Below are 71,859 nucleotides of genomic sequence, written 5' to 3'. Positions count from 1 at the left end.
TGTTGTCATATTAATTGGTCTCGAACGTGGAAGTTACTAATTTACCCTTGGACGTTAAAGTGTGTTGTGTGTATTATGTACTTAAGTTGGACAATTCTATATTTCCTAAGTTTTTGGAAAAAGACTTAGGCTTGTTACTTTGTTTTGTGGGTTAGTAACCAACTAGGACCACACACACACACCTATCCCTTTCCCTGTGTACTCTCTTTCTCCTCCCTATCTCGATTTTCTGCAACGTCCGTACAAGCGAACGGACAATTCTCGAACCATTCCATTTAGGCACGGATCGACGAGGAGAATATGACCTTTGAGTTCATTGTAGGCTCCTGAGACCATTCGTACCATTTATAGGAAGGGAAAGCTTAGAAAACCCGAGAACCCAAGATCCCAGTTTTGGGGTACTGTTCATGCAGTCGTAAATGCATGATTTTTAGAGGATTTCAAGCTTATAGGAAGCTTAGGGACCTCTCCAAGAAGCTCGGAGAAGAAAAATGACATAATTTGGACGTCGGGAAGTCGAGATCGGTGCATTTAAAGTTTGACCGAATTATCGAAGGTCCTTTGGCAAATTTCCGTAGATTTTAGGTCCCAAAACAGGTATGGTTGTGTTCTATTCGTCCTAAGCTTCAAATTGGTTCAAGTTTCATGAAATTTGGTGGAAAATTAAGTGAGAAATGAAGGTTTTATTATTTTCCAAAAACCGACAACGCAGAGGTCATCGACGCCAGACTCCGGCGAGTTGAGGAAGATGAAGGAGCATATTCTGTCAAATCTGACGGAATATTCTAACAGCAAAAGGTAACGCCGTTAACGTCTGTTAAGGTTTTAACGGAATATTCCTAACGGCAATTAGGTTTCCGTCAAGGTTACCCGCGCGTGGGTGGTCGGAAATTTTTTCTAAAAATATGGGGATGTTCGTGAGGTTTTGTAGATCATGTTGGTATATTCAAACATCCTATTTGAGCAATGTATGAGAAGTTATTAATTAGTGTTGTCTATATGCTTTAAATAACGTTTATTCAGTTATTTCGCATATAGGTGAGACCTATCCCGAAGACGAGCGCAATCAAGGGAGGGTCGGGGGCTACGACCCTTTGACATATCAGTGAGTGGGCTTTTGGTTTTCAGTATATATTTATATACTTGATATTTTCCCAAAAAATGCGTTTAAATGAAAGTATGCTTTGAAATGCCATGCATATAAATTTATATTCAGTATATGAATTAGTATATGATACATAATATGAATTGGTGCTGTGGACGCTCAGATAAGTACCAGGTGAGTAGTGTTTTGTTATATGAGATATTGATAATGTGACACGTGGTTGAGAGCTTATAAACCTGCACCCTGGGTGATTGTGATTTAGCTAGAGATATAGTACATGCCTATTTATAATGTCACCTCCCACACCATATGCTCACATTGGATCCAATTTAGGTGCATAGTCTTGTCATACAGACCATCATAGGTGGTTCCGATTCGTAGGCGACTAGCGATTTATCGCACAGCTATCATGAGAGCATAGCATTGAGCATAACTATATTACACCCAGTCTTGTCGTACAAACCTTTGCAGTTGTTCCAACTCATGTGCAATGTAGTGTCGTATAGGTCACTTGCAATGACTCCAGCTAGATTGACTAATGAGCTATGAATTCAGCAGTACAGACCTTTGCAAGGGTTCCAGCTAATATGTTATTTATGCATGAATTTATTTTCACCGAAGTTACTTATTCCGTTTTATATTTTGGCATGGCACACTTATGAATATGGATATGTGAAGCATGATTTGAAAAAAAAAAATATACATATATATATATATATATATATATATTTATATTCCATTTCTGGGAAAGTTATACATATTTTACAACAAGGGGTTAGAGCATTTGATAAATGAAATGGTTTTGTAAAGCTTTATTTTTGTCCACTCACACTTTCTGTTTTGCGCCCCTCCAGGTTTTAGATAAGCTTGTTCATTGGTGGCTCACGAGGATTGATTGGAGGTTCTGACAAACTATAACAAATGTAGGGCATCTTTGGGTGTCTTTTAATTAGTATTTATTTTCTGGATTGAACTTAGGCTACTCACGCTCTGATTGTGTATTCACAAATATTCTAGCACTTGTCTTAACTAGTACTCATATGAGTTGGTTTTCATTTATTTGTATTCTCTATTATCTTTATTATTTCTGCATTATGCACATAGCTACGTCACCCTCACGTGACGGCCAGCATGCCCTGATTCGGGTCGGGGTGTCAGTTTGGTATTAGAGCCTAGGTTTAGCAGTCTTGTATAGTTCGTGAATATTCTAATCATTGTGATGTCTTCTGTCAAAACTATGTCACCTCGTAGAGAGCTACGTTACTCAGCTGAGCCTAGTTTACATGATATTGCTCAATTAGGGAAAGCTATAGCTAATGCCATTTAGTCTTCGCTCCATCATCCTCAAAGGACACCTCTTGAAACTGTGTATAATCTGAAGCTGAATCATTTTATGGGGAATGAAGGCCATGAAGGAGCGGAGAAATGGATCAATCATATTGAGAAGACTTTTCGTGTAATGCAGAGTCAGGGGAATCTTCCTCCTGATAGGTGGGTTGAGATGATTACCTGGTTTTTAGGTCCGGAACCTGCATCTTGGTAGAGATAGGAATCTTATCAGTTGACCCCAGAGGAAATTGCGGATTGGGAAGTGTTTAAACAATTGTTTCAGAAAAGGTTTATTCCCCCTGAGTATATTGATCGCAAAAAGCAAGAATTTACTCAATTTAAGAAGGGGAAGATGACGGTGAATGAGTATTATAGGAGATTCACTGACTTGTCTCACTATCATCCGGAGGTTGCTGCTAATCCAGTTGAGATGCTCTGTCGTTTCAGGTTGGGTACTAAAAAGAAATGGCGTTTTATAGCGACATCGACTTCCTGTGCCACTTACCAGGAGTTTTATGAGGTTTTACTATGGATTGAGGGCTTAGAGAACATGCCCAGTGAAAGTGACGATAAAGAAGAAAAGAACGGGAACCAGAGGTGAGATGATAAAGGTAAAGGTTAATCATCTCAGAGACCTCGTAAGACCCAGAGTTTTAAAAGAAGTGGTGTCAGTTCCAGCTCTTCTAGTGGTGGCTTAAGCTTTAATGTGCAGATGAGAGGTGGTAGATTTTCTGAAGGCCCTAGATTTCAGAGGCAAAGGGATTTTGGTGGTTAGGGTGGTTTAGGTGCGGCATTTTGGGGAGTGTAGAAGAGGCAGCGGTAGATGCTATACTTGTGGACAGATGGGGAATAGGGCTACACATTGCCCTCAGAATTAGTAGAGGCCCCAACAGCCTTCCTTACCACTGCCTGAGTCGATCCAGCAAGCTTTAGGACCTAGTGGTTATGCCCAAACTGGTCGTGGAGGTGCTTATCACTATTAGGGCGACGCTGCTTCTTATACTTTAAGGCAATATCAGTACTCGCAAGACCCTCATTATCAGAGTGGTTACCCACAGTATCCGAGAGGTTCTATGCCATATCAACCACATTCAGCATGTGGATCCTAGTGGTACCAGAGGGGGACAACCCCAGCAGGTAGAGATTGCTGCTAGCAATGTAAGATCTTCGAGACAATCGGGTTAGCCAAGACAAGGACGAGGTATTCATGCTAACAAAGGTCGTGGTGGACGACAGCAAAATCAGGGACGTATCCACAATATGACAATGCATGATGCTCAAAACAATCCTGATTTAATCATGGATACGTTAAATATTCTTGGTCATTTTGCTAAAGTATTAATTGATTGTGGTGTTACGCATTCTGTTGTTTTTCATACATTTGCTCAAGTGACGCATCCTCACCCTACACCTCTAGGATCTGATTTAGAGTTTTCTATTCCTAGAGGGGAGAGATGTTATGTTGATTAGGTATATCCAGGATGTCCAGTGATGATGGAGGATGTTGTTATGCCAACTAACCTTATTTCGTTAGACGTTGTTGATTTTGATGTGATTTTGGGCACTGATTGATTACACTACAATCGTGACAAGATAGATTGCTACGGGAAAACGGTTACTTTCCATCGTCCTGGATTATTTGAAGTTACATTTGTAGGAGAGCTTAGCGGGGTGAGGCATGGTGTTATTTCTGCCATGAAAGCCAAAAGATTGTTGTCGAAGGGTTGTCAGGGATATTTGGCTCATGTGGTGTTGAATGATAATGCTTCTAGTAGTGTGGAGGATGTACGTGTAGTCAGACATTTTCCGGATATGTTCCCTGATGATTTGCCTGAATTGCTGCCAGATAGAGACGTAGAGTTCACTATTGATTTGCTTCCAGGTACGGATCATATATCTTTGACTCCATATAGAATGGCTCCTGCTGAATTAAGGGAATTGAAAGTTCAGTTGCAGGAATTAGTGGATAAAGGTTTTATTCAGCCTAGTACTTCCCCATGAGGAGCTCCAGTTCTATTTATGAGGAAGAAAGACGGAACTTTGAGGCTATGTATTGATTACAGGCAATTGAATCGGGTAACAATTAAGAATCGTTATCCATTGCCACGTATAGATGATTTGTTTGATCAACTCCAAGGTGCTTGTGTGTTCTCTAAGATTGACTTGAGGTCTGGTTACTACCAATTGAAGATTAAAAGTGAAGATGTCCCTAAAACAGCTTTCAGGACTCGATATAGTCATTATGAGTTTCTTGTGATGCCATTTGGGTTAACTAATGCACCAGCAGCTTTCATGGATCTAATGAATCGAGTATTCCAGCCATATTTGGACAGGTTTTTCATTGTCTTCATTGATGATATTCTGGTATACTCTAAGTCTATAGCAAAGCATGCTAGACATCTTAAATTGGTGTAGAAAAGTTTGAGGGAACACCAGTTATATGCTAAATTTAGCAAATGCCAATTCTGGTTAGATCAAGTGGCATTTTTAGGACATGTTATATCAGCTCAAGGTATTCGAGTGGATTCTCAAAAAGTGGCAGCTGTGGAGAATTGGGAGCAACCTCGAACCGTTACTAAGGTACGGAGTTTTCTTGGCCCAGCAGGCTATTATAGACAGTTTGTTAAGGATTTTTCAGTTATTGTTTACCATTGACGAGATTGACCAGGAAGGATGTTAAGTTTGAGTGGGATGATAATTGTGAGCAAAGTTTTCAGCAGTTGAAGTATTATCTCACTTATGCACCTGTTTTGGCACTCCCAGATGATAATGGTAATTTTGAGGTCTACAGTGATGCTTCTTTGAATGGTCTGGGTTGTGTATTGATGCAACATGGTAGGGTGATTGCTTATGCTTCAAGACAGTTGAAACCTCATGAGAAGAATTACCCTACTCATGATTTGGAGTTAGCGGCTATCATCTTTGCTTTCAAGATTTGGAGACATTATCTTTATGGCGAGAAATGTAAAATCTTCACGGATCATAAGAGTCTTCAGTCTCTTTTTACTCAGAGAGATCTTAATCTTTGGCAGCGAAGGTGGATTAAGTTGCTTAGCGATTATGATTGCACGATTGAATATCACTCTGGTCGTGCAAATGCAGTGGTAGATGCACTTAGTAGGAAGACTCCAACTAGACTTAATGCCATCTATGATTGTCATGTTCCTTTTCTTGCAGATTTGAGGTCCACTGGAGTGGAGTTAGGAGTGGAAGATTGAAAGGAAGCCTTACTTGCAAATTTTCAAGTTAAGACAATTTTGATTTATAGTGTGCTCGAAGCCCAGATGAATGATGAAGAGACCCAGGAAATAATTCAAGAAAGAAATCGAGGCAAGAAGAAATATTTCAGAATTCGAGAAACTAATTGCATGTTTATGCAAGAGAACAGAATGTATGTGCCGAATAATGCAGAGTTAAATAAGGCAATTCTTAATGAAACACATATTTTAGCTTATGCAATGCATCCAGGAGGTACAAAAATGTATCATACCATTTGACCATTTTATTATTAGCCGGGTATGAAAAGAGAAATTACTGAATATATGAGTAGGTGTGTCATTTGCCAGCAGGTTAAAGCTGAAAGGAAGAAGTCATTTGGGTTAATGCAGCCACTTCCCGTTCTACAGTGGAAATGGAAAAATATTACTATAGATTTTGTGTACAAGCTTCCTCGTACAAAGAATGGTTATGATGGCATTTGGGTGATAGTTCATCGACTTACTAAGTCAGCGCATTTTATTCCTGTGAAGGAGAAGTATTCTTTAAGCCGATTAGCTGCATTATTCGTATCGAAGATCGTGAAGTACAATGGAGTTCCAATTAGTATTATCTCAGATCGTGATCCTAGATTCACTTCTAAGTTCTGGGTAGCGTTCCAGGAAGCTCTTGGTACGAGATTACTTTATAGTACAACATATCATCCTCAAACAGATGGGCGGTTTAAGAGTATTATTCAGACGTTAAAAGATATGTTGAGATCATCGGTGTTGTAGTTTGGTGACGCTTGGCATAAGCGGTTGGATTTGATGGAATTTGCCTACAACAACAACTTTCATTCCAGTTTTGGTATGTCACCTTTCGAGGCTCTTTATGGTAAATCTTGTCGCACACCCTTATATTGGTCAGATGTTCGGGAAAGAGTTTTAGTGGGTCCTGAGATAGTGGAGGAGACTACTCAGAATATTCAGGTGATTAAGTCTAACCTGAAAGCGGCCCAGGATTGACAAAAGAGTCTAGCAGACAGACATGCCATTGACCAGATGTATAATGTATGTGATTGGGTATTTCTGAAGCTATCACCATGGAAAAGTGTTGTGCGGTTTGGAAAGAAAGGAAAGCTGAGTCTTAGGTACGTTGGACCATATATGATCACCGAGAGAGTCGGTGAAGTTGCTTATAGACTTGAGTTGCTTCCAGAGTTATCCAAAGTGCACGATGTTTTTCATGTCTTTATGCTTCGTCATTATGTTGCAGATCCTTCACATGTGTTTCCTTCTCAATCTTTGGAAATTAATCCAGATTTGACTTATGACGAGGAGCTTGTGACGATTTTGGATTGGAAAGATAAGGTTCTAAGAAATAAGACAGTGCGTTTGGTGAAAGTATTATAGAGAAATCACTATGTGGAGGAGGCTACCTGGGAGACAGAAGATCGAATAAGAGAGATGTATCCACGATTGTTTTATGGTTATTAGTGGATGTATTGTTGTGCATGAATTTCGAGGATGAAATTTTTAAGGTGGGTAGATTGTCACAACCCGTTCTGAAATGTTGTAATATTAATTGGTCTCAAACGTGGAAGTTACTTATTTACCCTTGGACGTTAAAGTGTGTTGTGTGTATTATGTACTTAAGTTGGACAATTCTATATTTCCTAAGTTCTTGGAAAAAGACTTAGGCTTGTTACTTTGTTTTGTGGGTTAGTAACCCACTAGGACCACACACACACTTATCCTTTTCCCTGTGTACTCTATCTCCTCCCTCTCTCGATTTTCTGCAACGTCCGTACAAGCGTACGGACAATGCTCGAACCATTCCATTTAGGCACGGATCAACGAGGAGAATATGACCTTTGAGTTCATTGTAGGCTCCTGAGTCCATTCGTACCATTTATATGAAGGGAAAGCTTAGAAAACTCGAGAACACAAGATCCCAGTTTTGGGGTACTGTTCATGCAGTTGTAAATGCATGATTTTTAGAGGATTTCAAGTTTATACGAAGCTTAAGGACCTCTCCAAGAAGCTCGGAGAAGAAAAATGACATAATTTGGACGTCAGAAAGTCGAGATCGATGCATTTGAAGTTTGACCGGATTATCGAAGGTCCTCCGACAAATTTTCGTGGATTTTAGGTCCCAAAACAAGTATGGTTGTGTTCTATTCGTCCTAAGCTTCAAATTGGTTCAAGTTTCATGAAATTTGGTGGAAAATTAAGTGAGAAATGAAGGTTTTATTATTTTTCAAAAATCGGCAACGCATAAGTCACTGGTGCCGGACTCCGGCAAGCTAAGAAAGACGAATGAGCATATTCCGTCAAATCTAACGGAATACTCTAACGGCAAAAGTTACGCCGTTAACGTCTGTTAAGGTTTTAACGGAATATTCCTAATGGCAGTTAGGTTTCCGTCAAGGTTACCCGCACGTGGGTGGTTGGAAAAGTTTTCTAAAAATATGGGGATGTTCGTGAGGTTCTGTAGATCACATTGGTATATTCAAACATCCTATTTGAGCAATTGTTTAGGCCCAAAATAAAGTTTGGGCCGAGTAGAGAATCATTCTTGGCCCGGAAGGCCTTGCGGCATGGATCGTTCAGTACGTGGGCCTCCAAACCTAGGTCGGCTAGGTCAGGACGTAAGATAAGTCAAGTCCTGGTGCAATAAGGAGCTTCGGCAGGATTAATAACCCGAGAGCGAATCCGACTCAATAAAGGACTAGGTTCACAGTCATAATGAAAGTAGGATTGGTCGAGTCAGTGTTTGATTGGGAGAAGAAGTCCTAGTCCGAATGGGGTTTTAACTCGACCTTGGGGGGAGCCGTTGCTATAAATAGAAGAGGCCGTGCATCATTCGAGCCCCTTACAATTCAACACAAAACTGCCCTGCGCAAGCTTTCTCAACAACTTTGAGATCTTTTCTTTTCTTTTCTCGCTGACACATCTTCCGTTGGCATCAACAGCACTGTGGAAGCAACCGGTGATATCTTAAGTCGGCATAGATAGCTTTGTCATCGTAGAATCAGTCGGTCTCGCAGTATCTTCCGTTGGCATCAACAGCATTGCGGCGAGGACGGTTGGTTACCTATCCAAGTCTCAGGCGAGAAGGATTTATGGATCCTTATTGATTGAGGTCATCTCATTAGCCTCCTCCGCGAAGTGAGGTGTTACAGTATATCGAGCTTGGTGCATTGCACGCCGAGTTATTTTATGATTGGGTATTCCCAAGTGGGATTTAGATTTCGGCATTCGGACGGCCTAACCACGTTCACCATTAAAACTTATATTTGCTTTGAGTATTTGTGCCCTTACACTTTGGTGTCGATTCGGCGTGAGTTTACTCTGACGAATAACATCACTGTGACTGAATCCGACGCCGACGACTCGTGAACTTTGTAAGAATAGTAACCTTGTCTTTAGGTTCGAGAACCCAAGAAGCCGAGACGCGTTCCTTCCTCGGTCGCAATCGCAAGACGCAGGAGTCAGCCGCGCACCTAACGCAACATTAACTAATTTACTCCTCGGTCGAGCTCGATCGATGAGTTGGCACGCCCGCATTCACCGAAGGACGTAGTTAGCTTATAGATTACTCGGCCTGCGCACCACGTAGGCTTGGTAGTTTCTAGGGTCAACATTTTGGCACGCCCGGTGGGACCTAGGGCTAAACTACGAAGTTCATGCCAATTGAAACGCGATCGGTAAAAAAGAAAACAGCTATGGGAAAATCAACAGCCGATTTGCCGATTCAGAACGTAGAACACAGTGTGCCACAGGCGCAGAATCCCGTCAGCGCCGTGACACCTGAGTCCACAAGCGCAACCCACCGAGAAAGGGAAGTTAATCTCGGCGGTCAGGTTCGCAGTCTTGAAATTCCTGACAGGAACACTTGCGTTCTCAATGAAGGAGTAATGGAAGATTGTGATGAAGATGGTAGCGAAGGATCCGATCCACCCACAAGGTCGTTTCTTTGAAAACGGCTTGACGAGCAATCTCGGACGGTTGAACAGACATTGAGTCGAGGAATCGATAAACTTCATGATGTGATATGCAATTCTAGTGAAGCACAAACCAGATTACTCGAAATACTGGTTAGCAAGGTCAGCGATGGTAGAACTTTTGATCTTGCCCATCATTTGCCGCCAAGGAATAATCTATTATCAAGTGCACCGGCCGAGCCAATTCCTGCTCGACTCAGGCCAATCAACTTGGAAAGAGGAAGAGGGTCGAATAGTAGGTCAGACGGATCCGACCAGAGAGTGGAAGTAACACCCGTCGATATGACCGAGGTCCAACGGATGATCGATTCGGCCATGAAGAAAAGGCCGAAGTTCCCTAAGTTTATACACCCATATCCAGCTTATGTGGAACAGTTCGAATACCCTAGAGGTTTTAAAATCCTGGATTTTAGCCTTTTTGCCGGAGAATCATCCTTATCATCGTTAGAACATGTAGCTCGTTTCACCGTGCAATGCGGGGACGTCAATAGTGACTTTCACAAGCTGCGACTTTTCAATTTTTCGCTGACTGGTTTAGCGTTCGCTTGGTATATTAACCTCCCACCGAACTCCGTCCAGAGTTGGGAGGAGTTGGTCGAGAAATTTCATGAGCAGTTTTATCGGTCGGGAATGGAAATGTCAGTATCCTCACTAGCAAGGATGGCTCAGGCGTCCGACGAGTCACCAATGGATTATCTAACCAGATTCAAATCAGCCAGGAATTGGTGACTAGTACCTCTCCCCAAAGTCGAATTCGTCAGGCTTGCTCTGAACGTTCTTGACGTCGAATACAAAAAGAAATTCTTGGGGGCAAACTTTCAGGATATGTACGAATTAGCCCAACATGTCGAGCAATATGATTATTTGCTCCGCGAGGAAAAGATTTCGAAAGCTCCATCTCGGGGGACGATTTACAAAAATCCTACTGTCAATTATGCATCAACCGAGGATGAATGCGTTAGTGTGGATGCAGCTGAGATAGTGATAGAAAAGCCATACGTTTGCAAGGCACTGACTCAAGTTGACTCTAAGGAAGTCAAAATCCGCTCGGCTACTGAGGGAACGCTGAAACCGTCAAAAGTTTATACTTTTGATATTACAAAGGCCGATGCAATTTTTGATCAACTGTTATTAGCGAGGATCATCAAACTTCGGCCTGGGCACAACATTCCCAAGGCCGAAGAGCTTAAAGGAAAGATATATTGCAAATACCACAATTCAAGCAAACATACGACAAACAATTGCATCGTGTTTCGAGACAACGTCCAAAGCTGGATTGATAATGGTAAACTGAAATTTCCAGAGAAGAAGATGAGTGTTGATACTGACCCGTTCCCCACGGCAACAGTAAATATGGTCGATGCGTGCCTACCTAAGGACAAAGGGAAAGGGAAGGCCGAAGTTGTTGCGACGCAACGCTTTCGGAATCAGAATTCTCAACCACGTTTCATGGCCGATTTTCGTTCAAACGAACCACCTACAGCTTTAACGGGACCCGCTATTGTCAAACCTATGATGGATTACAGCACCGATGAAGATAGTGGGACGGCGGTTTTATGCAGTAAATGTAGAGCAAAGGTCAACAGTGAGCCAGAGGAGAAGCCCTCTTCGCTTATAACGGAACGACCTATGGCCGCAACCCAGCAAAAGGTAGCCAACGTAGGCCATCATCAAGGGGTTTTTGATAGGCTCGGTACTAAAGTGAAGATGGAAGAAACACCCTCGGTCAGGCGGCGCCTTGATTTTGATGCTCCATTTTATGACGAGGACTACTATATACGTAACTCTAGCAGCTCGGAATCATCTCGGAGCCAAAAAACTTTCAAACCTTCTGAACCTATAGATCAACGTTGGTATACATATCACTCTTCGAAAGGTGTCTATACCGCACTGTCCAAATCTCAAAAATGCCGGCACCAAAGGATAGATTGCATGGCCCGCCGACGGGCAGCCCAAGAAACTTCGGTCCCTAAATGGCGGCCGAATGACACAATTGTCACTGACGATGAACGACCACCTCCAGCTATTATAACAGAGTTGGTTCAAGGGAAACGGTTGGTTAATCGAGATATCGAAACCACGTTCGAAGAGGCTGATAAACGGATCAAACTGCTTCTTCGGCCTGGGGAGATGAAGGCACGCCTCGAGCATTTCAGGCAAGAAGCGGAAAGCAAATTAGCCTCGCTGGCCATTCAAAAGCCTTTGATCAAAATTCGACGGAATTTGCATCCACCATTCCTCGGGGAGGCCTTGGAATATATGCGAAAATTTCATAAGAAACATTCGGCCAACGATCTGTATGGTTTGCCGAAAGCATGTCAAGACACAATTGATCTAATCCAAACTTGCCCTGATGCCGATCATTCAGAAGACCTCAGACCCAGGATTGAAAGCAAGGTTCCAGCACATACGAGAAGCTCGTGTTCTTGGATTTGAAGTCGACCCATGTACTGATATCAATGCCGCTGACCTTCCTTTCTCAATAGAGGACCTTCAGTATTTACGATATCACTTTGAAGTATTTTCGGCTGTGTCTCTTTTCGGCCTTACGACCGATGAAATAGCACGTGTTGCACGATTGGATGCCTATCTCGACACCAAAGACGCCCAAATGCATTACCAGGAGCAAGTTCGGGTCTTGGCCCGAAGCACACTTTCAATCTTAACCTCACCTAAGGTAATTACGTAGAACCAACAGGCTGCCAAAGAGACGCCGCAGGATCAAACCATTGAAGAATGAACAAAAGAGTCTCTTTGTCCAACTCTGACGGCAGTGGAGGCCGCAGTCGCCGACCAGACAAGAGACGCAGCGAGCGAAGAGGATCCTAACCTGATGGGCCCGTCAGTTCTGGATAACATGGAAATCAGTATGGTCCATGTGTTGCCCGCCGATTTTCAGTCAAGCACAGCTCAACCGAGTTTCCTTGATGGTGACGTAATTGCCGAGGAAGCCAGTCACATTGACTTTGTAACTATTACCGATGACGACTCTGCAACAAAAGATGACAATATCAAAGCAGCTTTGGCCGAATTGTTTCCTCGCTCATCATCGGCCAACCTCCATCATTTAAAGCCATTGTATGTCACGGCCTATATCGAAGGGTATCCAGTCTCCAAAGTTTTTGTCGACTGTGGAGCGACGGTCAATATCATGCCTGTAAACATCATGAAGGCGTTGCATCGCTCCAATGACGAACTCATTCCTTCCGGGATCACAATGAGCAGTTTCGTCGGAGACAAATCACAAACCAAAGGGGTGCTTCGTTTAGCGGTAAATATTACCGGCCGAAATCACATGACCGCCTTTTTTATCGTCGACTCCAAGACCAAGTATAATGCTCTGCTCAGTCGAGACTGGATTCATCAACCCAGCTGTATTCCTTCATCCTTATATCAAGTACTAGTTTTCTGGGACGGTAAATCGGTCATCGTTCACCCGGCTGATAGTCAGCCCTTTGAAACTAACACGATCCAAGCACGGTATTATGATGACCACGTCGGCTATATCACCCTACAGGGTTTCAATGACGAGGGACGGCCGACTCGGATTTCTGTTCAAAAAGCTATCGAGGTTGGCGTCGAAACTGTCCATCAGGATTCGACGAGACTCGGTTTAGCTAATTTCATCCCCGAAGCCGATGTTTGACACCGATCGGGAAAAATGTAGGGTCGTGGTTTCATCTACTATGGAACGACTGCTGGCTCATTGGTATACTATATCGAAACAACCAAATTCGGGCGTTAACCTCGTCGAGTTCCTTGCCGAATGAGATAATGGTCCTGTCTTATCTCTTGACAAAATTCAAGCCGCCCCGGCCGAGCTCGAAGATAATCGGCCCCAAGTCAAAGATCCCTTAGAAGAAGTTAATGTTGGGACGGCCGATGACCAACGGCCTTTATTTATTAGTGCTCTACTTCCCCAACCTCTGAAGAATGAACTTCGTGCCCTGCTGGATGAGTTTAAAGATTGTTTTGCTTGGAGCTATCATGAAATGCCTGGTTTGGATCGTACTCTCGTCGAGCATGAGTTACGTATTAAACCTGGATGTAAACCTTTCCGTCAACCACCTCGACGCTTCTCGACCGAAGTTCAACTCGGTATCAAGGACGAACTAGTTCGGCTTTTGAAAGCCAGGTTCATTCGGACAGCTCGATATGTGGAATGGTTGGCCAATATCGTTCCTGTTTTAAAGAAAAATGGTGCATTGCGCATTTGCATCGATTTCAGAAATCTGAATCTGGCAACTCCTAAAGATGAGTATACAATGCCAATTTCGGATCTGTTAATCGATGCCGTGGCGAATCATGCAATCTTATCCTTTATGGATAGACACGCCGGGTACAACCAAATTTTCATTGCCGAGGCTGATGTGCACAAAACTGCTTTTCGCTGCCCGGGGGCACTCGGCACTTACGAATGGGTTGTCATGCCATTCGGCCTCAAAAACGCCGGCGCCACATACCAACGGGCAATGAACACTATATTTCATGATTTAATTGGAACCATCGTCGAAGTCTATATTGACGATGTTGTAATTAAGTCCAAACAACAGCGGACTCATTTGGATGATCTCCGATAGGCTTTCCTTCGTATGCGTCAACACAATCTCAAGATGAACCCTGCCAAATGTGCATTTAGTGTGTCGGCCGGTAATTTTCTCGGTTTCCTCGTGCATCACCGTGGAATTGAAGTGGACGAGAATAAAGCACGTGCAATCATCAATGCTCCACCCCCAACGACGAAGAAACAACTGCAGTCCTTACTCGGCAAGATAAATTTTCTCCGCCAATTTATAGCTAACTCGGCAGGAAAAATGAAAGCGTTCTCAACGCTTTTGAAACTTAAGGACTCAGATACATTTGCGTGGACGGACGAGCATCAGGCAGCATTTACACAAATCAAAGTCTCCCTCACGACACCACCTGTCCTTGTTCCACCACGACACGGTAAACCTCTCAAACTATATATCTCGGCAGCTGAATAGTCCATCGGCTGCCTCCTTGCCCAAGATAACGATGCCGGGCGAGAGCAGGCTATTTTTTACCTCATTCGAAATCTTAATCAACCGGAAACCAATTATTCCACCGTTGAGAAGCTCTGTCTTGCCGTGTTCTTCGCTGCCTCCAAGCTCCGGCATTACATGCTTCCGTCGGTCACACAAGTCATTGCCTAGACCGACGTTATCCAGTACATGCTTACTCGGCCAATCGTAAAAAGGAGAATTGGGAAGTGGACGATGGCGTTGTCCGAGTTTAGCTTGCAATACGTGCCCCAGAAAGCTGTCAAAGGCCAAGCATTGGCCGACTTCCTTGCTCAACACCCCTCCCCCTACGGTTTTGGGGACACCGATGTCGAAATCGGCGTGGTTGAAACACGCGACAACTATTGGACGATGTATTTTGACGGTTCCAGTACTTCATCCTCGGCCGGCATTGGGGTTGTCATTCAATCTCCTAATCACGATCGTTGGTATTTTTCGCTTAAGTTGGATTTTGACTGCACCAATAATCAGGTCGAATATGAAGCCCTTATCATCGGCCTTGGCCTCCTTCATGACTTGCGAGCCACCCGTGCCCTCGTCCTCGGCGACTCTGAGCTTGTGATTAACCAACTTAATGGGTTTTTCCGCTGCATGAGTTGTACCCTGGCACCCTACCACATGGTTGCCAGTTATTTGGCCGAGTCATTCGACGGTATTACTTTCGAGCATATTTCCCGGATCCATAATACCGACGCGGACGAGTTGGCTCAAATCACCTCCGGTGCACAACTCCTGGGGGGGCAAGCTAGGCCGAGAAATACCGGTGTTACGACAGCTATACCCGGCCTTAGTTAACCAGCAAATCCTCCGACGCGACGACGTGATACTTACCAGATTCATGTCCTTACCCTCGTTGCTAGATCGACAAGACTCTATAGAGGTTTGTGCTGTCGAGGCAATACCAGATGATTGGAGAAAGCCCATTATGCAGTACCTTGACAATCCCAATGGCAAACATAGTCGCAAGACACGAGTTCACGCCACGAACTATGTCATGTATCAAAATGAGTTATACCGGAAATGCGAGGATGGACTGCTACTACTATGCCTCGGCCCCCAAGAGGGTGCTCAGGCGATCACAGAAATACATGAAGGGATTTGCGAAGCTCATCAATCCGGACGGAAAATGCGATGGCTACTTCGACGACACGGTTATTTTTGGCCAAGAATACTAAAGGATTGTATCGAGTTTGCACGAGGATGCGTACAGTGCCAAATCCACGGGCCTATACAAAGGGTCCCGGCCGAATCGTTGAATTCGGTCATTAAACCATGGCCGTTTAGAGGATGGGCCATGGACGTGATCAGTAAAATTACGCCATCTTCTGGGGCTGCCAAGCAGGCATGGATAATAGTGGCGACTGATTACTTTACTAAATGGGTCGAAGCGAAATCATATGTCGAGCTAACATCTAAAGAAGTTTGTGACTTTGTGGAAGAACACATTGTGACCAGATTCGGCGTACCGGAAATAATTATAACCGACAATGGCACGATCTTTACAGTCGAAAGGTTTAGAGAGTATACAGCAGGTTTGAAAATTCAGCTTGAACAGTCTACACCGTATTACCCATAAGCAAATGGGCAGGCCGAGGCAAGTTATAAAGTGTTGATCGGCATTCTCGAGAAGGTAATAAAGGAAAGGCCCGGTATGTGGCATTTGAAGTTGAATGAGGCATTATGGGCATATCAAACGTCACCTCGATCGGCGACTGGGACAACCCCGTATGCACTAACTTACGGACACGACGCAATGTTACCAGTCGAGTTAAGCATAAATTCATTACGGTTGATTGAGCAAAGTAGTTTGGTTAGCGCCGAATATAATCAGTCCATGAGACAGGAGTTGGAAGATTTGGAAGAAGCGCAACTTGACGCTTACAACCTGTTGGTGGCACAAAAACGGATTGCCGAACGAGCCTATAATCAAAAAGTACGGCAGAAAACATTTGGCGAGGGTGAATTAGTTTGGAAAACGGTGTTGCCCGTAGGACTAAAGGATCCTAGGTTCGGCAAATGGTCGCCAAATTGGGAAGGGCCGTTTGTTGTGCATAAAGTATACGGCAAGGGGGCATATCATCTTAGAGACCGGACAGGTTTAGTTTACAAATTACCAATTAACGGGAAGTTTTTTAAGAAATTCTATCCGGTCACTTGGGAAATGCGGGAGTAAAACGTTCATTTCATTAAAATTGATAAAATACAAAGTGAGCTGTTCGAACGGTTTACATAAAAGACAAAATCACGTCAAGGCAAAGAAGGTAGAAGAGTGCCGAGCAGGGCTTTCAGCTCTAACTACCTCACCTCGCCCATGATGACCTCGGCCTGCTGGTTCTTCTTCTCCAGCTTCAACTGCTCGACCCGTTTTGTGTTCGTTGCATACTCGGTTAAGCAGTCTTTGCCGCCCGACTCGAAGTCCTTAGCAAGCTCGGAGGCCATGGTCGACCTGTGTCTCGCCAATTCAGCCATTTGACGGTCGAGCTCGGCCAAGGCCTCTCCTTTTGCCTTTAAAGCCTCGATCTTTGGACGGAGAGTATCTTGGACGGCTCTCGCAACTTGCAGGTCTTGTTCTGCCTTCAGAGCGTTCTGGAAGATACTAAAGGCCTCCCGAACCCACTCCAAGGTAGACGACGCCTGAACGATAGCCTCGCCGCTCAGGTGACCATCAGCTCCGAGGTCGTTTAGACATGCACCGAGTAAATCAAGACCGTTGCACTCGAGTACTTGCGACGCCGAAAGCGACAAGACTTCTTGCAACCGAGTTAGAGCAGTTGAATCAGGAGCTTCAATCGCGACGGCCGAAGGACCAGCCCTTCCAGTTGTGCTGGACAGGAGGGCTTTGAATTCGACTTCCCATGAGGCCTGCACACAAAATAAAGTTTGAGCTCAAAGAAATCCTAAAAGGTAACAAGAGGGTTTCGTTTCTTTTAACCTGCCGAGAGGATACTTCGGCCATGTCTTCAGGATCGTTGCTCGAACTTAAAGAGCTTAATGGCCGAGCCCAGTGTCTTAGGCTGCTTCTCAGTTCACGCGGCCGATGGAGGTTATCTACATTCGATGGCCATCGAGGGGGCCAAGAAATATAGATAACACCCTTCGGCGCATAGAATTTTCGATGAAAAGAGTGTGCAGGCACCTGACATTTAGTAGTTTCCTGGTTTAGAGTTTTTACGGCAGAGAACTAACCAAGAAAAGGCAGAATGAGGTACTTACAAAGGTTGAAGTAACCTCCTGCGGGGGAATGTTGATATCCTGGTCCTGCGGATGAATGGGCGTCTCCGCCGACGCTTCTGGCTCCCCGACAGGTCGTTTACCGCGGTCAGCCGTAAACGGGCCGACTTGGACAGCTGCCTCGGACACAGGAGGAGGTTGACGATGGGAATGAGGGCGACTCGCCAGAGGCACTTCGTCGCTCCCCTCACTCTCCTCTAGAACGACGACCGCGGGTTTTGCAGAAGTTTTCTCGGCCGAGGGGACTGCCTTTTCTAAGACAGGTGCAGCCTCGACCAAGGGAACAACAACTGGTTTCCTAACCTTAGAAGCGGGCCGTGCGTGGACCGCTTCCTCGGCCGGAATTGACCGATCCTCGACCAAAGCTTAGGCGACGGGGGGAGAAGGGGATACGCTGGGAGTCGTCGCCCCCGTGGTTTGACTGGAGATGACGTGAATCTCCCATTCTCCTTTCCTCGCCAGCTTCTTGACCCGTTTGGCAGGCCGAGGAGGTTCGACGGTTGGCTCGGCTTCTCGACGAGGCCGTTTACTCGGCAAAGCCTGCACGGTAACCTCGGCCCTTTTTTAGACGGTCGATTTTTTCTTGGCCACAGTTGCGGCGGCCGCCTCTACCTTTTTCAACGGTCGACCACCTGAGAACGTAAAAGCAAATAAGCAAAACCGATCAATAGCTCAAAAATTGAAAGGAAAAAGGGGAAAATAAACAGTTACCCTGGGCTTGAGAGACAGAAGCTTTCTTGGGACGATCACCGAAAAGTTGGTCCAAGACGGTTTCGACCGGAACACAAAAGAACTCCTGGGTATACTTTTCCCACCACTCGCCAAAGGTATCGGTGCTAAGTGTTTCCAGAATGGCCGGTCGAATGCGGAAATTTTGGCATTGCTCTTGAAACTCCCTCTTGGCGATATTGCATTCCTTCTCCAAGGAACCAATCTCGCGTCCACGGCTTAGGACAGTTCGCGATGAGAGAAGAGGGATCGGGCAGCCTTGAAGGTAGCCAAGCTGTCGAGCCAGGAAGTTAGGATGGTATACCTCCCAGCCCGCTCGTTTCCCATCACAGCCGAGAGGAAGGTCGCGAGTAAGCACAAATGACCCCCAGGACTGACGAAGGTCGGCGCCTTCGTCCGCGCCCCACATTGACGTAGGTAGCTTGATTGAGGAGGGATATTCTCGACGACGGCATATCAAGAACTCATCGTTGGAAAGGTCATCAAGGGTGAAAAAGTATCTGAATACCTCTTCGGCTTGGTGAGGGGGTGTTGGTCGGGAGGCCAGCTGAGGCCCAAGCACTTCCGTTGGTGAGAAATCGACGATTGCCAGCCGAAGGGAGGCGAAGTAAACTTGCACCCAGAGTTGAAAGATCCAGAGGGGACCGTTTTGGTATGGGTCGATCTTGTGAAGGGTCGTCTCAGCCAGGCAGCGGAAGAGATGGGCAAGAATGTTAAGACTAAGTGACAGGGCATGACCACTAGCCAAGGCCTCGGCTACCGGCATGTTCTCGACCAAGCATTTGTTCGATTTGGTACAACAAATGTACTTGTTGTACCAATAGAAGAGGAAAGCTTCATGTTCCCCTTCTTGCAGGGCCTTTTCTCCTCGGCCGGCAAAATGGAGATAGAGGGTGTTGTAGTTGAAGAAGTTCTTGTGGAGTTTCTGAACGTCTTCTTTCGAGGGGATTTGACCCTCACGGCTCAACGTCTCAAAAGCCCGTCGGTCGAAAAGCGTCTTCAGGTCAAGATTCGACGGGTACCCGAAGAGGGCAGCATCGATGGGGATTCCAGTTGCTGAAGTCCCCAAAATGGCGGTGACATCAAGAATGGTGGGGCCGACGGGACCAAGAGGGAGAACCATGGTGTTGATGACCGAACACCAGAAGCATAAGGCGGCTAGGAGAAGCTCCTTGTCGAGAACGACATCCATAGACGAGAGGAGGATGGCGTCGTAGATACCGAGGGCCTTCCATTGCTCGTCGAAGAGCTTTTCCATTCGAACAACCCAGGCTGCCCAGGTTGTGGTGGTCGAAGGCCAGGAGCCTTGAGGTTTCGCAGCATCCCATCTCGACCATTCAAACCCTTGGAGCAAGGGTGATAGGCAATGCTCTTGGAGAAGTCCAATAATGGCTGACGGTACTGCCGCTTTAAAAAGAGGACCCAAGATTTGGTGGGAAGTACTCATGTCACTCTCAAACAGTATAGTTTTGATCGAGCTTCGATCAAGAATCTTTTGACACTGATCACATTCCCTGGAAAGTTTGGAGATGAAGGAGGCCATTGTGGGAAGGATAAAAAGTACGATGTGAAAGGGGTTTTTCTGGGTTGGAGACTTGAAGATGAAGACTTGGGGAAAAGGAAGGTGCTAGAGCAATGGTAGAAATTCAAAAAATTTGAACGTGTAAAGGTACAAATGAGAGGATTTCGGTATTTATAGGACGATGAAGGGAAGGGCAATCATTCGAAATTCGAAATAAAGGGTAAAATTGACCAAGGAATTCGCTAATCATTATGAACATTCAGAAAATCCAGTTGAGAAGATTGAGGGTTTCTTGTTTTGGGGGACGCACGATTGCGTGTGACGGTGAGATTTATGGTGAAAGACGGTTTGGCGTCTGCACGATACTAGATGGTTCGTAGATCGAGGCGGCTTGGTGGTGTTCAGCAACAAGACCATGATGATATGACGATTCAGGGGGCTGCACACTCCAAACGTCACTATAGATTAACCCTATAAAAGAAAGCCACGTAGAATGGTGGTTAGCAGAATCGAGATCGTGGGATCGTGTTCAATAAATGCACCTCGGAAGGGGAGCATTTGAGTTTTGAAGTTTTAACTTCGCTTCTTCAAGGCCAAAGCTCAACCAGAGGGTTCAGGTCGAAGGCCTCAGAAGCGAGGGGACAATGTTTAGGCCCAAAATAAAGTTTAGGCCGAGTAGAGAATCATTCTCGGCCCAGAAGGCCTTGCGGCATAGATCGTTCAGTACGTGGGCCTCCAAACCTAGGTCGGCTAGGTCAAGACGTAGGATAAGTCAAGTTCTGGTGCAATAAGGAGTCTCAGCAGGATTAATAACCCGAGAGCGAATCCGACTCATTAAAGGACTAGGTTCACAGTCATAATGAAAGTAGGATTGGTCGAGTCAGTGTTTGATTGGGAGAAGAAGTCCTAGTCCGAATGGGGTTTTAACTCGACCTTGGGGGGAGCCGTTGCTATAAATAGAAGAGGCCGTGCATCATTCGAGCCCCTTACAATTCAACACAAAACTGCCCTGCGCAAGCTTTCTCAACAACTTTGAGATTTTTTCTTTTCTTTTCTCGCTGACACATCTTCCGTTGGCATCAACAGCACTGTGGAAGTAACTGGTGATATCTTAAGTCGGCATAGATAGCTCTGTCATCGTAGAATCAGTCGGTCTCACAGTATCTTCCGTTAGCATCAACAGCACTGCGGCGAGGACGGTTGGTTACCTATCCAAGTCTCGGTCGAGAAGGATTTCCGGATCCTTATTGATTGAGGTCATCTCATTAGCCTCCTCGGCGAAGTGAGGTGTAACAGTATATCGAGCTCGGTGCATTGCACACCGAGTTATTTTATGATTAGGTATTCCCAAGTGGGATTTAGAGTTCGGCATTCGAATGGCCGAACCACGTTCACCATTAAAACTTATATTTGTTTTGAGTATTTGTGCCCTTACACTTTGGTGTCGATTCGGTGTGAGTTTACTCTGACGAATAACATCACTGTGACTGAATCCGACGCCGACGACTCGTGAACTTTGTAAGAATAGTAACCTTGTCTTCAGGTTCGAGAACCCAAGAGGCCGAGACGCGTTCCTTCCTCAGTCGCAATCGCAAGACGCAGGAGTCAGCCGCGCACCCAACGCAACATCAACAAATTTACTCCTTGGCCGAGCTCGGCCGACGAGTTGGCATGCCCGCATTCACCGAAGGACGTAGTTAGCTTATAGATTACTCGGCCTGCGCGCCACGTAGGCTTGGTAGTTTCTAGGGTCAACAGCAATGTATGAAAAGTTATTAACTAATTTTGTCTATATGCTTTAAATAACGTTTATTCAGTTATTTCGCATATAGGTGAGACCTATCCCGAGGACGAGCGCAGTCAAGGGCGGCTCGGGGGCTACGACCCTTCGACATATCAGTGAGTGGGCTTTTGGTTTTCAGTATATATTTATATGCTTGATATTTTCCCAAAAAATGCGTTTAAATGAAAGTATGCTTTGAAATGCCATGCATATAAATTTATATTCGGCATATGAATTAGTTTATGATGCATAATATGAATTTGTGTTGTGGACGCTCAAGTAAGTATCAAGTGAGTATTGTTTTGTTATATGAGATATTGATAATGTGACACGTGATTGAGAGCTTATAAACCTGCACCCCGGGTGATTGTGATTTAGCTAGAGATATAGTACAGGCCTATTGATAATGTTACCTCCCACACCATATGCTCTAAACCTGGCAGTTTCTGATACGACACAAAAATAACAAGTTTCGGGTCAACACGATAACTAATCGGGTCATTATCGGGTGACCCGTTATGAACCCGTTAATAACATGTTCTTAACAGGTATACACGAGAGTAACACGTGGGTAACCCGTTTCGACCTGTTAAGAAAAAAATTATTTTGATAATTTTAAAGTTTAATTACTAAAAGATTTATTATAAAATACAATAGTCATATTAATATATACAATAACTTCTATATTAAATATATAGTTTTGTATTATTATTCTATATAAGTTTTAAAAAAAAGTTTTAGTCATTATTTATTTTTATTATGAGAGTTCCTTATTATCATTACTAGGATAAATTTTACTTAACATGTTGTTGTCCAAAATTAAAATAAACTAGTATAGTATTTGTATAGGTAAGAACTAACAAGACATATATACAAGTATGAAAAATATGAAAGAACATATAAACACTCAGGATTCATCGTTATTCCTCCACGAGTAGATAATGGTTACACTTACATTATCGTTTAGATTTTTAAAATCCTCCAAACCCTCATGAATAATGTTTTTTATTTGAGAGAAAAATTAATAAAATTAATAATTATTATTGTAGAAGTGTAAAAAATGTAAAAAAAAAATATACAATCACTCATAGTGACAAGCTTTACAACTTTCATGAAGGAGTCAACTTCAAAATCCAACACTATAATTCATAAACCTTAAATTTATATTTAACTGTCGATTGTCATTTACGCTTTATTCTTCTTACTAAATTTCATTTTTTAAATTTTCTTTTTTGAATACATCATCATCTGGCGGATGTAAGAAGATGAACAGTTCAGATCTTTGATATCATATTTCAATATTTATGATTAAATGAAATATGAGTCGATGTCATATAGTTTGTAGAAACTTTATAAACATCAAGTAATATTTTCACTAACCGTAAAACTTTGAATATAATATCAATGATCCAAACCGTTCATCTTCCTGCATCCTCTAATAGATCATGTTTTCAAAAAACAAAATCTGAAAAAACAAAATTTGATGAGAACAATGAAGCATAAATGTTAACAACAATCAAAGGTTAAATTTTGATCTATGATGTATATGATTATAGTGGCGAATTTCGAAGTTAAGCTCTTCATGAAAGTTGTAAAGCTTGTCATTACGAGCGTTTATATATATATATATATATATATATATATATATATATATATATATGTTTTTTACACTTCTACATTAATTAAAAAACTATAAAATACTTTACTTAAATACATTTTTATTTTTTGGATGTGACAATATGGTATGTATATACTTATTTAGTATTATGTTTTTTATTTGATTATTTATTGGTTTAAAATATGTTTGTACCATACTTGACCAATCCCGAAACTACTGAGCACCAGTCAACGTTATATCGTCAAGGACCTATAAGAGTTTCCCTCCAACCAAAAGGCCAATCACAGCCCGACACGTGTCGACATCAGAAGCCAATCATAGTGCAACACGTGTCAACATTAGAAGCCAATCACAACACGACATGTGTCAATGTCAGAATGAAACTAGAAACTCTCTTCTATAAATAGAGATCATTCTCTCACAATATTTCCAAATGTCATTTGTACTAAACCATTCACTAGTACTCACAAAAAGAGAGCTTGAACCTATGTACTTGTGTAAACCCTTCACAATTAATGAGAACTCCTCTACTCTGTGGACATAGCCAATTTGGGTGAACCACGTACATCTTGTGTTTGCTTCCCTGTCTCTATCCATTTACATACTTATCCATACTAGTGACCGAAGCAATCTAGCGAATGTCATAAACTTAACACTTTCTGTTGTACCAAAGTCCTTGCTGATTTTGTGCATCAACAAAATATATTTTCCTTAACGGGTAACAGGTTGAGTCATATTACCTGTTAATATTATGGGGTCAATTTCGGGTCGGGTCATTTTATCCGTTTATTTTAACGGGTGTTACACGACACGACCCGTTAAGATATCGGGTATGACACGAAAACGACACAAACACGAAAAACACGACACGAATGTCAGGTTTAATATGCTCACATTGGATCCAATTTAGGTGCACAGTCTTGTCGTATAAACCATCATAGGTGGTTCCGACTCGTAGATGACTAGTGATTTATCGCATAGCTATCATGAGAGCATAGCATTGAGCATAACTATATTACACTCAGTCTTGTCATACAGACCTTTGCAGTGGTTCCGACTCATGTGCACTGTAGTGTCGTATAGGTCACTTGCGGTAACTCCGGCTAAATTGACTAATGAGCTATGAATTCAGCCGTACAGACCTTTGCAGGCGTTCCGGCTAATATGTTATTTATCCATCAATTTATTTTCACCTAGTTACTTATTTTGTTTTATATTTTGGCATAGCATACTTATGAATATGGATATGTAAAGCATGATTTGAAAAAAAAAATATATATATATATATATATATATTTATATTCCATTTCTGGGAAAGTTATATATGTTTTACGGCGAGGGGTTAGAGCATTTGATAAATGAAATGGTTTTGTAAAGCTTTATTTTTGTCCACTCACACTTTCTGTTTTGCGCCCTTCCAGGTTTTAGATAAGCTTGTTCATTGGTGGCTCACGAGGATGATTGGAGGTTCTGACAGACTATCACAAATGTAGGGCATCTTTGGGTGTCGTTTAATTAGTATTTGTTTATGGACTGAACTTAGGCTACTCACGCTCTGATTGTGTATTCACACATACTCTAGCACTTGTCTTAACTAGTACTCTTATGAGTTGGTTTTCATTTATTCGTATTCTCTATTATCTTTATTACTTCTGCATTGTGCACATGGCACCGTTACCCTCACGTGATGGCCAGCACGCCCTGATTCGGGTCGGGGTGTGTCAAATCTAACACCAGGTTTTTATTAAATTTTAATCTTCTTCAAGGATTAAAGTTTAAAAACCCCACAGAATAATGGTGACTAGAGACCTATTTTGTTTTGGTATTTGGGACACTATTATAAAATCAAGAAGAAATCATACATTGAGTCAAATTAGAAGACTATATTTTAGAGAGATGTATTTATAATTTTATCCCTCTGTTTGAAAGATGGGTCTCTCTTTCTCTCTCCTATTTTTTCTTCGATACTTCTCTCGTTTTCTCTCCTCCTTCCTCTTCCTACCCCTTCTCTCCTCCTTCTTATTCCTTCTCTCTTCTACTTCTACTTCATACTTCTCTCTCTTCCTCTTCTTCCTCGTATTATTCCCTAGATTTATGAGAACGATTGAAATTTTTGTTTTTGGTTTTATATTTTAGTATCTTTTGAAAGTATTTGATTTTGAAGTTTTGATGAATTGGATGCATGAATTTTAAAACTGATCTTGCAGAATTACTGGAAATTTAAAGCTAATCTTGCTAAAACTAGTTTTTACATACCTAAAATCAATTTGAAGTTTTATAGATGGTGTCAGTTTGTAGTTTTGGATTTGATTAAGTAGCGAGTCTATTGGGGGCATGGTTGAAATTTTAAATGTTTGGTTTGCTTATTTTAGGCAGATTTGTTGAGGTTTAGACTTTTGTCTTTCTTTAAAATGATTCTTATTAGAGCAATTCCACCGGAGTGGACTTTGACCAGGACCCAGGACAAAAACAGGGCCAGCACCCTGTCAATCAAGTCCATCCCTTCATATTGACTGGTACCCAGCCCGAGCTGGGCTCTTGACCAGCCCAAAAGAGACTGAGACAGAAGCCGGGGAGTTGGCCTGGCGCGTGCGCTTCACGCAGGCGTGGCGCGAGTGCCCGACAAGGTTTCAAAGCGCGGGCCCGCGTGCAGGCGCACTCAGTCCTCCCCCCGAGTTGGCGACGTGGCTTCCCTTCTGCCGTTGGATTTCCAACGGTAAAAAAAAATTTTAATTTTACTTTTAAAATAGATCGTTAGATCAAAGATCAACGGTCCAGGTTTTTTTCACAAAAAGTAAATAAATATAAAAAAAAAAGCCCAACGGTCATAAATATGACCGTTGGCCACGTGGCAACTCCCTAGCTCTTGGATTTGAATATTTTTCAAATCCAACGGTCCAGATTAATTAACTATATTAAAATTCATTAAAAATTATTAAAAAATACAAAAAAATTATTAAAAAATACAGAAAATTTTAAAAAAATTACAGAAAATTTTGAAAAATGTTAATTTTTTTCCTATAAATACCTAACCCTCATCTTCTACCTTTACACCACATTTCAATATTTTCTACACTTTCTATACTATCTACATTTCAATATTTTCTACACTTTAAGAGAAAAAAATGTCTTCGTGGAAGCTCATTGAAGATGTTACGTTGTGTGAATGTTGGGTTCACACTACTTATGATCCGATTACGGGTAATGAGATGGATAAGCGAGAAATGTGGAGTAAAATTACGAAAGCGTTTTGCGATGTACATGGAGAAAACGCCAGAACTAGTCAAGGTCTTCAAGGTCGTTGGAAAAAACTCAACGCATCCTTTAGTTGTTGGAAAAACGCCATCTCCCATGCTTCCGGTAACCTCCGTAGTGGGACAAGTTTAGCAGATCAGGTGACAATATTTTTATTTATTTATATGCATTCCACTCACATTAATATTTTGATTTATTTAATTTCGTATGTAATTTTTATGTTATTTCTTATGTAATTTTTATGTAATTTTTATTTAATTTCTTATGTCATTTTTATTTAATTTCTTATGTCATTTTTATGTAATTTATATGCATTCCACCCATATCAATATTTTGAATTTATTTATTTGTGTTACACCCGCACTTTTTAACACTATGTTATCCCACATTTTTATAGACACTACAAGCTCAAGCATTCTACAATTCAAAGAACGGGAACAAATCATTCACTAGATGGGAATGTTGGCAAATTGTCAAAGATTGCCCTAAATACAAAATTGTGGCAACTGGTCCAGAAGTTGTCATGCACGGTATGGGTCTACATAGTTCTCCAGAACCAGACATGGCCGAACAAGAAGCCGACACATTTCAAGACACGGAAGGGACGCCTGAACAAGTGCCCGACACCCAACCGACTCGTCAGTCCCTCAGGCCCGTAGGTAAAAAGGCGTCAAAGAAAAAAGGTGGTTTTTCCAAGAATGACTACACTAAATATATGGAGGAACTTGCTCGCCAAGGTGAACTGAACATGGCACGAGAAAAGGTTAGAGATGAGGAAAAAGTTGCTGCTATGGCAGCAATATTAGCAGCTACTGAGGCCCGTGATGCGGCGGCTGAGAGACAAAGAGAAGTAGTTAATCGATAGAACGAGCTGGTTAGAGAAGCACTTCATCGAGAAAATGAATTGCTTCGAGAAGAAATGATGGCTCAAGCAGATCGTGACACTATGAGCAAGTCTCTAGTAGGACTGTCTCCGAATTCTAAATATTTTTGGACCTCGGAAAAAAGAGATGTCATGTGAAGGAGGTGTGCAAGAGATGCGGAAACAAGTCAAGGGGGTTCTAGCCACTTTTGTGACAACCAAGATCATCGCACCACATATCCTATCGAGAGACTTTGTATAATTTTTATGTATTTTTTATGTTTTTTCTTTCTTTTTTCTTTTGAACTTTATTTAATTTCTTATGTAATTTCTTATGTTTTTTTCTTTTTTTAGGTTTGAACTTTATTTAATTTCTTATGTAATTTTTATGTTATTTCTTATTTATTTTTAAAACTTTATTTATTTTTATTTAATTTATTATGCAATTTTAATGTAATTCTTTATTTATTTTTAAAACTTTATTTCTTTTGTACTTTATTTAAACACATGAAATAAGATTACATAAACTCACCAAATAAATTTAAAAACAAAACACACTACATAGAATTACATAAACTCACCAAATAAATAGAATTACATAAACTCACCAAATAAATAGAATTACATAAACTCACCAAATAAATAGAATTACATAAACTCACCAAATAAACTTAAAAACAAAACACACTACATAGAATTACATAAACTCACCAAATACATAGAATTACATAAACTCACTAAATATGAGGCCTTCTGCCTTCTATGGTGATCATCCTCATCCTCCTCTATGAAGAAAGCCTCATCTCCACCTCCACTTCCACCTTCCTCGAGATTGGCCAATTCTGCCTGTTGTGCCAACAACCTTTGTTGTTGCTCCTGCAACTGTTTATACACCCTTCTTGAAGAAGACATTGTAATAAGAACTCAAGATTTGAAAACGATGAACAAGGATTCTGAGCTAAAAAGAAGGATTGAGCTTGGTGTGAGGATGGATGTAGGGATGTAGGGTTTATATGGACAAAAAAAGAAAGGATGATGTTCTGGACAATGCCACGTGGCACTACGTGATTGGTTGAAAATCTTATCGAAATCTTGGCTAAATTATTGTAAACCGGAAGTGACACGTGGCGTGTCGGGATTGGTCGAAAATATTATCGGAAATCTATCCACAAAATAGTACGTTCAAATAATAACACATGGCATGACGTGATTGGTTGAAAATCTTATCGAAATCTTGGCTAAATTATTGTAAAACGGAAGTGACATGTGGCGTGTCGGGATTGGATGAAAATCTTAACGGAAATCTATTCACAAAATAGTACGTTCAGATAATGACATGTGGCGTGACGAGATTGGTTAAAAATCCTATCCGAAATTAAAACTATTTTATTTTTTTATTCTTTTAGACAAAATTTAAAAATATTTTAAATGGGCTAAGTGCCAGCGCATTTTGTAGGGATGGAGATCGTTTGTGCCAACGCATTTTTTCACTAGGTGCCAGCGCATTTTTTTAGGGGTGGAGATGCCTTGGCCTATTACTGTTCATTGGAGTCTGTTACTGTTTATTTGAGTGGATAAATGCGATGGGTGCTGGCGCAAAGTCCTTAGGGGTGGAATTGCTCTTACATTCCGATATCCTTACCATACATTACATAACCATTTAGTAGACAAAAAAAAACTGATACAAATTTTTCTGAGGGCCGTCAGGAAACCTTGATATCACATGATTCACATGTATAATTGGTGATTGAATTATGGACAAATTGTTTTCTTTTTCTTTTGAAAAAAGGGAGAAAAAAAGAAGCGGAAACCATTAAATTATGATTACATTTTTACAAAGACCAAGCAATAACATTATCCCACCCACACCATCAGCCAACCATCCCCTAACCCAATTTCCCAAACCACGAAAGGTAAAATGACCATTGCAACCCTGGAAATAATGATATTGACGGCCGCCTCCTCTCAAATCTTATGCAGCTTCTCCGCCTTCACAACCGGGTTGGCCTTGGCGATCTGCTCCTTCCCCATCCCTCTGAAATCGAACCCGCACGCGTGCTGCTCCGGGTACCTGTGGGTCCCACAGAACGTCATCCCGCACCTGCACTTAAACCCCGTCAACCCCACGCGCCGTCGGCACGTCGTGCACCTGTTCGCCTGCGCCCCCGCCGACGGCGCGGCCTCCTTCTCCTCTTCCTCCTTGGCTTCAACCACGCGCTCCACCCGTGCCTTGTGCGCGGGTGAGACGGAGATCAGCGGGGACGAAAACGGACGAGAGGGAGAGGGAGAGGGAGAGGGAGAGGAGGAGGAGGAAGGAGAAGCGAAAGAGGAAGAGGAGATGAGAGTTTGGTTGAGAGCGATCGCCTGTTGTTCCTTGACCTGCAAGTCACGGTAGCATTTGGAACACAAGTTCTGCGTCGTCGGGCTTCCGAAGAAACCGCAGTTGTTGACGCATAGCTGCTGTGCTTGGCAACGATGCTCTTCCGCCATGACGATCTCAATTTTCTGCAATTCCAAAACAAATTATTCGAAAATTTCCGGAACCATATATCCGAATCTGATCAAAATCTCGACAAATCAAACAAATTTTGCCCCACACCAAACAGATCCAAATAACAACACAACCACAATACCTGTTTGGAAATCGAATTAAGAAGATGATCGCAGAATCACAATTTCTGGGAAGAACAAACCGAAAGGAGGGAAAAAAGAAAAACCAGGAGGTCCCTTGGCAATTGGGATTCCTGGTCCTCAAGGGAAACAAGATTCCAGAGAGCTTTCCTCTCCTTGTTCTCTCTCTTTTTCTCTCTCTCTCTTTTTTATTTTTTTTTTCTCTTATTAAAATGCGCGTAAAATAGACAGAAGAGGGGGATTTTATTGAGGCTGTTCAAATTTTGAAATAATTAAATTGGTCATCTTCTGGAAGTCGTTTCGGCCACGGCAGGGATTTTGGATATTGAATTCGCCTCGCCAATTTGGACCGGCTCGGTTTGCCGATCCGGGGCCGCTCGTATCGTTTTCATGTGGGCCTCCCCTTCGTGCGGGTGTTGGAGTGGGTCCCCGGTTTTAATTTTTTTAAATCCGGCTGTTGCTGGCCATTGAAAGGTACAAGCCTACATCTGGTTGCATTTTTGCTCACCATCCTATTAATTATTCTTAGATGAATTTGAATTTCAAGATTTGTGTAGTGGATAAACACAAATCTCAAAATTCAAACTCATCTAACGGTGATAAATAAGATGATGAGTATACACCACACTAAATGATGGTGAGCAAAAATGCACTCGAACACCAACACGTGTTGTTATTAATTATTATCGAGGTAGTGCTATTCGCACATCTTTTCTTACTTCTTACACGTTCTTTTTAATTTTTAACCGTCGGTGTTAAACAAAAAATATATATATTATATAAAATAAAAAAATATAAAAAAAAATATAAAAGAAGTTTGCATCAAACAAACTTCTCAAAAGAAAGGTATTGCCCACGTGAAGTTTTGTTTAGACTTGGAAATCCAAGTCGACAGAGAGAAGAAACAGGAACCAAAAATAAAAGAAAAGAAGACACGTATTTCTTCCTACAAAAGGGGGAAGTAACGTGGAGCAAGATTTCCTATTTTTCTCTGCAAGACGTGGAAGGTTACACAGCTAGTGGGAGAGGTCAAGAGAAAGTGGCGAAAGATAAGGCCTCTATCTTCCCCACGTAAAAGCTTCAGAGACTCCCTATGATGCCTATAAATAGACATCAGTCGCAGTAAAAAATGGGAAGACGGAAACAAGAGGAGAGACTCTGCAGAAATTGAGAGACGACGTTAAAAAACGGACGGACGACAAAGAAGAACAAAACAATAAAGCAAGGGGAAAACCAACAAAACATTCAAAAGGTAAAAATCCAGCTTTCTTAAAAAATTTCTTCGTTTGGTATCTCTCGGTCTCGCAGGGAATAAAGAAGCACTTTGCTTCTTCAACCTATCCCATTCCCCAACGTCTTCCCAAAATTGTAGCCCAACAAACCGCAACGAAACCACCACTTCTCTTTGCTGCCACTGTGACACCCAATGAAGATTTCAGCAAAATGCAATGATTGGATCCAACCAAAAGAAAGAAACAATTGCTTGGGTGTCCAAAGAGGTTTCGAAACCGGTTCATTCGTCGTCAACCCACCGTGCCCAACGATGGTTTCAAGAACGCAAAGATGGACGCAATTGCAACAACCTCCCCATTTCCATGGGTCACAAGCAGCGGAAGACAGCCATGCCATGATCTCTGCCCAGTAAGTTCGTCCACGCCAAGAAGAAGAAAAAAAAATGAGCAGTTTGTGCCACTACAGTTAGTCCCATGAATTTCTTCGGGGTGGTTTAAACCACCCCGTGAAGTTCCAATCAAACCTGAAAGAGAAGGAAAAATAGAGATTGTAAAGTCTGCAAAAAGAAAGCTACGGCAGGGAATAAAAAAAAGGGAAGTTGTCTTCAAAGTTGCTGGGAAATTTGACACAAACACAAAGAGAAGATGAGATGGAAATGGATTCATAGAAGCTCCAAATCAAAAGTAAAGGAAATAAGTAAGTTTTCATCAAGAAACGTTTTGTGCAGTACTCGAGATGACGATACTATAGCACTCTCTGCTTCTAGAAAAATTGAAGAAGCCTTCTGCTTGAGAAATGTGAAGAAAAACAGCAAGATGGGCGACTGCTTTTATTCCAATTTCATGTATGTTTCTCTGCGCAAGGAAGGAAAAGTATGTACAATGAGTTTAAAAACTCTAAAGGAAGAAAAGTGTTCCAGATACCTTTATAAAGCTAAGTATGACTTGGTTTTTTCCTGATGCCACGTGAAGACCTGCTTGGACCTAGAAATCTAAATCTACAAAGAAAAAAAAACGGAAGGCCTGCACCTCACGTGAAGAAGAACAGAGATTGTTGAAATTTGGAAGATTTAAAGTTATAAAAATGTGAAGCTTGTTGTCAGTCAAATGGTTTCAAAGTCTCATTTTAAATGGGGATGAAAGTTCAAAGGAAAAATATATATAAAAAGAGGAAGAAAGGGAAATGCAACAAGACAAGGCATCATCAAGTTTCTTTATAAAAAATGTGGAGGTGGTCCTCGTTTCCTGATAACACGGAGAGTCCTACTTAGACTTGTGAAGTTCAAAATCTTCAAAGAAAAGAAAGTGAACTCGCTGACAAGCTGAACTTGGAAGAGTCACATAAAACAAGGTAGGAGATAGTAAAAACTTGTTGTCAGAAGGCTTGGAACAAATGGGTTCAAAGTTCCATTTTTTTTAATGGGGCTGAAAATTCAAAAGGCCAAAAAGAAATTCTCTAAATGGGTTTAACCTATGCATCTCACGTGGGATAGACTTGGAGTCCCACTTTCTAATCAAGGGAAAGGTAAATCTCATTCCACTTTGAACTGAGCACCTCACGTGGAGTTTGCTCACGTGGAGGGGAAGAGTAGTTGTTGAACTTTCAAGTCCTATTGGAACTTGGAAGCTTTAAAAGTCACATTAAAAAAAAAAAAAAAAGTAAAGTTGCTAAAAGAAATTTGGAGTCCCACTTTGTCTTCAAGTCCTGAAAAGACAAATCAAAGTCTTATTTCACGACGAAGTTCATATACATGGGTTTTTAATAAATCCATTTGGCTTCTCATTTCGCCAAATTTTGAACACAAGTCTACAAATCCAAATCAAATACATTATGAACTACGCCGGTTTGATTCCGTTAAGGATACGTAGGCAGTTTGATATCAAAATTTTAGACGCAACCGTGAAACCGAAACGAATCCCTGGTTTATATAAACTAAATTCACTCCTACTATCAAATACCAAAATGACACGAAGCCAAAGAAAAGTTTCAAAGGGCACAAAGCCGTATCAAATCCCGAGTGGCACGAAGCCGAAGAAAAGTCTCAAATGGCATGAAGCCATATCAAATTTTCAAATGCTCCTCGCCCGCATGAGCAAAAACTGCATAAGGAACCAATTGCTCCAATGGCTTAAAGTCCTCGCCTGCATGAGCTCAAACTGCACAAGGCATTAATGCTCATTGCCTACACGAACTGAAACTGCACAAGGCATCCAAACCCAAATACCAAAGAACTACGAGTGACTTGATCCCTCAACGAGGGTACGTAGGCAATCTAGGGTTCTACCTAGATGCAGTCACAAAATCAAATAAACACCCAAATCCTCAAGTTACATTTTATTCGAATTGGAATCAAAGGGTATTCCTTTCCCAAAAGAAGGGTTGTAATTAATAGGCGCGTAGCCTATAATGGGTCGAACTCGAATTAATAAAACCCTCTTCGGAAAAAATGAACGAGGCTGAAATTGTGTCGAGTGAATTATTTGTTTACATATTATGTACAATTTTGCTCAACAGTCGGATTAAATAAATTAAATAAGATCAATGGTCAATAGTACTTTCCGTTATTTAATCATTAATTGTTATTTATTACATACTAGCCTTTTCTTTCACACAAAATCATTAGTTGTCATTTCTTAGATATTATGGCGCGTTTACTAATCCGTAATCAAATTGTGAGGAATTGAATTGAGAAGGAATTGAATTAAGGAAGTGTTGACCCTAGAAACTACAAAGCCTACGTGGTGCGCAAGCCGAGTAATCTATAAGCTAACTACGTCCTTCGGTGATTGCGGGGAGTGCCAACTCGTCGGCCGAGTCTGGCCGAGGAGTAAATTTGTTGATGTTGCGTTGGGTGCGCGGCTGACCTCTGCGTCTTGCGATTGCGGCCGAGAAAGGAACACGTCTCGGCCTCTTGGGCTCTCGAACCTGAAGACAAGGTTACTATTTTTACGAAGTTCAATATCAAATTCAGCTTTCAACGTGCCGAATGTAATCACTTGTGACACCTCACTTCGCCGAGAAGGCTGATGAGATGACCTCGACCAACAAGGATTCAGAAATCCTTTTCGACCGAGACTTGGATAGGTAATCAATCGTTCTCGCTGCAGTGCTGTTGATGCCAACGGAAGATACTGCGAGACCGACTGATTCTACGGTGACAGAGCTATCTATGCCGACTTAAGATATCACCGGTTGCTTCCACAGTGCTGTTGATGCCAACGGAAGATGTGTCAGCGAAAAAGGAAAAAAGAAAAATCACAAGTTGTGAGAATTTGCGCAGGGTAATTTTTTATTGATTTGCAGGAGGTCTTCTCTAACGCACAGCTTCCCCTATTTATAGCGCTGTATCTTGAATCCGAGTTAAAATCCTACTCGGACTAGGTCTTCCTCTCCGGATCAACACCACCTCGACCAGTCCTATCTTCACTAGGATTGTGAACCTAGTCCTTAACTGAGCCGGAGTCGTTTTCTGGGTTACTGATCCCACCGAGACTCCTCATTGTACTAGGACTCGACTTGCGTTATGATCTATCCGACCTAGGCTTGGAAGCCCACGAGTTGAATGATCCATGGCCCTCTCGCCGCACGGCCTCCCGGGCCGAGGATGATCCTACCTTCGGCCCAAACTATTATTTTGGGCCCAAACATTGCCCCCTCGCTTCTGAGGTCCTCGGCCTGAATTCTTCGGCCGAGTTTCGGCCTTGAAGAAGCAAATCTACCACTCAGAACCCTAGTGCCCGAGTTCCAAGGCGCGTTTATTGAACATGATTGCACGATCTTGATCCTGCTAACCAAACTCGCCACGTGGCGTCATCCAACACGGCTGAACCCCAATAATGACGTCTAAGGCGTGCGGCTGCCTAAACCGTCCTGTCATCATGACCTTATGGCTGAACTTAACCACTACCTCAATCCGCGAGCCACTACCTCAATCCGTGAGTCACTTGTTATCGTGCAGGCGTCGAAACGTCTTCCGCCATTAATTTCACCGTCACACGCAATCGTGCGCCCCCAAAACCTGAGACCTTCGGTCTTCTCAACCGCATTTCCCGAACGCTCATCATGATCAGCGATTCCTTCGGTCGATTTTGCCCTTTGTTTTGAATTTCAAACGATTGCTCTTCCTGCCAAAATCCTATAAATACGGAAATCCCTCATTCATACTTTACGCTTCCAAAATCACTCCGAAATTTCTCGCCCTTATTCTCCAGCACATTTCTCTTTCCCAGGTCTTCGTCTTCAAATCCCCCAACCCAGAAAACTTCTTACGCCATGCTTCCTTCCTACAATGGCGTCCTTCATCTCTAAGCTTTCCAGGGAATGTGAACAGCATCAGAAAATTCTTGATCGGAGCTCGATCAAAACCATACGGTTTGAAAATGACATGAGCACTCCCCACCAAATCTTGGGCCCTCTTTTCAAGGCGGTAATTCTGTCAACCATTACTGGCCTTCTCCAGGAGCACTGCCTAACACCCTTGCTCCAAGGGTTTGAATGGTCGAGATGGGATGCGGCGAAACCTCAAGGTTCCTGGCCCTCGACGACCACAACCTGGGCAGCCTGGGTTGTTCGAATGGAAAGGCTCTTCGGCGAGCAATGGAAGGCCCTCGGCCTCTACGACGCCATCCTCCTCTAGTCAATGGATGTCGTTCTCGACAAGGAACTTCTCCTAGCCGCCTTGTGCTTCTGGTGCTCGGCCACCAACACCATGGTTCTTCCTCTTGGTCTCATCGGCCCCACCATTCTTGATGTTACCGCCATTTTGGGCGCTTCAGCAACCGAGATCCCTATCGACGCGGCCCTCTCTGGGTACCCGTCGAATATTGACCTGAAGACGCTTTTTGGTCGACGGGCTTTCGAGATGTTGAACCGTGAAGGTCAAATCCCGTCGAAAGAAGACATTCAGAAGCTCCACAAGAACTTCTTCAATTACAACACCCTCTATCTCCATTTCACTGGCCGAGGAAAGGAGGACTTGCTAGAAGGAGAACATGAAGCTTTCCTCTTCTATTGGTACAACAAGTACATTTGTTGTACCAAGTCGAACAAATGCTTGGTCGAGAACATGCCGGTAGCCGAGGCCCTGGCTAGTGGTCACATCCTGTCACTGAGCTCCAACATTCTCGCCCATCTCTTCCGCTGCCTGGCCGAGGCAACCCTTCACAAGATCGACCCACACCAGAATGGTCCCCTCTGGGTCTTCCAACTCTGGGTACAAGTTTACTTCGCCTCCCTTCGGCCGGCCATAGCCGACTTCTCACCAACGGGGGCGCTTGGACCTCAGCTGGCCTCCCGACCGACACCTCTTCACCAAGCCGAAGAGGTATTTAGGTACCTCTTTGCTCTTGATGACCTCTCCGACGATGAATTCCTGATATGTCGTCGTCGAGACTATCCCTCCTTCATCAGACTACCCACATCCATGTGGGGCGCGAGGGAAGATGCCGACCTTCGTCAGTCCTGGGGGTCGTTTGTGCTCACTCGTGACCTTCCTCTCGGCTGCGATGGGAAACGAGCGGGTTGGGAAGTGTACCATCCTAACTTCCTTGCTCGATAGCTCGGCTATCTCCAAGGCTGCCCGGTCCCCCTTCTTTCATCCCGGACAGTCCTAAGCCGTGGACGTGAACCCCGTTCCTCGGAGAAGGAATGCAAAATCACCGCGAGGGAGTTCCAAGAGCATTGCCAAAAATTTCGCCTTCGACCGGCCACCCCAGAAACCCTTTGTACTGACACCTTCGGTGATTGGTGGGAAGATTACACCCAGGAGTTCTTTGGTGCTCCGGTCGAAGATGTGCTGAACAAACTCTTCGGTGACCGACCTAAGAAGGCCTCGGCCCCCCAAACTCAAAGTAACTGTTCATTTCTCCTCTTTTTCTTCAACTTTGCATATTGATTTGCCTTGCTGATTTGTTTTTATCTTCTCAGGTAGTCGGCTACTGAGAAAAGTGGAGGCAGTTGCCGCGGCTACGGCCAAGAAAAAATTGGTCGTGGCTAAGAAGGATAAAACTGTTGGTCGGGCCGTGCTGACCAAACGGCCTCGCCAAGAGGCCGAGCCGGCTGTCGAACCTCCGCCGCCTGCTAAGCGGGTAAAAAAGCTGGCAAAGAAAGGCGCACGGGAGATCCATGTTATCTCCAGTCAAACTACAGGGGCGACGACTCCCAGTGTTTCCCCTTCTCCTGCCGTCGGCCAACCCTTGGTCGAGAAACAGCCAGCTCCGGCAGCAGAGACAGTTCAAACGCGGCCTGTTTCTGGGGCCGGTACACCAGTTGTGCCTCCCTCTGTCGATGAGGCACCTGTTCCAAAAAAAACGGTTTCTGCGACCGAGGGAACCTCCCTTAAAAATCCAAAGCCCTCGGTCTTCGTTCTGGAAGAGGGTGAGGGGAGCGACGAGGTCCCACCGGCAAATCGGCCTCATACTTGCCGACAACCTCCTCCAATGTCTGAGATGGCGGTTCAAGCCGACTCCTCCACGGCTGATCGTGGCAAGCGTCTGGTCGAGGAACCAACAGCGGTGGCCGAACCCCTCGCTCCTTCTCAGGACCAGGATGTCCCTCTCTCATCCGAAGCGGCTGTCCCGGTTGGCCCCTCCACAGCCGATCGTGGCAAACGACCGGCCGAGGAACCCGCGGCAACGGCGGAATCGCCCATTCATCCTCAAGACCAGGGCTTCCACATTCCTCCGCAGGAGGTTACTTCGGCCTTCGTAAGTACCTTCTACCGTCTTTCCTTGATTGCTTTTCTGCTTTAGAATTCTAAACGAGGAAAATACTAAATGTCAGGTGCCTGTACACTCTTTTCATCGAAAATTCTACGCGCCGAAGGGCGTTATCTATATTTCTTGGCCGCCTCAGTGGCCATCAAACGTAGATAACCTCCATCGGCCGCGTGAACTGAGAAGCAATCTAAGACACTGGACTCGGCCATTAAGTTCTTTGGGTTCGAGCAACGATCCTGGAGACATGGCCAAGGTCTCCTCTCGGCAGGTTAAAAAAACGAAACCTTCTTGCTATCCTTGTCATGACTTCTTTTGAGCTTAACCTAATTTGTATGTGCAGGCTTCGTGGGAGGTCGAATTCAAAGCCCTCATCTCCAGCATAATTACTGGGTCTGGTCCTTCGGCCCCCACGACTGAAGCTGCCGATTCAACCGCTCTATCTCAGTTGCGAGAAGTCCTGTTGCTTTCAGCGTCGTAAGTACTCGAGCGCAATGGTCTTGATCTGCTTGGCGCATGTCTGAACGACCTCGGAGCTGACGGTCGTCTGAGCGGAGATGCTATCGTTTAGGCATCGTCGACCTTGGAGCGGGTTCGGGAGACATTTAGTATCTTCCAGACCGCTCTAAAGGCCGAACAAGACTTGCAAGCTGCCACGGCCGTCCAAGACACCCTCCGTCCGAAAATCGACACCCTAAAGGCAAAAGAAGAAGCATTGGCCGAGCTTGACCGTCAAATGGTGGAACTAGCGAAACGTAGGTCGGCCATTGCCTCCGATCTTGCTAAGGACTTCGAGTCGAGCGGAAAAGATTACCTGACCGAGTATGCGACGACCACAAAACGGGTCGAGCGGTTGAAGCTGGACAAGAAAAATCGGCAAGCCGAGGTCATTATGGGCGAGGTGCGGTGGTTGGAGTTGAAGGCTCTGCTCAGCACTCTTCTACCCCCTTCCCCTTGAATGTACTTGAATGTAAACCGACCGACTTGCTCATTTTGTATATGCTTAACAATCTTAATGAAATGTTTTTCTATTCCCGCATTTCCCATGTGACCGGATAGTATTTCTTTAAAAACTTCCCATTGATTGGTAATCTGTGCACCACACCGGTCCGGTCTTTAAGATGATACGCTCATTTACCGTATACTTTATGTACAACGAACGGCCCTTCCCAATTTGGCGACCACTTGCCGAACCTAGGGTCTTTTAGTCCTAAGGGTAACACCGTTTGCCAAACCAATTCACCTTCGCCGAATGTTTTCTGTCGCACCTTTTGATTATATGCTCGCTCGGCAATCCGTTTTTGTGCCACTAGTAAGTTATAAGCGTCAAGTCGCCCTTCTTCCAAATCTTCTAATTCTTGTCTCATGGACTGATTATATTCGGCGCTAAACAAACTACTTTGTTCAATCAATCGCAACGAATTTATACTTAACTCGACTGGCAACATTGCATCGTGTCCGTATGTTAATGCGTATGGGGTTGTTGCAATCGCCGATCGGGGCGACGTTCGGTATGCCCATAATGCCTCGTTTAACTTCAAATGCCACATGCCAGGCCTTTCTTTTATTATTTTTTCGAGGATGCCGATCAACACTTTATTACTTGCCTCGGCCTGCCCATTTGCCTGTGGATAATACGGTGTGGACTATTCCAGTCGAATTTTCAAATTTGCCGTGTACTCCTTAAACCTTTCGGCTGTGAAGATTGTTCCATTATCGATTATGATCATTTCCGGTACGCCAAATCGGGTCACAATGTGTTCTTCCACGAAGTCGCAAACTTCCTTAGATGTTAACTCGGCATATGATTTTGCTTCGACCCACTTAGTAAAGTAATCAGTTGTGACTATTATCCATGCATGCTTAGCAGCTCCAGAAGATGGCGTGATTTTGCCGATTACGTCCAGAGCCCATCCTCTAAACGGCCATGACTTAATGACCGAATGCAGTGATTCGGCCGGGACCCTTTGTATAGGCCCGTGGATTTGGCACTGTACGCATCCTCGTGCAAACTCGATACAATCCTTTAGTATTCTCGGCCAAAAATAGACATGCCGTCAAAGTAACCATCGCATTTTCCGTCCGGATTGATGAGCTCCACATACCCCTTCATGGACTTCTTTAATCGCCCGAGCACTCTTTTGGGGGCCGAGGCATAGCAGTAACAAACCATCCTCACCTTTTCGGTATAACTCATTCTGGTATGTGACATAGTTCGTGGCATGGACTCGTGTCCTGCGACTATGTTTTCCATTAGGATTATCAAGGTACTGCATAATGGGTGTTCTCCAATCATCTGGTATTACCCCGGTTGTGCAAATCTCTACAGAGTCCTGCCGATCCAACAACGAAGGTAAGGACATAACCCTGGTGCGTATCACGTCGTCGCGTCAGAGGATTTGCTGGTTAACCAAGGTCGGATATATCTGTCGTAACACCGGTATATCTCGACCTAGCTTGCCCCCCAGGAGTTGTGCGCCGGAGGTAATTTGAGCCAATTCGTCGGCGTCGGTATTATGACACCGGGAAACATGTTTAAATGTAATACCGTCGAAGGATTCGGCCAAATAGCTGGCGACCAGGTACAACTCATGCAACGAAAAGAACCATTGAGTTGCTTAATCACAAGTTCGGAGTCACCGAGGACGAGGGCGCGGGTCGCCCGCAGGTCATGAAGGATTCCAAGGCCGACGATTAGGGCTTCGTATTCGGCCTGATTGTTGGTGCATTCGAAATCCAACTTAAGTGAAAATAACCAGCGATCGTGGTTTGGGGATTGAATGAAAATTCTTACGCCCGCCGAAGATGACGTACTGGAGCCGTCAAAGTACATCGTCCAGTGGTTGTCGCGCGTATGGACCATGCCGATTTCAACGTCGTTGCCCCCAAAACCGTATGGGGAGGGGTGTTGAGCAAGGAAATCAGCCAGTGCCTGGCCCTTGACAGCTTTCTGGGCTACGTAGTGCAAGCTAAATTCGGACAGTGCCATTGTTCATTTCCCAATGCGGCCCTTTACGATTGGTCGGGTGAGCATGTAGCGGATGACGTCGGTCTGAGCAATGACTTGGGTGACCGATGGGAGCATATAATGCTGAAGCTTGGAAGCGGCGAAAAATACGGCCAGGCACAGCTTCTCGACGGCTGGATAATTGATCTCCGGTTGACTGAGATTGCAGCTGAGATAAAAAATAGCATGCTCCCGTCCGGCGTCGTTATCTTGCGCAAGGAGGCAGCCGATAGACTCTTCGGCCGCCGAGATATAGAGCTTAAGAGGCTTACCGCACCGAGGAGGAACCAGGACAGGTGGGTTCGTGAGGGAGACTTTGATTTGCGTAAACGCCGCCTGATGCTCGTCGTTCCACACAAATTTATCTGAGTCCTTAAGTTTCAAAAGCGTGGAGAACGCTTTCATTTTACCTGCTGAGTTGGCAATAAATCGGCGGAGGAAATTGATCTGTCCGAGTAAGGACTGGAGTTGTTTCTTCGTCGTTGGGGGCGGGGCATTGATGATTGCGCATGCCTTATTCTCATCGACTTCAATCCCACGGTGATGCACGAGGAAACCAAGAAAATTCCCGACCGATATGCCGAAGGCACACTTGGCAGGATTCATCTTAAGGTTGTGCCGACGCATGCGGAGGAAAGCCGTTCGGAGATCGTCCAGATGTGTCTATCGGCGTTTAGATTTGATGACAACATCGTCGATGTAAACTTCGACGATGGTTCCAATTAAATCATGGAAGATAGTATTCATCGCCCGTTGGTATGTGGCGCCGGCATTCTTGAGGCCGAATGGCATAACAACCCATTCGTAAGTGCCGAGTGCCCCCGGGCAACGGAAAGCAGTTTTGTGTACATCGGCTTCGGCAATGAATATTTGGTTGTACCCGGCATGTCCATCCATAAAGGATAAGATTGCATGATTTACCGCAGCATCGATTAACAGGTCTGAGATCGGCATTGGATACTCATCTTTGGGAGTTGCCAGATTCAGATTTCTGAAATCGATACAGATGCGTAGTGCACCATTTTTCTTTAAAACAGGCACAATATTTGCCAACCATTCAACATATCGAGCTGTCCGAATGAACCCGGCTTTCAAAAGCCGAACCAATTCGTCCTTGATGCCGAGTTGCACTTCGGACGAGAATCGACGAGGTGGCTGACGGAAAGGTTTACATCTGGGCTTAATACGTAATTCATGCTCGACCAGAGTACGCTCTAAGCCGGGCATTTCATGATAGCTCCAAGCAAAACAATCTTTGAACTCCGTAGGCAAGGCACGAAACTCGTCCTTCATTTGTTGGGGACGTAACGCACTAACAAACAAAGGCCGTGGGTCATCGGCCGTCCCAACATTAATTTCTTCCAAGGGGTCCTTAACTTGGGGCCGATCATCTTCGAGCTCGGCCGGGGCGGCTTGAATTTTATCAAGAGATAAGACAGGACCATTATCTCCTTCGACAAGGAACTCGACGAGGTTAACGCCCGAATTTGGTTGTTTAGATATAGTATACCAATGGGCTAGCAGGCGTTCTATAGTAGATGAAACCGCGGCCCTACGTGTTTCCCGATCGGTGTCCAACATCAGCTTCGGGGAGGAAATTGGCTAATCCGAGTCTCACCGAATCCTGCTGGACAGTCTCAGCGCCAACCTCGATAGCTTTCTGAACCGAAATCCGAGTCGGGCGTCCTTCTTCATTAAAGCCTTGCAATGTAATGTAGCCGACGTGGTCATTATAATACCATGCTTGGATCATGTTAGCTTCGAAGGGCTGGCTATCGGCCGGGTGAACAGTGACCGAGTTGCCGTCCCAAAAAACAAGCACTTGATACAATGATGAAGGAATGTAGCTGGTTTGATGAATCCAGTCTCGACCGAGCAGTGCATTATACTTGGTTTTGGAATCAACCACGAAAAAAGCGGTCATGTGAGTGCGACCGGCAATATTCACAGTTAACGGAAGTACACCTTTGGTTTGGGATTTGTCGCCAACGAAACTACTCATTGTGATCCCTGACGGAATAAGTTCGTCATTCGAGCAACGTAAGGCCTTCATGATGTTCAGAGGCATGATATTGACGGTAGCTCCACAGTCGACGAAAACTTTAGAAACTGGATACCCCTCAATATGGGCCGTCACATACAAAGGCTTTAAATGGTGAAGTTTGGCCGATGATGAACGAGGAAACAATTCGGCCAAAGCCGCCTTTAGACTATCATCTTTTGTCGTTGACTCAACCTCAGCAACAAATACAAAATCAACATGGTCGGCTTCTTCGGCGACTACGTCACCATCGAGGAAATTCGGTTGGGTCGTGCTTGATTGAAAATCAGCGGGTAACACGTGGACCATACTGATTTCCATGTTATCCAGGATTGACGGGCCCATCGGGTTAGGACCCTCCTCACTAGCCTCATCTCTTGTCTGGTCGGCAACCGCGGATTCTGTTGCTGTCAAGGTTGGACAACGAGACTCTTCTGTTCCTTCTTCGATGGTTTGATCCTGTGGAGCTGCTTCGGCAACTTGTTGGTTCTGTGTACCTACCTCATGTGAGGTTGAGATCGACAATGTGCTCGGGGTCAGGACCTGCTCCTGGTAGTGTAGCCGGGCATCCCTAGTGTCGAGATAAGCATCCAGACGTGCAACACGTGCTATTTCATCGGTCGTAAGGCCGAAGAGCGAAACAGCCGAGAATACTTCGAAGTGATATCGTAAATACTGAAGGTCCTCCATTGAGAAAGGAAGGTCGGCTGCATCAATATCAGTGTATGGGTCGACTTCAAATCCAAGGACACGAGCTTCTCGTATGTGCTGGAACCTTGCTTTCAATCCTGGGTCTGAGGTTTTCTGGATGATTCGCTCGGCATCAGGACAAGTCAGGACTAGATCAATGGTGTCCTGGCATGCCTTTGGCAAGCCATACAGATCATTGGCCGAATGTTTCTTATGGAATTCTCGCATGTACTTCAAAGCCTCCCCCAGAAACGGGGGGTGCAAATTCCGTCGGATCTTGATCAAAGGTCCTTGTATAGCTGGCGGGGCTAATTTGCTTTCGGCCTCTTGCCTGAAATGCTCAAGGCGCGCCTTCATCTCCCCTGGTCGAATGGTTGGAGGTGGTCGTTCATCATCAGTAGCAATTGTGTCCTTCGGCCGCCATTTAGGGACCGAAGTTTCTTGGGCTGCCCGTCGGTGGGCCATGCAATCTATCCTTTGATGCCGGCGTTTCTGGGATTTGGACAACGCGGTATAAACGCCTTTCGAAGAATGATATGTATACCAACGTTGATCTCTAGGCTCGGGAGGTTTGAAGGTTTTTTGGCTCCACGATGATTCTGAACTGCTAGAATTACGTTTATAGTAATCATCGTCATAGAATGAAGCATCAAAATCGAGGCGCCGCCTGACCGGGGGTGTCTCTTCCATCCGTACTTTAGGACCGAGCCTATAAAAAACCCCTTGATGTTGGCCTATTTCGGCAACCTTATGCTGGGTTGCGGCCGTAGGTCGTTCCGTTATAAGCAAAGAGGGCTTCTCCTCTGGCTCACTACCGATCTTGGCTCTGCATTTGCTGCACAAAACCGCCGTCCCACTGTCTTCATCGGTGGTATACTCTACCATAGGTTTGACAATAGCGGGTCCTGTTAAAGCCATAGGTGGTTTGTTTGAACGAAAATCGGCCATGAAACGTGGCCAAGAATTCTGATTCCGAAAGCGTTGCGTCGCAACATCTTCGGCCTTTCCTTTCCCTTTGTCCTTAGGTAGGCATCGACCATATTTACTGTTGCCGTGGGGAACGGGTCAGTATCAACACTCATCTTCTTCTCTGGAAATTTCAGTTTGCCATTATCAATCCAGCTTTGGACGTTGTCGCGAAACACGACGTAATTGTTTGTCGTATGTTTGCTTGAATTGTGGTATTTACAATATACCTTTCCTTTAAGCTCTTCAGCCTTGGGAATGTTGTGACCAGGCCGAAGCTTGATGATTCTTGCTGATAACAGTTGGTCAAAAATTGCGTCAGCCTTTGTAATATCAAAAGTATAAACTTTTGACGGTTTCAACGTTCCCTCAGTGGCCGAACGGCTTTTGACTTCCCTATAGTCAACTTGAGTCAATGCTTTGCAGACGTATGGCTTATCTATCACTATCTCAGCTGCATCCACACTAACGCATTCATCCTCGGTTGATGCATAATTGACAGTAGGATTCTTGTAAATCGTCCCCCGAGTTGGAACTTTCGAAACCTTTTCCTCACGGAGCAAGTAATCATACTGCTCGACATGCTGGGCTAATTCGTACATATCCCGAAAGTTTGCCCCCAAGAATTTCTTTTTGTATTCGACGTCGAGGCCGTTCAAAGCAAGCCTGACAAATTAGACTTCGGGTAAAGGCACTCGGCACCAATTCCTAGCTGATTTGAACCTGGTAAGATAATCCATTGGTGACTCATCAGATGTTTGAGCCATCCCTGCTAATGAGGAAACTGACATCTCCATCCCTGGCCGATAAAACTGCTCATGGAATTTCTCGACCAACTCCTCCCAGTTTTGGACGGAATTAGGAGGGAGATTGATATACCAGGCGAATGCTGAACCGGTCAATGAGAAGTTGAACAGCCGTAACTTATGGAAATCACTATTAACATCCCCGCATTACGCGGTGAAACGAGCCACGTGCTCCAACGAAGACAGAGACGATTCACCGGTAAAAAGGTTAAAATCTGGGATCTTGAAACTCTTCGGGTATCCGAACGTTTCCACATAGGCCGGGTACGGATGGATAAACTTAGGAAACTTCGGCCCTTTCTTCATGGCCGAGTCGATCATCCGCTGAACTTCGGTCATGTCAACAGGTGTTGCTTCGACCCTCTGGTCGATTCCGTCTGACCTACTATTTGACCCTCCTCCTTTTTCCAAGTCAATTTGTTTGAGCCGAGCAAGAATAGGCTCGGCCGGTACAATTGGTAACAGATTGTTTCCTGGTGGTAAGTGTTGGAGAAGATTGAAAAGTCTGCTGTCACTGACTTTACTAACCAACATTTCGAGCAATCTGGTTTGTCGCTCATTGGAACTGAGTATCACGTCATGCAGCTTGTCAATGCCTCGACTAAACGTCTGCTCGACTGACCGAGACTGCTCGTCTAGTCGCTTTCGAAGAAACGACCTTGTTGGCGGATCAGATCCTTCACCACCATCATCATCGCACTCCTCTACTATCCCTTCATTGAGAACGCAGGTGTTTCTGTTAGGGATCTCTAGACCGCGCAGTTGACCGCCGAGATTAACTTCTCTCTCTCGGCGAGTCGCGCCCGTGGACTCAGGTGTCACAGCGCTAAGGGGATTCTGCGCCTGTGGCACACTTTGTCCTATGCTCTGATTCGGCAAATCGGCTGTCGACTTTCCCATAGCTGTTTTCTTTTTTACCGATCGTGTTTCAATTGGCATGAACTTCGTAGTCTAGCACTGGGTCCCACTGGGCGTGCCAAAATGTTGACCCTAGAAACTACAAAGCCTACGTGGCGCGCAGGCCGAGTAATCTATAAGCTAACTACGTCCTTCGGTGATTGCGGGGCGTGCCAACTCGTCGGTCAAGTCTGGCCGAGGAGTAAATTTGTTGATGTTGCGTTGGGTGCGCGGCTGACCTCTGCGTCTTACGATTGCGGCCGAGAAAGGAACACGTCTCGGCCTCTTGGGCTCTCGAACCTGAAGACAAGGTTACTATTTTTACGAAGTTCAATATCAAATTCGGCTTTCAACGTGCCGAATGTAATCACTTGTGACACCTCACTTCGCCGAGAAGGCTGATGAGATGACCTCGACCAACAAGGATTCAGAAATCCTTCTCGACCGAGACTTGGATAGGTAATCAATCGTTCTCGCTGCAGTGCTGTTGATGCCAACGGAAGATATTGCGAGACCGACTGATTCTACGGTGACAGAGCTATCTATGCCGACTTAAGATATCACCGGTTGCTTCCATAGTGTTGTTGATGCCAACGGAAGATGTGTCAGCGAAAAAGGAAAAAAGAAAAATCACAAGTTGTGAGAATTTGCGCAGGGCAATTTTTTATTGATTTGCAGGGGGTCTTCTCTGACGCACAGCTTCCCCTATTTATAGCGCTGTATCTTGAATCCGAGTTAAAATCCTACTCGGACTAGGTCTTCCTCTCCGGATCAACACCACCTCGACCAGTCCTATCTTCACTAGGATTGTGAACCTAGTCCTTAACTGAGCCGGAGTCGTTTTCTGGGTTACTGATCCCACCGAGACTCCTCATTGTACTAGGACTCGACTTGCGTTATGATCTATCCGACCTAGGCTTGGAAGCCCACGAGTTGAACGATCCATGGCCCTCTTGCCGCACGGCCTCCCGGGCCGAGGATGATCCTACCTTCGGCCCAAACTATTATTTTGGGCCCAAATAGGAAGAAATGAAATGAGACGGAATCAGAATCAGATTCTTGTTGAAGTTGTTTACTAAAACTGTCTGGAATCGGAATAGAATTCCATACAGCTGTTTACTAATTCAGCAGAATTGGAATATAAACCAGTATGATTACTAAAATGCCCTTACTCCAAGTAATGTAAATACTAAATTGTCCTTGTTGAAAATAAATGATTTTTATGCTATAATTATTGAAAATTAAGTTTATTTATATAAAATTAAATTTAACTTTACAAACTTGATCTTTTCTTCCTCCCATCCTCTTATCCCCATCTTTCCTTCACCTTCTTCCAGAGCACCCCCGGTCGATCTCCCATGCCTCTCCGTTTCCTCTCATCCCCATATTTTCTTCACATTCTTCCAGAGCACCCCCAATCGATCTCCAATTTACTGATTTGAAGATTTTTCCCGAAATAGGGTTTTAGGTTTTAGGGTTTTGGGGGTTAGTAGTACGAGAAGATGGGAAACAGGTCAACATTGGCAGGCATGGAGGTCCTAATCATCGGCAGCGATTCATTGAAATGGATTAAGATCTTTGCTCCTCTTTCTAACGCCTTCGTTGATGCTGATATTCCTGCTGCTATTACTTGTGTCCCTCCTCTTACAAACGATATCGCCTCTGCGGTCGCTCTCATCCTCATCTTTTCTTCATCGACTTCCAGAGCACCCCCTGTCTCCCACACCTCTTCGTTTCATCCTTGCTGCCTTCTTCTTTCCCAGCTCGCACAACCCTTCCCACCACCCATCATACTCACATGACCTCCACATTACCCAATCCTCCATATCCTCTTCTTCCCCAGCCCCCACAACCTCCTATATTCACAGATCCTCCCACTGCTTCCCATATTCACATGTCCTCCCACCACCCCTGCCACTTCCCAATTTGGGTGGATTTGCGGAAGACGAATTGAGAGGGTAATTTAGGAACAAAAGTCTGATTCCTGGAGGACAGCAATACAAGGAATTCAATTACCACCTGTTGCTAGAGAATCCGACTCCCGGAAATTCCGAAGTGTGATTCCAGAATTCAATTGGGTCCCATATGATTTTTGATTCCTCTCACATTAGTAAACACCGGTGTAATCCGTAATCGGAATTTAATTCCGTTTCTTGATTTCCATTACCCTTACGTAAACGCGCCCCTAGTCTCTTACTTTGGCTTCACTATACTTTCTTGGATTAGACAGGACTAACTCTTGATGTAGTCCAGTGTTTGTTTCACGCAGGGACTACGTTTAATAAGACTCGCCTAGACTAAGTCCAACTAAAAGCTGCTCTAAATGATTCATAAGTTACCAGGAACACAATGGCGGAGCCACCCACAAGGCTAAGGTGGGCTATAGCCCATGGAGGTTTTCTGTAAGGGTAGTGCTATTCATGCAATCATTTTACTTCTCACACACTTATCTTAATTTTCAACTGTCGGATAGAGTGAATTGAAGATGGTCAATGGCAAAAAATTAATAAGGGTGTGTTGGAGGTAAAAATGAGTGTGAATAACACTATTCTTTTGTAATCTCATGCTTATAGGCCATTCAATTTCAATACAGGTTATTATTTAATGTAAATTTAGTAGAGGATAGGTAATAAATAATAAGTTTGAGGTGTGTTATCTACACACCCCTTTTTACTTCTCACACACCCTCTTAATTTCTGGCCATCGGATCTAATGAATTGAAGAAGATAAAAGGACATAAATTAATGAGGGGTGTGTGCGAAGTAAAAAAATATGTGTGGATATCACACCCCATAAGTTTTATGCTAAAAATTATAAATTAGTTCTATCTCTCGTCCCCCTTTATCCTATTTGTAAAAGAAAAAGATCATTTACCCTATTATGCAATTTAGCCTCTATGCTTCTTAATCAAGAATTTTTTTTTTTTTAAATCCACAAGTAAATCCTTATGTCCACAAGTCCTTACTTTTCGTTGTGATTTTCCAATGAAGTCACCTTTGGTACATTCTTAATCTCTTTATTTACTTATTCTTGAGGTTAATTATTTATATTGTCCTTGAATATATCGGCTAGGTTATGATTTTGAGAATAACTTATATTCTATTGTTGGTCTTTTATATTGATTACTATATAATTTTTATATAAGCAAAAAAATAAACGTATGATTTTATGGCACTAATTTCAGTTAGCCCACCCAAGAAAAAAATCCTAGCTCCGCCCTTGCAGGAACAAAAAAAAAATATCAATACTTCATAACGAAGCCTACACTCAATATTCTTTCATGATATAGAAGACATTAAAACTGAAAAAAAAAAAAAAAAAAAAAAAAAAAACAACTTGCAACCTCCAGGCGGATGAAAATGCATGTCAAATTTTCTTCGGCTGCTTTTGGAGATGGAAATGGAGGTAAATCCTTGTCCTGCGCTCGACGGTATCAAATTCAGCTTATTCCATACGTACTGCAAAAGCCAATAGAAATTTAAATAATTACGAAAGCCATCTTTGCAAGTAAACATACTTTAATCAGTTACAAGATGATCTTCTCTGCATCACAGAGGCGAGACCACATAAACTTAGGTCCCTATATAATCTTCAGAAACTAAAGGGCAATAAACCAGAACAGTTCTGCTTTTTCGACACCAACATTGGGATTCCGATGAATGTTTTTACAGTAAAATTGGCAAATCTCCTTTGAAGCCTTGGCTTGCACTCCGAGGATGTACCGCCATACAAATCCATTACAAATATCCCACCTTTCTTTGACAAGGCATCAAGAGCATGCTTGAAATACAGAGCCAGTTCAGCACATTGATGGAGACAACAACTCCTCTAGTTAAAAGCACACACAATGGTCTAGCAAGCAACAGATTCTCATCTTGTGAGGAAGAAGAGCCCTCTTGAAGAGTAGATTCTGATCCACCACTCTCCAAACCATCTCTGTTCTCTCTGAGTGAAATGTTTCTCCTCAACTTCTCGGCTAAAACTTTATTATTTTGGCGTCGATAGGTTGCAAGACATTCCCATGAAAAAGGGACATTCTGCAATATCCATCAGCCCCAACTTTATTTATGTTGCTCTCAATGCACCAATTTAGCGCTTCAGGATCCAAATCCAACCCTATAGCAGCCCTTCTTAGGTCAGTCTGGAGCCATTCTGTACTGTCAAACACAGAGCCAGTAATAGGTCTTTAGACAGTGCTGGGAACAGTGACAGAGAACTTATTGATTTTGTACATATGAAACTGGCCAGTTTGCATCTCCACATAGTGCTGATAGATACCTTTACTATAACAGAAAATAAATCTAGCCACAAGACACCACTCTTGGTTATTTATCATAGTTAGAAGAATGAACATGTACATATATATGACCCCTGAAAACATAAAGAAGGCCAACAAGGTTGTAGAATCACCATCTCTTCTTTCAACTAATCTGCAATAACTCATTAGCACTAAATCTCCACATATGGCAACTGGGGAGCTGTGAATTGAATCACCAACACCTACAGCTTCCGATATGGCAACTAATGTTTTAGTAAACAAACAGTTTTAATGAAAATTTAGTGGCAGCAAGTCCTCAACAAAAGGCACCAAAATGGCAACAATATTGCTTCCAGTTAGAATCCAAATATCGGATAACTAGTTTTAAACCTCTGTTCAGATATGTCAATAAAAAGGACAGTAATATACCTAAGAAGGGCAGTGCCGCAGAAATATTCTTGGGGATGTAGATATAACCTCCCACCCACATACATTGAAAAGAACTTCTGCAAATAGCTTATGTCTCCTTTCGGCAACTGCATATAATATAAACTTCAAATTAATCACATATCAAACCTCCTCTTGAAGAACCACATTAAATCATTCATTTGGGTTTACTTCTAAAATAAGATCAGAAACAAAAACAGAATACCACAACTTCAGTACTTAATTTAACTTTTACAAATTTTCAACGAAAACAAATAGCTATACTAAGTATGGAATGAAGAATGCATACCATATATCAAGCCTTTCAGGACTTGGTTTCCAATTGAAGAATTAATCCAGCTTCAGTATGGAATGAAACGCAAGCTATGTGCCATAATGGGTATTTCCTATATTCTTCATTCCCATCTATCATGTGTGCTTTTTGTTATAGAGTTCCTTCAATAGCCTCTGAGCATCGGCCTTCTTTCCTGGTCGAGCAAAGGTAGAACTGATGCATAGAACAGTACTTTCACATGGAACATACCCTTTTTCTTTCATATCAGTTAATAATCTTTTTGCCTCAGCCCGATATGACTTTTTCAAATTTCTCTCCAGCTCTGGCTGCCTTGATAGCCTACACCAGCCGCAGATTAGTATGTTGTAAGTTGAAGAGTTAGGAGAGGTCCCTCTTGTCTGCATCTCATTCATAAGCTCCCTAGCTTGGCTCATCTTTCCCGCCTTAGCAAAATCACTAATAAGGATATTATAGGTGCTAGTTTTGGGAACAAAACCCTTGCTTACCATTTCACAATAAAGTCTTATAGCTTCCTTTTTATTTCCCTTCTTACCATGACCAGAAACCAAAGTGTCATACGTAGAAGCATTAGGAACAAAGCCTTTGTTCTTCATTTGACCAAAGAACTCCTCTGCATTTGTCATCAGACCAGCACCTGAAAGTCCCCCTAAAAGAAGATTGTACGTTTCAATATTTGGAGAAACTCCCTCAGCCAACATTTGCGAGTAAGTAGCAAAAGCCCTTTTCATATGACTGCTTCTGCAATATCCACATATAAAGGCATTGTAGGTATCAATATCAGCTAAAAATCCTCCTCCAGTCATCTCTTTCAATACTGAAGTAGCTTTCATGGTCATACCTAGCCTACACAAGACAGTGATGAGATTATTATAAACATCCCGATTGACGTTAAGCCCCATACATACAAGCTTATGATGCATCTGCAAAATTGAATCAGCTCTTCTACTCTTTGAAGAAGCATCAAGCAGAATTCTGTGAATAAATGATGTAGGAAGAGAACCATCAACCACCATTCCATTTAAGACATCTATTGCTTTTCCTATCTCATCAGTATCACAAAGTCCTCGTATCAGAATGTTACAAGTGTTTGAGTTTGGAATTAAATATTGACACTTCATCTCATGCCAGAGTTTAAAAGCATTTTCAGTGTCACCCTCTCTGCAGAATCCATTAATCATGGTATTGTATGTGGCACAGTCAGGAGCCAAACCCAACTCTTTCATTCCAGTACAAACAGATTTTGCTTCATACTTACCAAGCCTCAGTAAACCATTCATCAAGACATTGTATGCAACAACATCAAACCCTATATTTTTCTCCATCATCTCTTGGGCCAAGTTAAGAGCAATTGACTCCTTTCGCGCTTTAAAGTAACCATCCATTAGAGATGTGTAGTTAACACGGTCTAGAAACAAACCCCCAGAAGTCATATCCATAACTAATCCTTCAGCTTCCTCCATCCTTCTGTGCTTTTTCATGTTGTTCACAAAAGCATCGAGTATGAAACTATTTTCCTCCAATCCTCCGATTTTCATTTCATTGTAAAGATCAAGAGCAAACTCTTGTTTGCCTGCCTTAAAACACCCATCAATTAGTGTTGCATACACAAAAGCATTTGGCAGGATATTCTTTTGCACCATCTCCCTTAATAAATTCATGGCCTCACCAAGCTTTCCTTCCTTCATGAAGCCATTTATCATTGACGAATAAGTAATAATATTTGGTAGAACGTGGCGCTTCTCCATTTGTTTAAGTATAGATTCTGCATCATTCATGTCTCCTAAATTGCAAAGCCCATTGATGAATGCAGAGTAGGCGATAGAGTTTGGATCTAGGCCAAGCTTTGAAATTGTTCGAAACAGGTCTTTAGCCTCATCAGCTTTCCCAACCTTAAAGAGTCCAACAATTAAAGCAGTACAGATTACCAAATCAAAAACCAGGCCACGAACAACCATTTGGCTTTGAAGGGCAAGAGCTTCCATGGAAGAGCCTGCTTTAAACAAGGAATCCACAAGGGTAGTGTAGGAGACATGATTAGGATCCACATCCATTTCCTCCATCTCCCTTAGAAGCACTTTGGCTTCTGATAACCTCCCATACTTGCAAAGGCCATTTATAATGGAGCTACAAGTAACTACATCGGGATAAATACCATTCATAACCATTTCTTCATACAAAGACAGAGCTTCTTCAAGTCCTTGCCGCTTACTGTAAGAACTAATGAGTGTGGTGTGTGTTATAAGGTTTGGTTTCAAATTCTCACCTTCAGTCTGATTCTGGCCATCATCTCTTTCATCTTGAGGGCCTTCTTTGTTTCTCCGCGATCTCAACATCGTATCTATAAGACTCTTGGCCCTTACAAAATCACCCATGTTGCAAAACCCATGTATGAGAGTATTATAAGTAACAATATCAGGCAACAGACTGTCCCTACCCATTCTCCCCATCAATTCAAGTGCCTGACTAACTTGACCAGCTTTGCAATGTCCAGCAATCAAGGTGTTAAAACCTACAACATCCTGTGGAATTCCACCATCCACCAAATTATCCATTACCCATTCTGCATACTCTACCAACCCAATTTGACAAAACCCGTTAACTAGTGTATTACAAGTATACGAATTGATTGATAGATCCCTCTTCACCATTTGGGACAAAAACCCAAAAGCCTGATAAGCCAATCCTTGTTTACAGAAACCCCATATGACAGTATTATATGAAACAGTATCAATTTCACCAGTTCTCAGGAAATCTAGTGCAAGACTCAAGTTTCCCACTTTGCAGAAAGAATGAATCAATATGTTGCGGGTGAAAATATTGGGCATAACCCCACAAGAGAGCATCTCAGCGTAAAGAAAAGATACATGAGAGACGAAACCTGAGGCATTGAATTGGTAAAGAAGTTGATTCCAGAGCGGCAAATCAGGAACAAGGCCATGATTTCGCATAGAATAGAGGGCACCAGAAGCATTGGAAAATCTGCCACATGTCAAGTAAAGTTGTACGAGGGTGCAGAAGAACGATGCGTAGAGGTGGGTCTTGGATGGCGGGATGGCAGAACTGTAGGTTTGAACATGGGAAGGAGCAGAGATGGGTGGGTTTTTAAGGGCCATGGGAATTGATCGACGAAGTTTGGCTGATGACAAGAAGCTCAATGATTCGAACTTACTGAAGAACATCACCACCCAAACAAAAAGGAACTAACACCAAACTTTTCTAGCTTATTGGGACTTCACATGATCCTACAAAACAAAAGAACAAAACTAGTTAACATGATCATATCGTTTATAATAATAAATTCTATAAGTTCTACGAAGCACTGTGAAATGGTTTTCAAAACATCATGCTAGCAAGTTAACGAGAATTCGGTATAACCATTCTGCACAGGAAACGCAGGCAACTGATCCAAAAACCAAACTCTACCCTTTTTATCAGTGCTTTCATCAATGTAGCCATTTGCAACTCAATACATCAAATAATTCCACTACTTCTTGTCCGCCATTTCACCTCTACAGTTTAAATTGAAAGCTGCGAACCTCATAATTTAGTCCTAACTTAACCAAATCGTCCCACTTACGCTATCGCTCTACTAAAGAACTGAATCTAATCGAAATCAGAAAGCAATGTCTGATTAGTTCCGTTTCCTAAGCAACCAATCATAGAAAAAACGCTACCAGCCAAACAGCATATATATGAATATATTTACAGAGGACAAAAAAGAAAAATAATCTACCTACTCCAGTCGTGGAGGCTGGTGGTGAAACAGGGGCAGTGCTAAGGTTGCAGTCGTGGAGGCTGGGGGAGAAGGGGTAATATTCAGGAGGTTGATCACGGCTGTTGACGCGTCGCCGTCGTCGAACGGGAATCCGGTCTCGCTGCTTCAATTTGGGTCGTAATGGAGAAAACCTCTACCCTCCCGGTTCAATACGTTATCGACACACTTTATGTTTATTGGGAATTTATCAAATATAACAAAAAATTAACCCTTAATTTCAAAAATGTCAGTTGAGTTTATATAAAAACTTTCATATTTATTCAAAATCTCACTTAAATAGACATAACTACCCTTAATTTATATAAATAACTAATTGTTAGACTTAACACTTCTTATGCTATAATCTCTAACTAAAACTTTCTCCCTTTTTTTTCTTTTCTTTTCCAAGCGAAGAGCAAAATTTTTCTCTCAATTTTATTTTAATAGATAATCAAGGAAACCTTTCTTTCTCACATGGTACACAGAAAACACTTTAGTATGTTATAAAAGTGAACTATTAGAGTAAAGAAATAAAAGTAATTATTTTTAATCGTCGGAAATTTAAAGAATTGTGCGTACAACTAAAATAAACAATAAAATGATCAAAAGAAAATATTTATTCATAAAACTCCAATTTAAAAGGGTTCTACAAAGTAGGATGAAGTTGAACAGGATTTCTACAAGTTTGTTTATAATGGCCATTTGAACCACATTTTGAACACTTTCGGGTTGATTTTTCTTCTCCACGTGATGGGATCCTCTTTTCTTTGCGCCTACCATATCTTCTTCGTGTAATTGTTGGTAGGACAATTCTTTCACTCACATCATCAGTTACTATCCAATCGGTTTGATCACCAACTGGCCATATAGCTTCTGCATAGGCAATGACCAAGGAGTTTGTAGTATAATAATGAGAACACATAGGATAACATGAAAGTTGTCGGTGTCTACATGCAGCACAAGCATGTGAGCAAGGGAGTTGGTCAAGATCAAATTGTCGGCATGTGCAACTCTTTTCCTCTAAATTCACAACTTCAATACGAGATCCATCATATACATGAAATGAGTAAGTTGCAATGGGCGATATCTACATGTTCACATACATATATATTACTCAAACCCAAAAAAAATATTCCGCATAAGAACTACAAAAGCAATTCTCAATTAGTGATTTGTAAGAGAAGTGGATGAATACCCTGAACTGCTGCATAAAACTACAAAGGCAATTATATAAAACCATAGCAGCAATTACGTTGAAGTTCACAAGATATGGTTTTTAACTTTTTTCTTGTCAAAGCCTAGGCTTTTTTACTTTAGCCTTTTACATTGCAAACATACATTTATTCTTTACTAAACATGGCAGTGATGGATAAAGCTCCAGATGGGATATAAGAATCGGTAAAAATAGTTTAAACACTTGAGAACAAATGTAAGTGTACCAAAAATAAATAGACAAATTGAACTAAAATCTATTTAAGTGAATTCAAAATACCTGTAATGATAATCCTTGCTTGTTATTTTGTCGCACTAATTTGTCTGCCCAATCTGTCAAATGTGTATTCATTTTGGCTGCCTCAGTTCGACGCTCATAAAACCACTTCTGGAGAATATTCATTCTTAAATACTCAAGAAATCATGTGATAGGTAGTTTTCGAGCATCTCTGGTGATTGCATTGAGACATTCAGCAATATTTGTTGTCATGATGTTGTACCGTTTTCCATCGAAGTACGCACGAGTCCACTTTTCATATCCAGCCGAATTAAGATAATCACCCACCTCAGAGTCGACTTTATATATTTCTGTCATAAGACGATGAAATTTAGGAATTCGATATGCCTTAGCAGCTGTAAAATACAGTTTGTGTGCTCTCTCATGCTTAAAATGATGCCTAATGTTTTGACTTATATGAAATATGCATGCACCATGATGGGCATTGGGGAAAACAGTTGAGAGAGCCTTCCGAATGCTTTCATGTCTATCAGAAACAAACACCAAGTCATCAATTTCCCCAATTGCTTCTCGTAATTTTGTCAAAAACCAATTCCATGATGCGTCATTCTCTGAATCTCCAACTCCGAATGCTAGAGGGTATATTTGTTTGTTGCCGTCCATGCATGTGGCAACAAACAAAGTGCCAAGATATTTACCCTTTAAAAATGTCCTGTCAACCGCTATTACCGGCCTAATAACACTTCTAAATCCTCTTATGCAAGGTCCAAGTGACATGAAACAGTACAAAAAATGATTATTCTCATCTGTTTCAATATGTGTTATCGTACCTGGATTTTTGGCTTCTAACACAACAAAATAAGATGGAAGTAATGAGTAAGATTCCTCTGGTGATCCCCTAACCAACTCCAATGCATGTTCCTTAGCTCTCCAAGCCTTCACATAACTTATACTCACACCCATGTCCTTCCTCATATCTTCTATGATGTCACGGGGTCTATGTAGTTGTGATACACCCTCGTACTTAGACTTTATGCATTGACCAATAAGAGAACTACTTGCCTGTCGATGATGGCGATTAATAACGTCTAATGAGCATGAGTGCATAGTAATGTATTTTCTGACCTTGAAATATGATGATTGTTGTAATTTAGAAGCGGATAGTTTCCACTTGCATCCATCGCCGACACAACCAACTTCAAACCTTTCTTTGCTTGATCTCTTCACTCTGAACTCGTAATTGTTCTTCATAGCATGAATACCTAACTTTTTTTTAAATCCTCCTTAGTCTCGTACAATTGGCCTACAACTATATCTCTATCTGAATTGTACAGGTCTGCCTTGCATGATTCATGTACAATATTTGTACCCTTGTGAACATTTGATCGGTTAGAGCTGGGTTCATGAAATTGCACATTAACAGGCACATCATCACATACCATCCCTTCAGGAGGCAACTCATTGAATTCAACACTATCTTGGAGCACATTATCAGACTCCATATGTGGCAAATTTTCAAATTCTTCATGATACGATGCATTCTCAACTTCTTGATTTACCAAGTCGTTATCTAAATCATGTAGCACAATATCTTCCAAATCACCTTGAGTAACAAAGTTAAGACCTGTTTGTACTGGGTCATCATTATCTTCTGAAGAAAATACTTTCTGCTTTAATGTAACACACAAGGGAATCTTCCAAGACCTCGAAAGGTTTTCAAAAATAAATGCCCTCACATCATCATCATCATCAACTATATCTGCAGGCCATGTAGTTTCCATTGCGTTATATATAACTTTCATACTTATCTCATACTCATTTGGGTCCACATTCACAATACCATGTACTTTCTTTTGAAGCTCTGCAAATGTAATTTTGTCTGAAACAAGTAATCCTTTCGTTTTGCAATTTTTGTACGTTGAGTCAGCCCACCTCCCACCATAGTTCACTAAAATTGTCAAACTAGACATTGTCCTGAAATATAAACAAAAACAATAAGAAAAAAAAAGTGATATATAGACACACCTAAGATTGATATATATATGTGCAAAACAAGAGGGTGTTGTGAAAACTGGACTTAATCATGAGAAAGGATGGGCGTTAATATATACACAAAGCATCATGCATTTGAGCAATGGAAGAAGGACCTTATTGATTAAGGTGCTACTCTGGAAGTTAACTTCCACTTTTACGCATTGAAAATAATTAAATTAATATTGCTTACCAAACCAACGTAAGATGAATAAAAACATAAAAAGAAAAACTTTATTCCGTGAACCCTAATTGGAAAAACTTTATTCCGTAAACCCTAATTTTTCAAATATGCATTGAAGAACTATTAGCTTTGCCTCTAACTGATTGGCAAAAACAATTAGATCTGTCAATCTTCCATTGACACAAGAAACCTAATTTTTCTAATTTTACAAAAATTGACAGTTCGTTCTTCAATAAAATTCAATCGAACAAAGAAACTACAAAAACAAAGAGAAAACATAGACTAGGAAGAATGAAAAACTTAACCATCTACACTCACCTTTGTACGTTTAGGGTTGCACAAAGTCTCCACAGTAGCCGATGCCTTCACTATATCTCCACCATTTTTTAGGTTTTGTTGTCCAAAATATCAATCTAATAGGGTTTTGGTTTTTCTAATTTATTTGGTTTTAAAGTTTAAGGGCATTTGTGTCTATTGATATTTTGGATATATTTGAAAGTTTTTATAAAAACTGACATTTTTGAAATTAAGGGCTAATATTTGGCTATATTTGATAAATACTCATGTTTATTTGTATTTATGTTTATTTTCTTTGGAAAAGGATCTTGGGGAGGATCAGGATCCTTTTCCTAGGATTCTAAATCGTGTCTGTTCATCATAAATAGTACGATTAATTTTTCGTTAATTACTATTTATATTTGAATTTTAAATTTTAAATTTTAAATGATTTCTGATCTTATGATATAGAATAAATGGACACGATTGCGAAATCCTAGGAAAAGGATCCAGTGAGAATTATTTTCCATTCCTTTTGCTTTATTTAATCCAAGGTGGAAATAAATGGAGGAACAGTTCTGGTTTAACTAGTGTTTGGCTCGTTTTTAGCTCGTTCAAGTTCAGTTCGTATATTAAACGAATTGAGCTTTGACAATATACTAGGCTCGTTTGAAAAATGAGCCGAGCTTGAGCTTTTGATATGTTGGGTCAATAATTCTTGTGCGGAGCTCGTATCTTTTTAAATTGGATTGCAATTATTTGAAAGTATTAACTTATTATTTAGGCCAGATACTTTTGCATAATTCAAATCAATGGCTTGTTATTATGTTTATTTTGTTAGGTTTTTATGAAATTAAATCGACCTAAACATAAGTAGGGGTGAGTTCAAAAAATCGAAAACTAAAAAATATCGAACCAAACCAAATCGAATTCCTTTACACTTTATGAATGTATGCCCATTATGTTTCTTTTGTGAAACTTTGTTGCCAAGTTTGAAACTAAGCCTGGTGCTTTTTCAATGAGCATACTTGGTTTAATTAGGGAGAATATTCCATTTGTTGGTTTAATTAGGGAGAATATTCTATTGGTTATAGAAGAAAGGATTGGAAAGCTTTGGAACTTGGAAAAACTTCTCTATTTGTTTTCTTTTGGAATGGATACGGTGATCATTTTTCACTGTAATTGAGGTTGTTGATAGAATAGAATTGGTTTATATGATCTTGTATATGTACAACTACATTCCCACTTTCCTCATTTTCTTATTATTAGTCTATCAATGCAAGCCTCTTTTCTAAATTTCTTATTAAGAAAAGATCAAGTTTTATAAAATAAAATAAAATAACGGAAACTGAACTGAACAAAACCTAACTAAAAAAAAAAAAAAAAGAAACCAAAAGAAAATCAAGTTTCGGTTCGGTTTCAATTTTTCGAGCTTGTTTAAAGAATGAGTTGAGTTTCAATGAAAAGTTCATGTTTTGTTTACAAACGAGCTTGAAAAAAAATTATCCTAGTTGAGCTCGAGTTTGCAATTACGAGCTTTTTTCGAACTTGTGCTGCTGAGCTTGAACACAAATAGTATCATCTAAGCCGAGCTTAAGCAATTTGGTATTTGTCTCAGCTCAGCTCATTTACACCCGTATTCAAGAGGACAAAACGAGTGTGAAAATCATTTTTAATTTTTCAACAAAACGAGCTTGAAAAAAAATTATCCTAGTTGAGCTCGAGTTTGCAATTACGAGCTTTTTTCGAACTTGTGCTGCTGAGCTTGAACACAAATAGTATCATCTAAGCCGAGCTTAAGCAACTTGGTATTTGTCTCAGCTCAGCTCATTTACACCCGTATTCAAGAGGACAAAACGAGTGTGAAAATCATTTTTAATTTTTCAACAAAACGAGCTTGAAAAAAAATTATCCTAGTTGAGCTCGAGTTTGCAATTACGAGCTTTTTTCGAACTTGTGCTGCTGAGCTTGAACACAAATAGTATCATCTAAGCCGAGCTTAAGCAACTTGGTATTTGTCTCAGCTCAGCTCATTTACACCCGTATTCAAGAGGACAAAACGAGTGTGAAAATCATTTTTAATTTTTCAACAAAACGAGCTTGAAAAAAAATTATCCTAGTTGAGCTCGAGTTTGCAATTACGAGCTTTTTTCGAACTTGTGCTGCTGAGCTTGAACACAAATAGTATCATCTAAGCCGAGCTTAAGCAACTTGGTATTTGTCTCAGCTCAGCTCATTTACACCCGTATTCAAGAGGACAAAACGAGTGTGAAAATCATTTTTAATTTTTCTTGCAAATAGTTTCTAAAATTGATCTATCTCTTTATTTTGATCATTGAGTTTCAAAATCGATCAATTTGGTCCTCAACTTTCACTGTCGACATCAATATTTGCTAAGATTTCATCGATACCTCTGTTATTATGCTGATAAGGCATACATAGAGTCCACAAGTCCAAGTCCAATAATGTACTATTGTCACAAATTTTATAAAAATAATATCTTTTGTCTGACAAAATTCATAAAAACAAATAAAGAAATTAAAAACCAAATACATAATCCTGGATTCCGTCTCTCTCCGGTCACCCCCATCTTCCAAAATTCCAAATCCAGGAGAAGCACATCGTTCAAAATCGAAGGGCGATTTGGGAGCTCGGCAGAGATTCTCCGGTGACGGAAACTCCCGCGGTTCGTGCCATGTCGGAACGTAGTAACATTGTAAATGTTAATTTGTACTAACTTAATCTGATTTGTAGTTTTTGGGCAAAGGTTGGAATCCAAAATACACCTCCAAGCCATCACAGATATATTTCTCATTTTCTTTCGACTTTGATTAGGAATCACAGAAAAGTATATACATCAGGTTTTCATAATTTGATGCAAGGTGTCCACAACGATAAATTACATAACGACGTTAACTGTGAACATTTTTTGGGTAATCAACGTGAACTGTGAAATTAAGTTAACAGTAACATGTAACAAAATGGACATGTTCGTACGTGGAGTAAAACAAAATGTCAATTCTGGTATTCTTCCCTAACTTGTAAAAGACTGCCAGACCTAAGCTCTTTTCAGTCTACCCTGAGTTAGCAGTGATCGACTTTAGCAGTGAGAGCACAGAGTGAATACTGCAAGCAAACGTTTGAAGCATACAAATGGAAAGTAGGTTCATAACTTTCAAAAACAGCTTAACACCTACTTAGTCGAAAACTATGGCTCTTTTGGTCGGGGTAGATATTCAATCCAAGCTCGATGTGAAACCTACCTTATGCATGGAGCTATGCAACACCTACGATGTATGCATTCCATGAATCATGTTGCTGAAAATGTTTCACCTCTTCATATTTTATGTCTCGCCCAACACCAAAACCCTCTGTTCTTCGGATTTCTCCGCTGTCTTGCATCTTCCTCAGCCAAAAATGGACAGACTTAAAGCCTGCCTCTTCCATGCAGTCCTTGATCTCCGGCAGAGACCACCTGGGGCAAATGAGCAGTTGTCTCTCAATAATTCAGAATTTACCAGAAATACAAAATATTATCATTAAGTTATAACTGGAAAAACATAACGACTTACAGCCTCCAGCTGTATGAAAATGCATGTCGAATTTTCTTCTGCTGTTTTTTGAGATGGAAATGGAGGCTAATTCTTGTCTTGCGCTCAATTATATCAAATTCAGCTTGCTCCCAAACATACTGCAAAAGCCAATAGAACTTTAAATAAATACGAGAGACATATTTGCAAGTTATTTCATAAGATTCGATCTGCTCTGCGTCATAGAGGTGAGACCATCACATAAACTTAGGTCCCTAGATATTCTTCAGCAGATAAAAGGCCATATTCTAAAACCTATATTCAGCTTCCTATGAAATATTTTAAACTAGCTTGTTGCCTTTTACAGATGACCCACCCTCCATTAAATGGGAGGACGAAAAAAGGAGGACCGACCTTGGGCTCCAGGGATGGGTTTCTTGTGAAGCACAACAAGGTTGGAGAACGAGAAGTGATTTAATGATCCCAAGTCGGGTTAGGAGGACTAGTAGCACAACTCTCAGAAGCTGAACATGAATACACTTAATGAACATAACACATGCTTAGTTTTAATAGTCTGCATTTATGTAGATACTAAAGTGGAAACCTAAAACACTGTAAAATTTTCTCAAAACAAAAAATATACATATACATAGATACATGCATTGTTCATCTCTCTGAGGACGTCAGGACACGGCTGTAGTCGATCAGCCAGTTTCACCGATTGATTGAGTTGTCCAAAATTTGGGTACTTTTGTTTTTTTGTTTTTTTTCTTCCTTGCCTATCAGTTGGTACCTATTGGTTGGTAAATCAGTGGTGCATCTGAAGCGTAAGAAAGTTGGGACATCTAGCACAGAGGATTCCACTAATATATGTCGTATACATATGGCTTATTGGCCTCTGTTTCATATTGTTTTCTTTTGCTTTCATCTTACACCACACACAAACACTGCGATTCTGATGAAGTGCAAATAATGCAACAATAAGTAAGACGTATTTGAAATGAAGTTTTGTACCGTAAAATTGGCAAATCTTCTTTGAAGCCTTAGCTTGCACTCTGAGGATGTACCGCCGTACAAATCCATTACAAATATTCCACCTTTCTTTGACAAGACAGCAAGAGCATGCTTGAGATACAGAACCAGTTCAGCACGTTGATGGAGACAACAACAGCTGTAGTTAAAAGCACACACAATGTCTCTAGCAGGCAACGGATGGTTGCTCAAGTACTTCTCATCATGTGAGGAAGAAGAGCTCTCTTGAAGAGTAGATTCCAATCCATCACTCTCCAAACCATCTCCGTTCTCACTGAGTGAAATGTTTCTCATCTGCTCCTCAGCCTCAGACTTAATTAGTTTGGCCTCAAGAGGTTGTAAGACATTCCCGTGAAAGAGGGATATTCTGGAATATCCATCAGACCCAACTTTGTTTATGTTGTTCTCCAAGCACCAGTTTAGCGCTTCAGGGTCCAAATCCAACCCTACAGCAGTCCTTCTCGGGTCAGTCCGGAGCCATTCTGCACTGTCAACCACATAGTTTGCATTAGGTCCTTATACTGTGCTTGAAACTGTGACTGAGAACTTAATTGCTTTTTACTTATGTACTCGCCTATTTGCATCTCCAGTGTCAATAGATACCTAAAATATAATACAAAATAAGTCTATAGCCTATCCGCTGAAATAGTTATTTTATCATAGCTAGAAGAAGCTCGAACATGTACAATTGTGCATATTTATAACCCTGACAACATAACGAAGGCCAATTAGGTTGTAGAACCACCACCTCTTCTTTTAACTAAATCTCTGTATTTCATTCAGTATGACAACTGGAGCTGTGAATCAAATTTCAACTGCTACAGCTTCCGTTATGGAAACTAACCGCACATACTAGAACTGGCGATTGACGTTTTAATAAAAATAAACAAACAATCTTTAGGAGAAACCTATGGCAACAAAAGGCATCAAAAAGCAACAGTAAAGCTTCCAGTTAGAATACAAATATCCAAAAACTACTTTCAAACCTCTGTTCAGATATGTATAAAAAGGATAGCAATGTACCTAAGGAGTGCAGTGCCACAGAAATCTTCTTGGAGATGGAGAGGTAACCTCCCACCCACATACATCAAAAAGAACTTCTGCAAATAGCTTATGTCTCCTTTCGGCGACTGCACATAATATAAACTTCAAATTAATCACATATCAAACCGCCTCTTGAAAATCCACATAAAACCATTCATTTGGGTTTACTTGCAAGTAAAGATCAGAAACAAAAACAACTTCAAATATTTTGTACAATAGATATACCAGGTTCACATGAATTGGGTTTACTTGTAAGTTTTTCCAGTTTCCTATCAAAATGTATGGCATTTTTTATTTTTATTTTTTAAGATTTTCGCATATTTTCTCAGCTACCAAACATGGGGTTAGTAAAACAACAGTGAATGGGCCGAACCTGTACAGATTGTTGATAAAGAAGAAACTTTGAGGGCATATCAGTTGATGGGTATTCATCAGCAACCTCTTCTCCGGCAACCTCCTCCTCCGCCGCCGCCTCCTCCTCCTCCTCTTCTTCTTCGGAAACAGTGAGCTTGGAAGCGGAGTGACCTTCATAATCACCGTCGCCATCGTCTTCCTCAGTGTAGTGGAAGGCAGCTCTCCTTTGCTGGTGTCTCGGTTTCTTATCGCGCTTTCCCATCTCTTTCAGTTTTTCTACCACCGGCGCTCGACAACGCGGCACCTATTGAACCATATGAACACAACCTTGACCTTGAGAGGTAGGGTGCCGTACAGTTTTCACCGACACCAGTACATTTTTATTATGAATAATATTTTTTTATAAAAAGAAATTTGATAAATCAGTTTAAAATCAAATCATAATGGTTGAACCCACAAAATTAAATAGAGAGTTTTAACGAAAAGTCACTTTAACGAAAAATCATTTTTTTATATTAAAAAGTCAAATCTAGTACTATTCACTTTACTCTTTATTTTATTCTTATTGTTAAAACTCAAAATTTTCAAACAATTTTCATTAATTTTCCTAATTAAATATTGATTACACATCAATCAAATATCGATGATATTCTATTAAATATTAATGACATGTTCATCACACATGGACGATATAGTAAACTAATTGTACACATATTCATACCTAATAGTTTTGGATACTTTCCGTTGAACATTGATCTACAATGTCATTTTTGTCATTATGCAAGGATTTTACAGGTTTGGACAAGAGTTCACCAACTAAGTGAATCAAGGCGTTGAGTGGTGTAGTCTATCATAAAAGGGTAAATCGTCAAAATGGTCCATGAGATTTGCATAACTCATCACTTTGGTTCCTGAGATTCCAAATCGATAAAACTGGTCCCTGAGATTGTCCACCATCCATCATTTTGATCATTCCGTTAAAAACTCCATTAGGTGTCCTAGAGCTCTTGGCCGGAAGTTTGGGCAATTTTCAAATCTTCGTAACTCAATTGTTTCTTAACCAAATTCGACCCATAATATATCAAAATGAAGATAGAAAAGTGTAGAATAAGATTATACCTATTTCGAAGCCCAATGGTCGCCAAAGATGGTTGAAAAATAGCCTCAAAGTTGACTGGTCCGAGTGAAAACTTGAAAACTCGCTGGAAACTAGGCAAATTTTAAACGTTCATAACTTCTCCAATACTCAACAAAATCAAGTGATTCAAAAACAAAAATCATACTTCTTCATGAAACGAAGAGAATGGTACCTTTTTAGATAGCTAAATAGTCGTGGTTTGGCCGGAAAATGACTCGAAAGTGGCTAACTATAGACCAAGACAGCCACTTTCAAGCCATTTTCTGGCCAAACCATGGCGAGTTAGCCATAACAAAAGGTACCATTCTCTTCGTCTTGTCGAGAAGTATGATTTTACTTTTTGAATCACTTGATTTCGTTAAGTATTGAAGAAGTTATGAACGTTTAAAGTTTACTTAGTTTCCGGCGAATTTTCAAGTTTTCACTCGGACCAGTCACCTTTGAGGCTATTTTCCGACCATTTCCAGAAACCATTGGGCTTTGAAATAGGTATAATCTTATTCTACACTTTCCTATCTTCATTTTGATATATTATAGGTCGAATTTGGTTAAGAAACGATTGAGTTACGAAGCTTTGAAAATTGCCCAAACTTCTGACCAAGAGCTCTAGGACACCTAACGGAGTTTTTAATGGAATGACCAAAATGATGAATGGTGGACAATCTCAGGGACCACTTTTATCAATTTGGAATCTCAGGGACCAAAGTGATGAGTTATGCAAATCTCATGGACCATCTTGGCGATTTACCCTTTTTACAATTTTATTATATAACAATGTTTTATATTCAAGTGATACTTTAAAATTAGAGGTTTTAAGATTTTTTTTTTTGGGTAAAGTACAAAAAATACCTTAACTATTGGTGCCACGACATTTTCATACCTCATTTTTTAAAATTGATAATGTCATACCTCATCTTACGAATTTGTGCCAATGTCAGACCTCCGTCAATTTTTCTATTACTTTTTTTTGTTAAATGCTGACATGGCCAGAGACGAGACCCATTTTTTAATTAAAAAATTAATTAAATATTTAAAAAAATTAATTACATATTAAAAATTAAAAAAAAACAAAAAAAACAAAAAACCAAAACCCAACCCTCTTTTTATCCTCTTTCTCTCTTGCATCTCTCTCTTCTCTCTCCCTGCAACTTGCATCCTTAAAATCCCAAAACCCAGAAATCATTCCCACCCGTCCCCCCAACCTTCCTCTCCGATCCTATTGACGACAACCCTACCTTTGTCGTTGACTCCAGCGATGACAGACACGACCCCCCATCGCCCCCAAACCCTAACTCTAGCCACAACCTCCACAACAACATTCCCTTCTCCTCTTCACCCCGGAGTCTGCCCCTTTGGCGATTTGCGAGATAAAAACAAAACAATAACAACAACAACAACAACAATCCCAATAGAAAAACTCTTTGTTTTTCCATAAAATTTCAAGATTTTCCTAAAAAATCAGAAAAGGTGCAAGAAACAGAGAGAGAGAGTTGTGATCTGAAAGTGGCTCTCTTTGGTCTGAGTTTCTGATAAATGGTGTTTATAGGTAGGTCGGATGAGGAGATAGAGTGGAGGTGAAGTCCATGGCGATGGGTTCTGAAAGGGTGAAGCCTCTGCATAATTTCAACATGCCATGGTATTTGAAGTGGGGGAACCAAAAGCACCTGTGGTGCCAGAATGAGAGCTTCGACGCCAGTGAGAGTAGCGGGGAAGGGTCTGGGATTAATCGGCAATCGTCGGCTTAGAGGATTGAGAGCTCGCCAGCAGTGATGACTCAGGTGGGAATGGTTTCTGGGTTTTGGGATTCTAGGGTTGCATGAAGAGAGAAAGAGAGAGAAAGAGATAGAGAGAGAGAGAAAGAAAGAGAGAGGACCTGTGGTGCCAGAATGAGAGCTTCGACGCCAGTGAGAGTAGCGGGGAAGGGTCTGGGATTAATCGGCGATCGTCGGCTTAGAGGATTGAGAGCTCGCCAGCGGTGATGACTCGAGTGGGAATGGTTTCTGGGTTTTGGGATTCTAGGGTTGCATGGAGAGAGAAAGAGAGAGAAGAGAGAGAGAGAAAGAGATAGAGAGAAAAAGAGAGAGAGAGAGAGAGAGGGTTGGGTGGGAGAACTCAGAGAAAGGGATCTGGGTTTTTAGGGAGGGAGGACACAGGGACATGGGTTTTTTTTGGTTTTTTTGTTTTTTTGTTTTTTTAATTTTTTAATATTTAATTATTTTTTAATAAAAATGGGTCATGTTTCTGGCCACGTCAGCATTTAACATAAAAATTAACAAAATATTGATGGAGGTCTGATATTGGCACAAATTCATAAGATGAGGTATGACATTATCAATTTTAAAAGATGAGGTATGAAAGTGTCATGACACCAATAGTTGAGGTAGTTTTTTGTACTTTACCTTTTTTTTTTTTTTTTGGTTGTCTAAAATTGAACTATTTTTTATTATTTAATGAAGATTATGCAACTTTTTTTACTTATTATTTAATGATGTTTGTAAAATTACAATTAGTGAATCCTAAAATTTATTTTCATTTAAGTTATTGCTTTCTAGGCATCAATATATTGTTCTACTTTTTTTAGAAAACTATCTTAAGGAGGGGCCTTTTAAAATTTCGCACCAAGCTTCCAAAATCTCAAAGACGACCCTTTTAGGTATGTAAAGTTGTAGTTTCTGTCTAGTTTGGGCTTTCGGGCCTCTTAGGTGAAAATTTAGGAGTTCAAGCTTTTGATTCAAAGAGCAAGAAAAATTGCTTAAGTTCCGTATTGAAATAACAATATTAATTCAAAGGGAGAGATTCATACTAATATAACAAATTACAACAAGAGGAATAAGCATAAAGAGGAAGCTGTGATGAATTAAAAGAGGTTGGAGAAGACTCTCTAATATGTAATGCACTCTATGTATGATTCTATAAAGAATGAAAAGTTATTTTGTGATTATAGAGGGCTTTGCTATTTATAGAATGTGAGATACCTCTTTGGAAAACATGTGACTATTCATGAAGAGTCAAAAGTTGCAACTCTTCATTTGAGTAGACACATCTTTCTACCAAAAAGGCTCCACTTCTAATTTCCATTCAATTAATAAATTTAATATAATAATAATATTATTAAATTTTCCAACAATCCCCCACATGAATGGAAATTGACTTAATACCATGCAAATGACAATGCAGACACTAGAGAGAGAATTCAGTAGGAAAGGTACTGCATCTGGATATGTGGCTTTTGGCTTTGAACCTTCCGTAGTGAATTACTATCGGATTTACTTAGCTAATCAGTGAACGCGACGTTTTGAACTGCTCAGCCGTTTGTATAAACCAAGATAATAGTAATCACACAATACCCTTCCAAACACCCTGTTGTTGCTCGATTGTGTTCATTTTGGCCCTGAACAATTCTTGGTTTCTCATGAGTGCTTTTAGAGAACTAAGCCCTTCAAAAAATTCTCACAGGAACAGCCCCATTCCTCACTCAAGATAGGCGACTTCCCATTAAGAGTATCCTGCAATACCCCATTTGTTATTTCCAAGTATAGGAATCATTAAAAGCAAAGCTTATCCTAAATACGCTGCAGATAACACTGTTTCATCATATGACATGGGTAGGAGATTATCTCCGCAGTGCTCTCATTGAATCATCCACAATTCGGTTGTCCCTTTAAACCTAGATCTTGGGATCTCCAGTCAGCTAGGTTGGGTTGCCATTATGGTGATTCTTAAGACGTAGGGTTTTAACTCATTCCTCTCGATGATACAACTTACTCTCTAGTCAAACCTTTAAAAATTGGTACCATTAGGTTGACTACTCATTATATGGCCATCACAAACTTTATATCCATGCATGTAAATTATTTCCTTTAAGAGTAGTTGTTTTTTAATGTTAAGTCCTCCAAACATATATTAGGACTTACTGAGTAATTTGCTAACATTTGGGTAAACTCCCCCACATTTAAGGTATTTTCTAGAAGATCTCCAACCTTTCAATACCTTAAAACTTCATTATAAGAGATAATCGCTGTCTCTTTTTAGAAGCAAATTACTTTTACATTATTTTTAAGTATATCCTATTTCTCAAAATAGCTAAGCCATCCCCACAATTCACACATATTACGGTTGCTTTAATGCTACTAGTAACTCATTCATCAAACTTAAGAAGTAGGAAACTATCAAGATGAAGGACAACATCACTCTTTGTGATCATAATCCGGTATCAAATTTGTTGAACTAACCATGACTAACATAAACAAATAATGCAAGACTTTCACCATGACTAATAGGGTAATTGCAAGACTCTATTATGATGTTCATAATACTTGACGTTTTTTACTATTATTTCTAGTCTTAAGATGTAGTCTGCACATTTTATAGTGCCACAAAGTTACGGTATGCAAATGTTCCTTCTAATGCCCTGCAACACCTTATGGCGAAAGGAGCATAGGCATTTTATGCTTCAATTTTAGTGACCATCATCACCTTATTGTGATAACTAGCAACAAATATACACGATACTACTATCATGCTCTGTCCTAAAAATGTTCAAACACCTTCTCCCACTACGGTGCTCATGGTTGATCGGCACATGTCTCCCAAGATACAACGACCACATCCTTGTAATAGTAGCACTCCAAATCACAAGGCTCCATGAACCACGATTGTGTTGAATACTCTCTCATATGGACTCTATAAGACTCTCTAATATTTAATGCACTCTATGTATGATTCTATAAAGAATGAAAAGTTAATTTGTGATTATAGGGGGCTTCCCTATTTATAGAATATGAGATACCTCTTTGGAAAGCATGTGACTATTCATGAAGAGTCAAAAGTTGCAACTCTTCATTTGAGTAGACACATCTTTCTACCAAAAAGGCTCCACTTCTAATTTCCATTCAATTAATAAATTTAATATAATAATATTATTATTAAATTTTCCAACATATGTTTGGTCCAAAGCTTTTCCAAGAATACTATGGGCCGCTTAGTCAGGTCGCTCGAGTCCTATTACAAGAAGGATTGATATGGATAAGAGCGAATGGGTCGAGTCCTAGTATGATAAGGAGTCTTATTAAAATAAGGATGCCGGGATATGAGAAGTGAATGTGGCATGATAAAGAGCTTGGTTCAGGGTCCTAGTGGAGGTAGGATTGGCCTAGATTTGGTTAGATTAGGATAAAGAATTTTAATCCAAGTATAGTCCTAGTTCGGCCATGATGAGATTGGCTGCTATAAATAAAAAAGGGGTGCATCATTCTAAGTCCCTCCAACTCAACACACAAACTGCCCTGTGCAAACTCTCGCTCTACGCGAAACCTCTCAACAACCTTGAGATTTTTATTTTCGCCAACACATCTTCAGTTTGGATAAACAGCACTGTGAAGGCAACTGGCGACATCTTCAGT

General features: G+C 41.7%; 4 protein-coding genes and 1 long non-coding RNA gene across 9 annotated transcripts; all 5 read right to left on the bottom strand.

The window, feature by feature from the left end:
* Positions 1-29,399: 29,399 nt before the first annotated feature.
* On the bottom strand, positions 29,400-30,554 carry LOC126616788 (zinc finger A20 and AN1 domain-containing stress-associated protein 3-like). The gene is made up of 2 exons (XM_050284906.1): positions 30,314-30,554; positions 29,400-30,185 (listed from the first exon to the last, which is right to left on the bottom strand). The coding sequence occupies exon 2, from the start codon at positions 30,168-30,170 to the stop codon at positions 29,646-29,648; it is 525 nt and encodes a 174-aa protein (XP_050140863.1). The 5' UTR covers positions 30,171-30,185; positions 30,314-30,554; the 3' UTR covers positions 29,400-29,645.
* A 696-nt stretch (positions 30,555-31,250) lies between these two features.
* LOC126615455 (uncharacterized) lies at positions 31,251-32,610 on the bottom strand. Its single transcript, XR_007620810.1, has 2 exons — positions 32,275-32,610; positions 31,251-32,067 (listed from the first exon to the last, which is right to left on the bottom strand). It is a non-coding gene; the product is annotated as an uncharacterized LOC126615455 (long non-coding RNA).
* A 17,257-nt stretch (positions 32,611-49,867) lies between these two features.
* Positions 49,868-55,618, bottom strand: LOC126615452 (pentatricopeptide repeat-containing protein At5g14770, mitochondrial). Of its 5 annotated transcripts, XM_050283279.1 has the most exons (5): positions 55,398-55,618; positions 51,659-54,906; positions 51,352-51,458; positions 50,417-50,821; positions 49,868-50,122 (listed from the first exon to the last, which is right to left on the bottom strand). In XM_050283279.1, exon 2 carries the CDS (start codon positions 54,841-54,843, stop codon positions 51,778-51,780), a length of 3,066 nt encoding a protein of 1,021 aa, XP_050139236.1. In that variant the 5' UTR covers positions 54,844-54,906; positions 55,398-55,618; the 3' UTR covers positions 49,868-50,122; positions 50,417-50,821; positions 51,352-51,458; positions 51,659-51,777. The 5 variants fall into 5 exon arrangements, with proteins under 5 accessions (XP_050139236.1, XP_050139238.1, XP_050139234.1 ...); XM_050283281.1 differs by lacking the exon at positions 50,417-50,821; XM_050283277.1 differs by lacking the exon at positions 49,868-50,122 and having other exon boundaries at positions 50,136-50,821.
* A 1,433-nt stretch (positions 55,619-57,051) lies between these two features.
* LOC126617011 (PKS-NRPS hybrid synthetase cheA-like) lies at positions 57,052-58,119 on the bottom strand. The gene has a single exon (XM_050285098.1). The coding sequence runs from the start codon at positions 58,117-58,119 to the stop codon at positions 57,052-57,054; it is 1,068 nt and encodes a 355-aa protein (XP_050141055.1).
* A 4,347-nt stretch (positions 58,120-62,466) lies between these two features.
* On the bottom strand, positions 62,467-65,678 carry LOC126615454 (uncharacterized). Its single transcript, XM_050283282.1, has 5 exons — positions 65,339-65,678; positions 64,945-65,051; positions 63,904-64,408; positions 62,932-63,050; positions 62,467-62,834 (listed from the first exon to the last, which is right to left on the bottom strand). The coding sequence occupies exons 1-5, from the start codon at positions 65,579-65,581 to the stop codon at positions 62,636-62,638; spliced, it is 1,173 nt and encodes a 390-aa protein (XP_050139239.1). The 5' UTR covers positions 65,582-65,678; the 3' UTR covers positions 62,467-62,635.
* Between the last annotated feature and the right edge of the window lie 6,181 nt (positions 65,679-71,859).

Source organism: Malus sylvestris, chromosome 3, assembly GCF_916048215.2.
Source record: "Malus sylvestris chromosome 3, drMalSylv7.2, whole genome shotgun sequence".
NCBI lineage: Eukaryota > Viridiplantae > Streptophyta > Magnoliopsida > Rosales > Rosaceae > Malus > Malus sylvestris.
The sequence above is the reverse complement of the archived record's forward strand: the minus strand, read 5'-3'. Positions and strand labels throughout refer to the sequence as shown.

Excerpts from the sequence above, each read along its gene's own strand:
- LOC126616788 (XM_050284906.1), bottom strand. The coding sequence starts at position 30,170 with ATGGCGGAAGAGCATCGTTGCCAAGCACAGCAGCTATGCGTCAACAAC.
- LOC126615452 (XM_050283279.1), bottom strand. The coding sequence starts at position 54,843 with ATGTTCTTCAGTAAGTTCGAATCATTGAGCTTCTTGTCATCAGCCAAA.
- LOC126617011 (XM_050285098.1), bottom strand. The coding sequence starts at position 58,119 with ATGAAGAACAATTACGAGTTCAGAGTGAAGAGATCAAGCAAAGAAAGG.
- LOC126615454 (XM_050283282.1), bottom strand. The coding sequence starts at position 65,581 with ATGGGAAAGCGCGATAAGAAACCGAGACACCAGCAAAGGAGAGCTGCC. Across the intron at positions 64,409-64,944 it reads TGTGGCACTGCACTCCTTAG|TGCAGAATGGCTCCGGACTG; the intron begins GTACATTGCTAT and ends TGTGGTTGACAG. Across the intron at positions 63,051-63,903 it reads GAAGATTTGCCAATTTTACG|TATGTTTGGGAGCAAGCTGA; the intron begins GTACAAAACTTC and ends TGGCTTTTGCAG.